The 56,998-nt window shown below is 43.1% G+C and overlaps 1 protein-coding gene across 1 annotated transcript; it reads left to right on the plus strand.

Moving 5' to 3' along the window:
• The first annotated feature begins 16,699 nt into the window (after positions 1–16,699).
• SPATA31F1 (SPATA31 subfamily F member 1) lies at positions 16,700–35,915 on the plus strand. The gene is made up of 6 exons (XM_055125344.1): positions 16,700–16,840; positions 17,519–17,564; positions 18,251–18,311; positions 19,295–22,115; positions 22,491–22,683; positions 35,812–35,915. Exons 1-6 carry the CDS (start codon positions 16,700–16,702, stop codon positions 35,913–35,915), a joined length of 3,366 nt encoding a protein of 1,121 aa, XP_054981319.1.
• Positions 35,916–56,998: the final 21,083 nt, after the last annotated feature.

The raw sequence follows: 56,998 nt of genomic DNA on the forward strand, positions 1-56,998 counted from the left end.
CATATCATCAACACTGTTGTAAACTACAATACTTCAATTTTTTTAAATTGAGAAACAGGCTAAAGAGATCAAGGGGCTGAGCACATGCTTTGCGTGTGAGTGGTCTGGGCTCAGACCTTGGCACACCACACACTCCCCTGACTATTGCATGACGTGGTCTAAACTGCCTTTCCCCCCCCCCACACACACACACCAAAAAACACTCTTAAAACAGTTGAGAAACACTTTTACAAAGACTCAAATACAAAGTAGAAAAATAAACCAAGAATGGATCCTTGAGGGAAAATCAATGATGTGCTTGTGGTTCTAATTGGCTATTTCAAATAGCATAATAGAAGTTACTAAACAAAAGCAACAAATTAAGAGGCCCGATCTTAAAAGGTACCACCTAGTGCATTGGGGTTCTGCTTCAGCCAATATTCTCTATAAGGATCATTCTCAAGTTACCTCAAATATTTTTTCATTCTCTCTTCTCTATTCCTTTCTCGTCTTTGTTGTTGACGCTTTAATGACCAGGGGTCACACACAAGCCTGGCTCTGGTGCTCACCAATGGTCACATATCAGGTTGCAGTGCTCACACTGTCAGCCAAGGAGCTCACCAAATTTTTCACTCCTTTCAGGTGTGGTGCTTCAACAAGTGCTTCACCAGCACTGATGCTCTTAGTCAAGTCACACCTACTATGGTTGTGGGACTCAATGGAAGTTGCACTTCCTGACCAAAAATCTCACATGACTTTCTTAGTTGTGTCATTGGAGAGAGAGGTACACCCCTCTTTGTGGAGCTCACCCAGACCTGACTACAACTGGAAATCTCTTATGATGCCAGGGATCACAGACAGTAGAGTTGCCAGGCTGACAACAAAGCTATCAAGATTGTCCTTGTACATGTGAGACACCCAGGATTTGAACTTGTGACCATACCCTTGCAAGAGTATGGCTTAGCCCCTGTTTTGTACCTCTAGGCCCAAGCTACCCCAATTTCTAATAATGCCATTTCAGTGGCTTGGGTAGTCTGTCTTTATTTTATTTATTTGTTTTGCATAGTGGGGATCAAACTCTGGGCCTCAGGGATGCAAGTTATGAGCCACATCCTCAGCCCTTGGGTAACCATAGAAACTATAAGAAATTAAGCTGTAAAACAAACACCAGTAAAACAAACACACAATTCATTCCTGCATCAGCCTCCAAAACGATGTCCCTCTACTTTCAAATCCTGACTCTATGCTCTAAGAATACTTAGGAAATTTTTACGTTAAATAAAGTCACTTTCTGAGTGGATTGAATTTTTTTCCTGTAATGGAATAAAATGTAAAATAGAATATTTTTTAAAAATCAAAATTTAAAATAAAAACCAAAGTAATTCTGAATTGATGTTAGTTAGACTTTGAGAACACACACAATATAGAATTAGTCTTAAGAAATGAGGTCAAACACCATGCACAAAAGTCAGATCAAAATGGATTAAAGATCTCAACATCAGGCCACAAACCATAAGGTTCATTGAAGACAAGGTTGGCAAAACCCTCCACGATATTGAAGATAAAGTTATCTTCAAAGATGACACGGAACTAAGCAATCTAGTAAAAACAGAGATCAACAAATGGGACTACATCAAACTAAAAAGCTTCTGCACCGCAAAAGATACAGTGACCAGAATACAAAGACTATCCACAGAATGGGAAAGGATATTTACACAATACCCATCAGATAAGGGGTTGATATCAATGGTATATAAATCACTGGTTGAACTCTACAAGAAGAAAACATCCAACCCCATAAAAAATGGGGTGAAGAATTGAACAGAAACTTTCCCAAGGAAGAGATACGAATGGCCAAAAGGCACATGAAAAAGTGCTCTACATCACTAATCATCAGAGAGATGCAGATCAAAACAACCATGAGATACCACCTCACACCACAGAGGCTAGCACACATCCAAAAGAACAAAAGCAACCTCTGTTGGAGAGGATGTGGGGAGAAAGGTACCCTTCTACACTGCTGGTGGGAATGCCAACTGGTTCAGCCCTTTTGGAAAACAATATGGACGATTCTCAAAAAATTAGAGGTTGAAATCCCATTTGACCCAGCAATACCACTGCTGGAAATATATCCCAGAAAAGCCAAAAAGTATAGTCCAAATGACATCTGCACTTATATGTTCATCGCAGCACTGTTTACAATAGCCAGAATCTGGAAAAAACCCGAGTGCCCTAGAACAGATGACTGGTTGAAGAAACTTTGGTACATCTATACAATGGAATACTACGCAGCTGTTAGAAAAAATGAGGTCATGACGTTTGCATATAAGTGGATCAGCATGGAAAGTATCATGCTAAGTGAAATGAGTCAGAAAGAGAGAGACAGACATAGAAAGATTGCACTCATCTGTGGAGCATAGAATAATAGACTATAAGACTAACACCCAAGATTAGTAGAAATAAGTACCAGGAGGTTGTCCCCATGGCTTGGAGGCTGGTCTCTCATTCTGGGCAACTCAGAGAAGGGAACACCAAGTAAAATGTGGTCAGAGGTCATGCAGGGGAAGGGTGACGTGTGCCGAATATAGACTAGAGACTGAACACAATGGCCACTCAACACCTTTATTGCAAACCACAACACCTAATCAGAGAGAGAGATCAAAAGGGAATACCCTGCCATTGTGGCAGTGTGGGGTGGGGGGAGACGGGACTGGGGAGGGCGGGAGAGATGCTGGGTTTACTGGTGGTAGGGAATGGGCACTGGTGAAGGGATGGGTTCTTGAAATTTGTATGGGGAAAACACGAGCACAAAAATGTATAAAACTGTAACTGTACCCTCACGTTGATTCACTAATTAAAAATAAATAATTAAAAAAAAGAAATGAGGTCAAAGCCAGAAATGGTGGGTGGAGGAGAGGACCAAATCTGTATACAATAATATTAAAAGTAAATGTTTGCAAATATATAGTGTTTATACATCAAGAATTTGAAACATTAAAAAAATCAACTCTAATAACCAGAAATAAGTGGTAATGGTTAGTAACAGGTAAAAATAAATCCGTGGAGACCACAGATGAGAGTTACGAGCGGCAGCAAGGGGATACGAGGGTGCTCTCGGGAAGGTGGTCAGCAATGGCCCCACTCTCCGCCGAGATGTGATCCCGGGGGTCACACGTGTGTGGCCTCTCCGAAGCTGCACGAGCATGACTCTAGACGCCAGCTAAACTACTTTTGGTACTGGCAGCTCCTTGCAAAATGTCTCCAGACTGAGAACTAAGCCGCTCCCCCATGCCTGCCCAGGAGGGGAAAGGTTTTTCTCTCTCTCGCCTTTTCCTTGTGGGGGGTGAGGGGGAAGGGCATGGTGACCGCCAATTATGAGGACCACAGATGAGAGTTACAAGCTTGCAATAATCCAGTTTCTGGAAGAAACTTCCTTGGACTTAGTTGCTAAAATACAGAAATCCAAACCTCATATCTCTTCACAACAGGTCTGACTCTAGTGGGGAACTTCTAACAATAATAGTGAGATTTTTGTTGAAATATTGAATGTAACCAAAGTAAAGAGAAAGTAAAGAGAAATTTATCAGTTATGGGGGTGGGGTGGGGGATGGGAGGTATACTGGGTTTTGTGTTTTTTTTTTCTTTTTGGTGGTGGAATATGGGCACTGGTGAAGGGATGGTTGTTTCAGCATTGTATAACTGAGACTTAAGCCTGAAAGCATTGTAATTTTCCACATGATGATTCAATAAAATTAAATAAATAAATAAATAAATAAATCCGTGGGAAGTCCTAGCTAATATAGTAAGACATAAAAAGGAAAGAATTACATAAAGCCTTGGAAATAAGAAATCAGTGAACATAGCACTATAGCACTATAGCACTGTTGTCCCATTGTTCATCAATTTGCTCGAGTGGGCACCAGTACATTGTGAGACTTGTTACTGTTTTTGGCATATCAAATACACCACAGGTAGCTTGCCAGGCTCTGCCATGAGGGCAGGATACTCTCAGTAGCTTGTTGGGCTCTCCGAGAGAGACGGAGGAATCGAACCTGGGTCAGCCACATGCAAGGCAAACACCCTACCCACTGCGCTATCGCTTCAGTCACAAGGAAGAAAGGAAGGAAGGAAGGAAGGAAGGAAGGAAGGAAGGAAGGAAGGAAGGAAGGAAGGAAGGAAGGAAGGAAGGAAGGAAGGAAGGAGGGAGGGAGGGAGGGAGGGAGGGAGGGAGGGAGGGAGGGAGGGAGGGAGGGAGGGAGGGAGGGAGGGAGGGAGGGAGGAAAGAAAGAAAGAAAGAAAGAAAGAAAGAAAGAAAGAAAGAAAGAAAGAAAGAAAGAAAGAAAGAAAGAAAGAAAGAAAGAAAGAAAGAAAGAAAGAAAGAAAGAAAGAAAGAAAGAAAGAAAGAAAGAAAGAAAGAAAGAAAGAAAGAAAGCAGAGCTTTTTCTAATCCATGCACAGTCAAATCAAAATGGATTAAAGACCTCGATATAAGACCTGGATCTGAAGGTACATAGAGTAACACATAGGCAGGACTCTTCATGACACTAAAGCTGAAGGCATCTTCAAGGATGAAACACCACTGGTCAAACAAGTGGAAGCAAAATAAACAAGTAAGACTACATTAAATTAAGAAGCTTCTGCACTCCAAAGAAAATAGTGACCAGGCTACAGAGATAGTCTACGAACTGGAATAAATTATTTGTCCATAACTCATTCAATAAAGGATTAACATCCAAGATATATGAAGCATTGGTTGAAAAAAAAATCCAACCCCATCAAAAAAATGGGGAGGAGATGAACAGAAACTTCCTCAAAGAAGAAATACAAAGGTCAAAAGACATGAAAAATGCCGTCCAGGGGCCGGAGTGATAGTACAGCAAGGATGGAATTTGCCTTGCACTAGGCCGAACTGGGTTCAATCCCTGGCATCCCATATGGTCCCCCCATCAACACCAGGAGTGAGTCCTGAGTTGCAGAGCCAAGAGTAACCCCAAATAGCAAAAGAAAAATGCTGTCCAATAATCATCAGGGAAATGCAAATCAGAACCATAATGAGATATGACCTCACACCACAGAGACTGGCACTCATCAAAAGGAACAACCAACAGTGTTGGCATGGATGTGGGGGTAAAGGGACTCTCTCTGTTGGTGGGAATGTCTACTGGTCTAGCCCTTTTGGAAGATAATATATATCTTCATTTTTAAAATAGGAATTGAGCTTCCATACAACCCAGCAATTCCACTCTTGGGAATATACCCCCAAGGGTCCAAAAGCACAATGCAGGAAAGACATCTGCTCTCCTATGTTCATCACAGCACTATTCACAATAGCCCAAATCTGGAAACAATCCAAGTGCCCAAGAACAGAAGACTGGATAACAAAGCTATGGTACATATAGACAATGGAATTCTACTCAGCCATAACAAAAGATAAAAACATGCAATTTGCAGCTACATGGGTCACGGAGAGTATCATGGTCTGGACAGTATCATTCTGAGTGAAAATGAGTCAGAGGGAGAGGAACAGACACAGAATGATTTCACTCATATGCAGGATATAAAGAAACATAGTAGAGGAATAACCAATGCTGAAAGGCAATAGAAATGAAGAGCGGGAGAACTGGTTCTTAGTAGCAAGCTTTCCACTGGGAGTGTGGGGAGGGAGGTAGGATAGGTCAAGGAAGGGACGACTATGACAATGATAGAAGGAAAGTGATCACTCTGGACCAGGACTAGGTGCTGAAAGGAGGCAAAGTGACATGTTTGATACCCTATCAATAACCGTACTGTAAACCACAATGCCTAAAATGGGGGTGGAAGGTGGATGGCAGAAAATTAAAAAAAAAAAAGAAATTAGTGCCGCCACAGAGGCAGGCTGGAAGGAGGGAGAGAAACTGGAAACTGAGGACATTGGTGGAGGGACGTGGATACTGGTAAAAGGACTAGTGTTGGAACATTGTATGCCTGAAACTCAATCATGAATAACTTTGTAAGTCACCATGATTCAAAAAAAATATTTTTAAGGGAAATGTGCCTATTTATGAAGGCAAAATTGAGGGGTGGACTACCATGCAGCAGAAGAAAAGAAGTGGGGATCTAAGCTCTAAAGGCAGTTTGGAATCTTTATCAGAATTAATAGTGTGGCTGGGGCTGGAGCAATAGCACAGCGGGGAGGGCGTTTGCCTTGCACGTGGCCGACCCGGGTTCGATTCCCAGCATCCCATATGGTCCCCTGAGCACCGCCAGGGGTAATTCCTGAGTGCAGAGCCAGGAGTAATCCCTGTGCATCGCTGGGTGTGACCTAAAAAGGAAAAAAAAAAAAGAATTAATAGTGTGGCAAACCAGAGAAGCAGCCTCCCAATCCACTGCAACCAGAGGATTCTCATTCTATGTTAGATGCAAATTTATTGATATTTTTCAATGAAGTCAAACAAGTTTATTCAGGAAGTAAAGGGGGGGAGAGAGAAAGTGAGGAGAGAGAGAAGAAAAAGAGACAGAACACTGGCTTCTCCAGAGTATGACAATGCACGCACACTTCCCAAGCCATAGGGAAAAGCGCCTTAGAGTAAATAAGGAAGTACACATCTCAGGCCCAAGAGGCAAGAGGCTGCCAAAGAGACACCTTGACCTTTGCCAAGTTACTGTACATACAGTTTGCCCAAACTGCTCCCCACCAAGTCTGTTGCTAGGGCGGTTGCCAAAGGGAGAGCATGAAATAACCAATGGTCTTTTGGTCTCTTAGAGTGACCTTTGTTTGCTCTCCTGCTCAGGGTCCAGCTGCTTCTCCTCCCTGGGAGTATTCCCTGCAGTTGACTTGGAATTCTGCATCTCAGTGGTTTTCTAGACTCCAGAGATGGGTCTTCTCTTTAGAAGCATGGCTTTGACTAGTTTAGATCCCTGACTATTGTTGCCATTGACTTGGCGAAGTGAGTAGTGAGGGAGATAGACTAGAAAAGAGTGTTTCTCCTTTCTGCTCGACCCCCATCAGCCACCAGTGCTTAGGAAAATGCCTGGCTTGGATCTGGACTGGAAAAGTCTGCCTCAAATGCCTACACGGCACAGACACTCACATCCTGTCAGCCCCGCAAGATAGCCATCAAGCTGCACCTGGAGGCCACTTGTTCTGGGAGGTAATAACCCCGGCCACCCAGTTTCTCCAGGATCCACGACTCAGGCTGGAGTGAGGAATTGCTCTGCAGGAAAATCAGTCTGAACCTCAGCACAGGTATTCTTTGCCTTTCCCTCACAGAAAAGAATTTCAGGAGGAGGCAAAAATAATGATGCAAAGTAGTTTTTCTTGCATGGATGTGCTTTAAAAGATGTGAGAAGAGAGCTGGAGCGATAGCACAGCGGGTAGGGCGTTTGCCTTGCACACGGCCGACCCAGGTTTGATTCTCAGCATCCCATATGGTCCCCTGAGCACTGCCAGGGGTAATTCCTGAGAGCAGAGCCAGGAGTAACCCTTGTGCATTGCCAGGTGTGACCCAAAAAGCAAAAAAAAAAATGTGAGAAGAAAGAGAGGAGATATGTTCTTAAAACAGAACACAGCCTTCTGCAGAGTGGGGAAATAAGCAAGCAGAGAAGCACAGAGATGAGCAAGTGAGATACTGGTTCAAAGGAGACCACAGGCTTGAAGAAGAAGCCTGAATGCAAGTTTCAAAAGAGCTTTTGATTTCATTTAATTCTTGATACTCTCAGAGTGACAACTGCTTGGAAAAGACTCAAAAATAAATAACAGTGATCAGTCCTGAAAAGTGAGAGGGATTTATTAGGCAAAAACAAACCTCTGAAAGGAAAAACATGTAGAAGTAACCACAGAAGGACAGGGGAGATAGTAAAGCGAGCTGGACACTCACACACAATCAGTCTGTGTTTAATTTCTTCACGCATCCCATGTGGTCCCACAAGACCCACCAGGAGTGATCCCTGAGCACAGAGCCAGGAGTAAGCCTCTAGGTGTGGCCCCAAAACCAAACCAAAATAAATAACAGAAGTAACCACGGAGGACTCAAAAGAGGGAAACAGAAGCCCAAACTTTTCATTGAGATAGACAGAAATGTACTTATCTCAAAACCACAGAGATGGTTTCACTGCCTCCTACAGAGGATGCATTTTGTCTTTGTTGCACCAATGCATCTGTCTGTGCCCCAGAAGATGTTTGAGATGATAGTATCAGTGCCTTTTCTTTTCTTCAAAATAAAAAACTGATTAGACAAATCATCAAAATTCAGTTCTAGAAAACTTTGCACAAACAGTTCATTGCGTTCATTTTGCTTTCCCCGAAGTGAAGCGTAAGCAGCGAGTCAGCCTGTGGGCATGAGGACAGTGGCTATCAGTGATTTCTCTGACCCAAGGGAAACCTACATTTTGGAATTTATTCAGCCTCTGCCACAATGAGAGACTAAAAATGATCAAAATCTGAAGTTACCTACATTTATTCTATATCCTATGGCACTGTAGTTGGGTCCACAGGAGGGCAGCTGCCTTAGAGGCACATGTAGGAACCTTTAAAAAGCACCTCTTCTGTTCTGGGTTTGGACTGGAAATTTAGCATGACCGGCATTTGTACATAACAATGGAAAATTTCAAGGGGTTTATAATTGGCTCCTATAAGTTATGCCAGGAGGGTGGTTTGAGATCCTCAGACACATAAAAATGTAGAAAACCAGTAGAAACTAGATCTGCTGAAAATGCAGGATAAATCTTCATATTGTTGCATGTCTTGGTTATTAAGCCTAATGAAACCCTAAAAGCAAAAAAATAAGAGCCTCTTTAACCTTACATGAGACGACTGCTCTTTGAAAAAGAGCAACCCTGAAATGATCTGCCAGAAACTGACAGAGTGGCCAGTGAATGACTTTGGTTTAGCATCCAGCACTTCACAGCAGTGTTTTTGGAGTCTATTCCTAGCGCATCTATTAAGTTACTTGGCAGTAGCCTATATATTATTTTTAGGTCCACTCTGTAGACCCACTGTCCCTCCAACTTGCCCCTGTTTATCTGAAACAGCAGTTATCAGCTTTAGCCAAGAAAACACATCCTAATTTAACTGAGTTATTTGGGGGATTCCACGGATTTCAACCTGAATCTTCAGGACTTGGCTCAAGAGAATGAAGTATAGGGGAAGATTATTGTTATTTACGCTTTACTAAAACCTCACAAGCTCTAATTTATGTGGACAAAATTATGGAAAGGACCTTGAGCTCCAGAGAGCCTAGGCCGCATCTCCATGAAAAGTTCCAGTGCTTACTTCCTGCAGAAGCAAGGCAATCATTAAGGAACACTGAACCATCCATGGTTGGCTGGTGTAATTGCACTTAGCAAGCAGGGCTTTTCAGTAAGATAGAGAGGCACTTCCTGTTTGGGGCCTCTGACGCACAGACTTAGCCTTATTATACTGTATTATTTATTATACTTAGCCTCCCTGTATCATACTTATTATCATTAACTTGTTTTTCTAACTTTCACAAATATTTGTGAATATACTAGGAATATATTAGGAAAGATTAACCACTTAAGAAATGTCGGTAAAAGTGAACAAAGGGGATCTACGTAAAACTTAGAATACAGTCTAAGGGCTGAAGCACATACCTGGCATGCTTAGGACTCTAAGTTCTATCCCTGGTACTCACAGCCTCCCACGCACTGTCAGGTATATCCTTGGTACTCCCAGTACAGTTGGGAAGGTCCTCCAAAAGAATACAGTCCAAATATTTTAGGAGACAAAAATGGAAGATGGGGAGGTGGCTCTTAGGGATCAAACCCAGGATATCATACATTGAAGCATATATTCTACCTCTGAGCCATATCTCCAACCAGGAGACTTTAGAAAATGACACTGCATATGCTAAATGTTGAAAGATGAGTTTCTATAGTGGATAAAGAAAGAACAGTCATCCCAGGATAAGGTTAAAAAATATATAGGCATTTGCCTGATTTATAAAGATCTCTTTGTGGCTCCAAGAGGATGAAACCAGATGGGAGCTGGGAAGAAGGCAAGGAAACATGCTTTTACATAGAATTATTCTTCATCATCATCATCATCATCATCATCCTGTTGATTGTCAAATTTCTCGAGCGGTCTCAGTAACATATACATTCATCCTAGCCCTGAGATTTTAGAGGCCTCTCTTTACTTGTCCTTCCCAACTATGCTGAATTGGAGGCTCTTTCAGGGTAAGGGGAATGAGACCCATTATTGTTACTGGTTTTGGCATATGAATACACCATGGGGAGTTTGCAAGGCTCTCCCATGTGGGAAGGAAACTTTCAATATCTTGCTGGAGAAAGAAAGAAGAAGTTTTGCTCTCTTTCCTGAGGCATTAATATAATCTACATAAAAGTTCTTTCTCATATACTTAATATGCAAATAATATCTCCCACTATATGACCTCCTCCTTCTGTTAACATTCCTTCAGAGAGTAGAAATAGTTAAATTTTGATGAAGTATGCAGCCAGAGTGATAGTATAGCAAGTAGGGCACTTGCCTTAGTGATCCCTGAGCACAGAACCAGGAGTAAGCCTTGAGCACCACCAGGTGTGGCACTCCACCCTCCCCAAATTTTTATTTTGAATAAAGTTTTATTTACCCATCTCATCTTTTATGGGTCATACTTTTATAATTATATCTAAGAAATATTCACCCAACTCACATAGATTTCCTAGATCACTGTATCAGTGTCATCCTGTTGCTCATCGATTTGCTCGAGCAGGCACCAGTAACATCTCCATTGTGAGAATTGTTGTTACTGTTTTTGGCATATCTAATATGCTATGGGTAGCTTGCCAGGCTCTGCCATGCGGGTGAGATACTCTCGGTAGCTTGCCGGGCTCTTTGAGAGGGGTGGAGGAATCGAACCCGGGTCGGTGGCATGCAAGGCAAACACCCTGCCCACTGTGCTATCACTATAGCCCAGAGTTCCTAGATAGTCTAATAAATTTTTATAACCCATCTATGGTCTCTTTTGGTCAGGTTTTTGCATCTGACATAAAGTGAAATTAAAATTTATTTTCCACATAACAATAACCAATTATTCAGCATGATTAAAGATTTAAGTCCTTTATTGAAAATCAGTTGTCCTTACATGAGTGGGTCTATGTCTAGGTTCTCTGTTCACTGAACTATGTTTACCTTTATGTTAATAATGTTTTAGCTTTCTGCTGCCACACGAGCATGATCCCAGAGGCCAACTAAACTACTTTGAACACCAGCAGCTCGCAGAAATGCCTCTAGACTGTGAACTGAGCCACTGCCCCATGTGACGCCGGAGGGGAAGGGTTTCTCTCTCCAGGCTTTTCCATCTTATGAGCACCACAAAGGGGAAGTAAAAGCTTGCAGTGATGCAATTTCTGGCAGAATTTTTCCTGGACTTTATACAGAAATCCAAAACTGTGTGGCCACTGTTGCGGCCTAATATCTCTCAATTGTCAGCAATGTGAAATGGTTCCTTTTTAGCAGGTCTGACTTTGGGGGAAACTCCAAACAATAATAGTGAGTTTTTTGTTGAAATATTGAAGGTAATCAAAGTAGCAGCCATGTCTCTAGACTGTGAACTAAGCCATAGCTCCATGCAGGCCGAGGAAAGGAAATATCCTTCTTTCTTGTTTTTTTTTTCCTTTTCGGAGAGAAGTGGTGTGGCGTCCACCATATTATGAGGTTTATTAAGCAGGTACAAACTTGGTGGCGCTGGAAGGAAAAAAAAAAAAAGAAAAAAATTTATGTACTTGGAACAGCGGGACACTTGGGCAGTCTCAGGCTGGGGCCGATACCGGCGTGCGCTCCACTGAGATTCGACCTGGGTGGCCACACTTTTGTGCGGCCGCTTTGCTGCTGATAGACCAGGATCCGGAGGCCAACTAGACTACTTTTGGTTCCAGAAACTGCTTGAAGCCATGTCTCTAGACTGTGAACTAAGCCATAGCCCACGCCAGCTGAGTACAGGAAATATCCTTCTTTCTCGTTTTTTTTTTTTCCCTTTTCGGGGAGAAGCGGCATGGCATCCACCATATTATGAGGATTATTAACCAGGCACGAACTTGGTGGTGTGGGAAGGAGAAAAAAAAAAAGTTATGTACTTGGAACAGCGGGACTTCATATCTCTTCATTCTCAGCAATGGAAAAATAATTATATCAAATGCTTACACAGGCGGGGGTGGGGAGGCAGGGGATGGGAGGTATACTGGGGGGTTTGGTGGTGGAATATGGGCACTAGTGAAGGGATGGGTGTTTGAGTATTGTATAACTGAGACATAAGCCTGAGAACTTTGTAACTTTCCACATGGGGATTCAATAAAATAAATCTGTCACTGTCATGTCATCCCGTTGCTCATCAATTTGTTCGAGCGGGCACCAGTAACGTCTCTCATTGTAAAACTTATTGTTACAGTTTTTGGCATATCCAATACACCACGGGTAGCTTGCCAGGCTCTGCCATGCGGGTGGGATACTCTCAGTAGTTTGCCGGGCTCTCCAAGAGGGGTGGAGGAATCGTGTAGCAATAAAATAAATACCTTTAAAAAATAATGTTTTAATTGCTATGGCTTTATAAAAAGTCTTAAATCACTTAGTATTACTCTTCAAACTTTATTTTTTGCAAAGCTGTTCTGACCATATTAAGTACTGTGTATTTCTACAGACATTTTAGCATAAGCTTGTCAATTTCTCAAAAAAAAGCTTGCTGAAATTTTTACTATAAATCCCTTTAACATCCAAATAGATTAGAGGATATATACATCATAAAATTCTGTGGGACTGGCAAAAAAATGCTCTTAGAACTATAAATGAATTTAGCAATGCTGTAAGATATACAAATACAAGTGCCTTTCTGTATACTAGGAAAACTGGAATTTTTTTAAATCAATAACTTAAAATAGTACAAAAGCATAAGATACATAGGGATATATCTAGCAAAAGTGTGCAACCATGTACCACAATGTACAAAACACTACTAAGAGGAATTAAAGAGACTAAAATTATAGATATATCTATATATGCCTTATGCATGGGTTAAAAGACTCAAATTATATTATGTTGTAGCACTCAAACATTAAGCAACAAACACCAGTGATTGCTAAAAAAAAAAAAGGAAAATCAATGAGGTGAGCTCTACAATATAGTGAGTTTGTGATCTAGACAAAATTCCCAGGAGGAAACTAAGTAGAACTCAGTAGTCTAGAAGTTGAGAAGAAGCGAGAGTACTCAGAAAGGCCAAAACAGTTAAAATTCACAGGTTCAAAATACTTGAGAAAATAGAATTGTCAGAGAGAGCTCTTGAGATCCAAAGGGACTCTCTATAAGCCTTAAGTACTTACCAGAAGTCTCACTGTACATGCATATAAAAAAAATACATGTATTAGAAGTTAAAAATCATTTAAAAAATAAATAACAACACTTGAAAAGAGATAAGTGCATAACACTCAGATTGTTCTGCATAACAATCATATGCAGAAAGAGTGTCTATTCCAAAAGCCAAAGTAGAAAATCTCATAACAAATAGAACATTGGATAAAATACTAGGAAAGGCCTCATCTTAATGATGAGTAATAATTAATTCTGAATTAAATGTTGATAGAATATTCTTGAGAAACTTACAAAAAACACCTAAAAGCATTTTCCAAATACTGTGCTGCGAAACAAAGCTCAAAAATTTTCACAAAAATAGTGGTGAAATAAACAGCCCCAAGCCCTCATCCTTCTAAACAGTATAAAAAACACAAATAACCAACCCCATTAAAATGTGGGGGAAAGATGATCAGAAATTTCCCCAAAGAATATGTGCAGATGGCTAAAAGGTATACTTAAGTCATAATATGAGAATAACACCTAAGGATAATAGAGACAGGGCCAGGAAGATTACTCCATGGTTGGAAGCCTGCCTTATGAGCTGGGGGAGAAGGCCCTGGGAGAGAGAAGGGATCACTAAGTCAATGATAGTTGGAGGGATGACTCGGGATGAGAGATGTGTGCTGAAAGTAGATAAAGGACCAAACATAAGAGGAAAATTATCTGCCAGAGAAGCAGGGGAAGAAGTGGGACATGGGGGAGGGATACTGGGGACATTGGTGGTGGGAAATGTAGACTGGTGGAGGGATGGGTGTTTAATTATTGTATGACTGAAACTCAAACATGAAATTTTTGTAAGTGTAGCTCATGGTGATTCAATAAAAAATAATAAATAAATAAATAAAAGGTATATATTTTTAAATGTTATACATGACTTATTATCAAGAAAATGTAAATCAAAACAACAAGATATCATCCCACACTGGTAAGACACAAAGCACAAAAACAACCAGTAATGACATAGATGTGGGGGGAAAAGGGACCCTCATTCACTATTGGTGGAAATATCTACTGGTCCAACCTTTTGGGAAAACAATATGAACATATTTTTTTAAAACTAGGAATTGAACTTTCAGATGACCTAGCAATTCTACTTCTTGGCATCTACCTCAAGGGCAAAAACACTCTACTCAGAAAAGACATTATCCTATGATAATGTTCATTGCAGCACTATCCACAACAGATAAAATGTGGAAACAGCTCAAGTGTCTAAGAACTGCTGACTGGATAAAGAAACTATGGTACATATAGACAATGAACTACTACTCGGCTGTAAGAAAAGACGAAATCATGCAACTTGCTGCTACATGGGTGGATCACAGAACCACAGAACACAGAACCATTTCTCTCATAGGTGGGAATATAAAAAAAACAGAGTAGGGGAATAACATGTTCAAAGGCAACAGAAACTCTTCTGATCTTCAGTAGATAATAGATAAGTCTTCAGCTTACCACAGAGAGGGCTGGTTGGGGACTTTTAAGAGCTTATTCAAAGCAGCAGAAAATTTCATAATGTTTTTACTCATCATTGCCCCCACGCCCATCCCATGTAGTACAGTTTGGGTCCAGAGGAAGTGAACAACACAATTCCCAAATCCTTCCCTCCAACCAAAGGGAATGTGAAGACCTTATTTGAATCTAACTTCCCCTAGAACTGACTGAGGAGCCAGTCTCTGTCGCCTTTATTTTGGATGTCAGGCAGAGAGGTGAAAGCTGCTCATGAAAAATGCAAAGGGACAAAGGAATTACAGAAACACACTCCCACACCCGTCACCAGGGCCAGAGAAGAGATGTAAAATAGACCCTCCAATAAAGGAGAAACTAGCGTGAGAGTCGTTAGGTGGACGTTCATTCAAAAGCAATCAGATGGGGCCGGGGCCATAGTACAGTGGGTAGGGCAACAGCCTTGCATGTAGCTGACCTGGGTTCGATCCCTGATATCCCACATGGTCCCCTGAGCACCACCAGGAATGATCCCTGAGTGCAGAGCCAGGGGTAACCCCTGAGCATTGCTGGGTGTGACCCAAAACCAAAAACAAACAAAAACAATAAAAGCAATCATATATATAGGGTAATTAAATACCTTATATAGGTCCAATAGAAATAGAAAGTTCACAAAAGACAGTGAACTTTTATCTAAAGCTAATCCCTACTTCTAACAAACCAGCTAATTAGTGAAGTTTCCAGTTTTCCTTGCAGGGAAAAGGAAAGTCTACAAAATGACGACTCGGGTGGTTGCATTTAGAAAGGTCTAATCCTTAATAATAAACATTAGAACAGATACAAAACCAGGAGAGAAAGGTCCATCTAAAGAAAGAAAAAACTTTCCCTATGTTTCACTAATGGGCTAACTACATGAAGATTTTAAAACAATTTGTAAAAGGTACTGAAAGACCTAAAGGAAATCAGGTAAACATGAGAAGAAACTATAAAAAATAGCATGAGCAAACTGAGCATATCAACATGTAGAAATTATAAAAGAAAAGGGGGCCGGAGCAATAGCACAGCAGGCAGGGTGTTTGCCTTACATGCAGCCGACCTGGGTTCAATCCCCGCCATCCCATGGTCTCCCCAGCACCGCCAGGAGTAATTCCTGAGTGCATGTGCCAGAAGTAACCTCTGTGCATTGCTGGGTGTGACCCCCCAAAAAAAAGAAATTATAAAAGAAAAGAGAAACCTGAGGGCTAGAAATATAATAAAAATGCAGTAAGAGGCCAAAGCATAGTACAGCAGGCAGGGCAGTTGCCTTGCATACCACCAATCTGGGTTGAATCTTGGGCACCCTAAATGGTCCCCTAAGCCCACCAGGAGTTATCCCTAAGTGCAGAGGCAGGAGTAAGCCCTGAGAACCGTCTGATGTGACCCCTAAACAAAACAAGCAACCAAGGAATGGAAGTAATTTATTAGAGGTGCTCATCACCAGATTACAACTAGACTCTGCCCCGCCCCCCAGGCCCTTGTGTACTACTGAGAATTTCTAGCATAGTTATGGAAGTCAGTCAAACTCCCTCTGTCCCAATCACGTTTCCTCAAAAAGGTGCTCTAATTCTCTAAACACCCGTTTTTTTGGTATGGGTCATCCGATACATAGGAGAGAGCTGTCACCTGGGCTTCAGGGTGTGAAGAATGAAGAGAAAGTGGGAACTGAGAGTGGATAACTTTAGTCCCTGGCTAAAACCAGGAATTCCCCCCCCTTAAAGAAAGGGCTAGAACACAGTACCTCCTTGAGAAACAGGAGGCTTTGTGATGCACTGTCGGTCCTGGTTCCGTCCTCCGTGAGGTTACCATGACACAGCACCGTGTTGAAGAATTAAGCACCGGGACTCTGACGGCCTAGAGACATGTGACGGGTCTCCTCAGATGGGTGAGGTCTAGGCCATGCTGAGCCCTACTTTTGTTCTGTGGGATGTTGGCTATCCCCTATATACCTTTGGCTCTATTTTTATTATTATCCTGCTTATCTGGCAAGTGAAAAAGAATTATCATAGAATAATGGAACCTAAAAGGAGCTGCTGCCGGGTAGGGAAAAAAACTACGATCCCATTCAACTTACTAAGCCTCAAAGAAGAATCTTTTAGCAATCAGTGTTTCAACTTGACATTAATAGATAAGTTTAATACCATATCTTGTTTATGTACTTTCCATCTCAGAGCTCAGATCACTGATCCCCAGGAAACCCCAGGAGAATATTCTGATTGAAATATCAATTGAAATATCTATCTGCCTTAGGTAGAGAGCTATCTGACACTTAATCTGCCTCACAAGATACAAAAGGTCATCTAATATGGTGGATTATTCTGTGTGGCAGACTATTAAGACAGATATATTGCCTGTGGGTATCTCTAGGCAGGGCTTGGGGAACCATAAGTAGGTAAAGATTGAACCTAGACCACCTACCTGCATGTGGAGCATGCGCTATGTCTTATCAGCTATTCCTTGGTCTTTCTCTATTCTTTCGTCATGATCCTCACATTACCCTGGAATTTAATGGGAAGTTTAGGCTATGGAGACACCTCAAAATATTCAGAAAAGAGAAAAATGAGAAATGTTTGGCTTTAAAAGTGTATAAAATATATAGGAACAAGAATTAAAATAGAGGCAGACTAATGGGGACTAGGAAAATTCTTTTTCCTTTTTCTTATTTTGGACAAAGAGAAATGTGTCCAAGCTTCACATATAAACTCTTTGTCTTTTAAGCGTCACTGGAAAGCCAGACAGAGGGAAAGAAATTCAGCATCGAAAGGTAAAATGCCATTCTCTCCCCTCATCCCCTGCACTGTGGGAGAGTTTTCCATGGATCTTGTCCTTCGAAAACTCCTGGTGCCAGGAACCAGGTGTTCTGACCTGATTTTCATTTCCACAATTGACAATTCTCCCAGGAGACTTTCTTGGGTCATAACCTAGGAATGTTACAAAACCCTCCAGCTCTTTTCCTGGGAGTTAGGCTGATGAAGTAGAGCCAAGGTCTTTAACCGTAATCTGCTGCTTTTATGACTCTGTGGAGTCACTTTGTCTTTCTGTTGCCTTATAGGCATCTGATGTCACTCAATGTGGCTGTGACCAAGTGGCTAAGACACCAGAGAGCACATGTTACTGGTGAAGTTGTCTACAGGAGGGTCTTAGACACTTGGATGTTGGGGTTTCTAGTATCCCTTCACCCAAAGATCTGCACCTTTCTTTTTGTCTATTTTGTTTTGTTTTATTTTGGTGCCACACCTGGCAGTGCTCAGGGCTTACTCCTGAATCTGCGCTCAAGGGTCACTTGTCACAGGGCTCAAGGGACTATATGGGGTTGCAGGGGATCGAACCCAGGTTGACCACATACAAGACAAGAACACTAATTGCTGTACTATCGATCTGCCCCATTCTTCAGCTTGGTAAAAGACAATCCAAAATCCTCTCATGTAACACACTCTCCTGGTTTCTCAGCTAGGAGTCATTCTGAAGAAGAATTTGAGAAGCCAAAGAAGCTGCTTTCTGTGATTAAAAGGTGATTTACTGATACTGATCTTTATAATCTTCCAACTCTCTGCCTGGCCTGTGAAGATTTCTTATCTTGGCCGAGGACAGGGCTAAGAAGAGGGGTAAGGGCAGGGGCACACTGGAGCTGGAACACTGCTTGGGCAGGTTGCCAGGGCCCAAGAAATGAGAGGCCTCAAGCGAAGCACCCAGCTCTGCTCTGGGTTAAGCTCATGGTGGCCTTGGAATCCAGGGTGTGGCTGGATCCCATGAGAGTCCATGAAAGACTCTACACGCCTTTGCTGTCAGCCACCAGGGAAACTGTGCAGAAAATGGATAAATGAGTGCACAAATCAGTCACCATAGCCACAGTCTCTGTCCAGCCGCACCTTTCAGGGACAGGTGCCTGGGAGTCTGGCTGCTCCTGCTGACGGCTTCTCTAGTTCATCTTCAGGGACTCTAGTAGCTGACACAGCCGCCAGACAGAGGCCTAGCATTTTATCCTCTGCTTAAATGTCCAGAGAATGGGGTGGGCTCCCAAGAGAGACTGTGCTCACCCCACAGAATTCCCACTAGGACACATTGCCTCAGTGTGGAAGCACTGAATCAGACTGTGGGCCTTCTCATCCCCAAATGAGACTTATGCCAGGATCTACCTGCTCTCCTGGAGCTGCCCCATGGGCTGATCACCAGCTCCCTCCGGGGCAGATTCCCTTCCTCTGCTTCAGCTTTTTAACATGGGGTCGGTAAAAACCTCCTCCACTTCCCGACCATCATGTCCGGACACTTCCCTCTGGTTGTCAGGCACTTTGTCCACCAGTCCCTGTTCCTCAGACAGCAGTCCACTCCTATAGCATGTTTCTGGGGAAAAAAGCGGTGTTCCAGACAGCTATAGGGTATCGAGCCCAGGGTTGTTTATAGCCCTAGAGGAGAGCAGAGCCAGCCCCACGCCACACAGGCCCAAGCAGGTATATGCCACTCCCTCAATAACTGCTGCCCTGTTTCCTTCCCCAGCCAGGGCTGGAACCCTCACGAGGGAAGTGTGCGGCAACTCCTGTGCACAGATCCTGGCTGTGACATCTGCAATGATGTGGCTCTGGAGATTCAGCAGCTACTGGCAGGTGAGCAGACTCCAATCTCCAAAGATGCACAGAGGCCATCACAGAGCTCTTCCTGCCCAGAGATTATGTCCAGATCTACTGTGACTTTTGAGCAGACTTTGGAGCACTGTTCCTTGTCACACTCCAACGATCTGGTACTTCCATCTGCTATCCGTGTGATGTCACACTACAGACACCAGAGCTCCGTCACCCAGTTGTGTGCCACGTCACCTTGTGCAGTCCGCATCCATGATTACTGGGCTGAGCATGATCAGCTAAGGCAGGAACTTCAAGTCACAGAGGTAACCTACGACTCCAAGTCTAGATTTTCTTCAGAGCCTAAAGAGTCTACAGTTTCAGTGTGCCAACAGACAACAGTGCTGAAAGTCCCAGGAAATATCTCAGAAAATCAAGGAACAAAGCTTGAGAATTCCTCTCCCTCGATTTACACACCTTTGGCTGTGAATCAGGATGTAACTGCCAAGGCCCTGGCACACCCTATGGCCATGCACATGGTCACTCACCCACCAATCCTTAGTCCTGAAATCCTGAGGCTACTTGAAATACATGTAAAAAAGTGGATGCACTTCCAGAAGTGGGGGCTTCCTAGACGAGTGGAGGAGTCAATGAGGCAGTTTATGCCACACCCACCACTGTTTCACCAGCCTGTAAACAACCAACCACTTTCTCTCATCCAGAAGTGTACTTCTAATTTAGCTATTGAAAGATTTGGGACTATATCTTACCAGACCTGGGGTTCATGTATGGCTGGCCAGCCCACCCAGGCCTTCTGGGTTTCAGAATGGTCCATAATTGATCCAACACATAAATACCACTGTCAGCGAATCCAGAACCATCTATCTCTAGTCTTACCATCTCAAGCTTTTAAAGACTTAGGTACTTTCTATACACTTCCTGGCCAACAGATTAATGATTCAATGAGCAATTTGCAGCAGAAATACAGACAGCTCTTTTGTGGCCTCCCTTCTTTGCATAGTGAGTCCCTGGTTGTAAACATCTTGGGTTCTCAAGAATTCTCCATGGACAGGAGTGTATCTAAAATGCCTATGAAGGATCATTTTCTCTTTCAAGAGCTCTCTCTTAGCCCCTTGCTTCCTAAAATTCCACCCCAGTCAGTCCAACCTTCTTCCCAACCATCTTCAAATGAGATCCCCTCATCAGAACACCAGGAAACTCAGAATAATGTCCCATTTTTGACTCCGACCGAGTGTGAAGCTTTGGAGTGGCACTTGCTACAGAAGCAATTCCAACTGCAGTGGGGCTTGCCAGTGATTTTGCAAGGCTCTCAGCATGTCCTGAGCCCCATGCAACATCTGCCCTATGACAAATCCCCATCCCCTGGAACAGTGGAAAACTCTTGTGGGGAGAAGACTACCTCAATCCTCAGAAGGGGATTATTATTCTTTCCAGAGCATTCCAGGAGGCCACTGGATTTTCACCTCCAGAGGCAGTTGATTCACCAACGCTGGGGCTTGCCCCTGAAGATCCAGCAGTCCAGACAGCTGGTTCTGTCCCACAATGACCATAAGCCTCTGTCATGGAGAAGCCCAGGAGAAGACACCAATGTGGGTGTCTGTCAGTCTACAGACCTAAAAGCTGCTCTAGCTGGTGAGTCATTTTCACACATCATGGACACAGAATTAGTCTACGTGCCACACTTGTTTGCCCAGGCCAAGGCCGTATTACAGAACCACATAAACTCAAAATGTGGGCAGATTCTCCAGGGCAACGTCCCTATCTGTATGTATAGTTCTGGGAAGCATAGTACTCCTGAAGATTTGCAAGTAACTTCTTTCACCTGTGTGCCAGAAAGCAAGACCTTGGAGCTACAGGCAGCAACTGACCCAGATTCACAAGGCAAGTCAATACCCAGGAGTCGGGTTGGCCTTGATCAACAGCAACAAGACCCATCAGATGTAGTCCCTGAACACCCTAAGATACCCCAAATCCTGTCTAAGGGAGCCCTTGAGAAACTGGAGATGACTTTAAAGCACAAATATCTGACCTTCTTGTCAGGGCTGCCCACTCTTTATTATGTGGCTCTCTCCAGGGCCGTGTCCCCTGAATCCATTGCCCAAGCTATAACCATAAAGACGGTGCCTAAGCCTGAAGAACGCATAGCAGAACCTCAATCTCAGAAGACATCATCAAAAGAACAAATGAAAGAAGCAACTGAGGCAACTGAGCTGGTGAAAGTAGAAAGCGAACCAGAAATTCCTAGCTCCATCTCGGTCAAGAAACCCATCTTGGACAAACTCAAATTTCATCTAAAAAAGAAGATTCTGGAGGCACAACTGGGAATACCTATAAAGGCAAGAGCATCCAGGGAAATAATTCTAGCAACCCCAGAGGACATAACTGAAATAACCACACAGGAGCCTCCTGAAAGTTTAAGCCAACAGGAGAAAGTATTGTCCAACAATCTCACCGTCCCAGCAGATACATCTTGTGACCCGGATCCAGATCAGCTCCACCATAAAAAACAGCTGGGTATTGAGTTAAAGGCAGTGCAGCAGAATCAGAAGCAATCTCTTGTCAGTGAAGCACCCCAGGGTTCCAACAACTGGGTCTCCAAGATATCACAGCCCAGTGGGGACATGACAGAGGCCCAGGTGCTTTGTGTTCAGCTGGAAGCCAGTGTGAGCAACCCCATCGTAGAAGAGCCTTCAGATCATGAGCCTCATAGCTCTGGCAAAAGCATGGACTCAGCCCAGGTCTCCACACTGGCAGGAAAGGAAGAAGATAGAGAGAGACACAAAAGTGTGGGTGACCAGGGAGAAGGGGATGCTGGGTTTATACTATCCTCAATAGGAGAAAGTCTCTCTGCTGAATCCCACAATCAAGAAAGAACACTTCTGAATAAAACACTATTTAGTCACCGACACCAAAGCCATGGCTTTCTCCAGGATGCGCCCTGTCCACACAGTCCCCAGGATTACCCTCAGCTTCCAAAGCAGCCTCTAGGAACCCATGACAGAAAACACTCTGAGGAGAGTAACCTGAGAGGCAGCCAAACCAAAGAAAATGTCATTCTCAGACCTGTAAGGGTTGCTCAGTATGCCCAGTCCACGCGGCCCCACCTGTCTCAGGGCCAGGCTCTCCTGAAACAACCCCTTCAGAGAAAGCCACTGCAGGGCCAAACATTGCAAAATCGGGTTGTGCAAGGCCAGAGAATGCCAGTCCCTACTCACAAGAGGCCCAGCCTTGCAGAATCTGGCTTGAGAAGTAAGATGAAATCCTTTCTTCACTCTATTAACCCCCCCAAGACTATAGCCAATAAGCGTGAGGAGCACATGCTCTATCTAACAGAGAAAGTAACCAGAAAAGAAAATGTTCAAAGGAACCTGGCTCCAGCCAAGAGTCTCATGGAGCAAAGAGGGAAGCCCAAGGTCCAGTGTTCCCCCACTCAGAAGCAGGTGAGCGTGGCCTCTCTGCATGGCCCCCGTTGCCCAGACAGTAAGCTTCAGCGCCGCTCCTGCTCCCACCAACTCCACTCTGCCTCAGCCCCGGGTCCTCCTCGCCACTGCCCTCGGCACTGTCCTCGAAGGGCTTTGTCACCTAACTAAGGAACCTACCATAACTCAACTCACTTTGGAGGGAAGGCTGGTCTTCTCAAAAAGACTGGCACAATCAAATGAGTCTGTGGGTTCTTGGGGTCTGCGTCCCATGAACAGAACCTCTCCTGTCAATTTTATTTTCATATGTAGGTGGGCTAGAGCACCATTCATAAAGCACTTATTTCTCTAAGCGAGAGTTGTCTGTCTGCTCCGTCTCTCCACTGTGACTTTTTATTTTTTTATTTTTTATTTTTTTGGCTTTTTGGGTCACACCCAGCGATGCACAGGGGTTATTCCTAGCTCATGCACTCAGGAATTACTCCTGGCGGTGCTCGAGGGACCATATGGGATGCTGGGAATCGAACCCGGGTTGGCCGTGTGCAAGGCAAACGCCCTACCCGCTGTGCTATCTCTCCAGCCCCCACTGTGACTTTTTAAAAGGAGGTTAAAAGAGCCTTCTTCCAAGAAAGGCGCTTTAGTCCACACTTAAGCTAGGTTGGTTTTCCACACAACTCCAAGCCTCACTTGAGCAGTTAAAAAAGGGACTTCCAAGGGCTGGAGAGAAAGTTACAGGGGACAGGATGCTCACATAGACCCAGGTTTGGTCTCTGGCATCCCATATGGTATCCCAAGCACTGCCAAGATTTATTCTTGAGTGCATAACCCCTGAGCATCATTCGGTGTGGCCCAAAAACTTATAAAAAAAAAAGTGGGGAGAAGGCCCAGGGGACTTGAGCAGTTCAGAAGGAGGGCCTTGTCTAAGGTGCATTGAGGGTAAAGTCTGGCTTGGTTTCTACCATGGCTCCCCGCAGTGTTCCTTGGCCCAGGAGCAATGCAGACAAGAGGATAGTACTGGTAAGTAGTCAGGAATCTCACAGGTAAAGAAAATCTCTGACAATACCTAATATGCCCATACTCAAGAGGGAAAGGATTTTAGTGAAATATTAGAGTGCTCCAGCCTTGAGGAGATGGTTGGTATTTATCAAGAGCATACAGCTAATATTATAGGAGGTCAGAAGCACACTTTATCTTTCCTCTCTTACCAATCAGCTATTCTTCGGGAGTACTCACTGTAAAGGTTACATAGAACAATTGACTCCTGGAATAAAGATCACAGCAGGATATGGAGAGCCTTTCTCCTTGCTTCCAGTTGTAGATAGGAAGGGAGATCAAAAGAGGGGACCTTGTTGATGAAGCTCTGAGCACCTAAGTTCGTGGTCTTACATCTTCCTAGGCATAATAAGGGAGAAAAGTCAATGGTCTGCATTGAGAATAATCAAAAGCCAGGAAGTCAACCCAAGGTTCAAGTCGTTCTTAGGTGGATTTCAGTCCGCTTGCCCATAGTGTGGTAAAGGAGTATCAAGTTAAGCATGGAATTTTCTTGTAATGAGCCACACATAAGAATTATTGTAACTCAGTACATGAGTTACAACTGGCAATTGTTCCTTCCTGTTTGATTCTATACCACCTACACCTAGATCCTTCTCACCTGTCACCATTGCCTCTGAATATTCACACAAGTGGTTATGGATTTCACGTATATTACACAGCACTGAACTCAACCGCTGCATTCCCTCCAGGATTTACTCGTGTCTTCTCAGTGAATGACTCCTGCCTTTTCTTCAGTCAATGACTACTTCATATTCCCCTAACCAAGCCCTAGATTTCCATCATCTTTCCCCACCCTTCTGCCTTCTGCATTATACATTATACCTATTACTTTTCAGAAAGTATGAGAAGCAGTCGCCTGAATTGTCAAAGAAAGACCCTTAGTGATTTTGTAAAATGAACTTACAACCACCAGACACTGAAAACAAGGAATCAAGGAATCTTGAATTATTTTTAATTTTTTCAAAGGGGACATACCCAGAGGTACTGAGGGTTAGGGGCCTGCAGCAAGTTGCACCGAGTGGGAATGGCAGTACAGTGCTGTGAAGGGGCCTGAGGTGCCAGAGATTGAACTCAGGGCCTCACACATGCCAGTATTTGCTAACCTATTTGAGCTTTTTCCCTGCCCAGGAATCTAGAATTCAATGTCATACATGAGATGCCTAATCACATTAAGTTGCTCAGAACTGAAATGGAACAGTGACACCCTTCACCTCCCCGGGAACACCTCATAATATGCTATTTCAGGGGAATATTGATTAATTAAACTATAACAGAAAATTCTCTGAAACCATTGCAATGACATAGAGAAAGTCAAAAATCTGAGAGGTGGGGCTGGAGCGATAACACAGTGGGTAGGGTTTTTGCCTTGCACTCAGCCAATCTGGGTTTAATTCCCAGCATCCCATGTGATCCCCTGAGCACTGCCAGGAGTAACTCCTGAATGCACAGCTAGGAGTAACCCCTGTGCATTGCTGGGTGTGACCCAAGACATTAAAAAGAACAAACAAAAAAATCAGAGGTAATCTGAGATGTAAACAGCTGCTAAGAAATATAAATCCACTTCTCCAAACTTTATTCAACTATATTATTTTTGTTGTCATGGTTTGGTTTGGTTTGTAAAAAGTAAATATATTAGCTATTAAATATAAAAATTCAAGAGCTGGAGAGATAATGCAGGGGTGAAGGCACTTGCTTTGTGTATAAAGGCACTTGCCTTAGACACAGCCAATTCAAACTTAATTTCTGCCACCACATATGACCCCTCAGCACTTTCAGGTGAGATCCCTGAGCACAGCACCAGAAATAAGTCCTCTTCAGCTTCAGGTATGGCCCAAAAACAATACAGCAAGCAAACATTTTTTAGAAACCCTGTTAATCTTTTTAGTTAACAGTAGATATATAATAATCACATTCCCTTGAACCCCTGAGAGGACATGAGCCATGCTCTCCTACCTTCTGTTTGTTGGGGTGGGGATTGAAGCCCTAGACTTTAAGGCCATTGCAACCAGGGGTGTGGCTCAGTGGTAGAAGACTTGACTGGCATGTAAGGCTCTAGGCCCAATTTGTGGCACCAAAATCAAAGCAAAAACTCAAATGATAAGAGGGCCATGGCAGAACAGCATAGCTTAAAGTTGTGCTTATGCTCTTCCATGTTAGATTAACTATACATAACAGATTTAGATTTATTCATTTCCTTTTGGAAGGACACTTCTGGCTAAAGTAACCATAAAATGATTTCAGAGAAATACCGTAAGTGTGAAAAGAGAGCAGCAAAATTATAGTAAGAAAAACATTACAAAATCCTTCAGCATGTGTTTTGATAATTTTCAGGCCAAATGTGTGACCCTTAGAGAGGATGCAGATTTTAAGGTCAAAGTCACAAAAATGGAATGTGGAAAATATTAAAGTTAGAACCTTAATATACTTTGGGGTGGGAGGGCACAGCACCAGGGCAGGGAAACAGGGAGGGGTGGGAATGGTTAACACCAGGCAGTGCTCAGGGCTTACTCCTGGCTCTGTGCAGTGCTCAGGGGACCATATGTGATGCTGGGGATTCAAGCCAAGATTGGACACATGCCAGTAATTTGACTTAATTCCTGTGCTTTCTCTCAGGAGTCTAGAACTCTAACATCTGGCATGTTTAACAACATTGCTATGCTTATTTCTTCATCTGAGAAAGGGGAATAACTATATCCTTAGCAATAAGTTAAATTACTACTAATGTGCTAATAGTTCCCAAAATAATTTCTTTATTCTAGTATTTCCCTGACCTCCAACTCTATATAGCTTCAACTCCAAAAGTGCAGGGGCCAGAGGTGGAAAATGACTACTTTCTCCAAAGACAATGCAAATTAATCTAACACTTTCAAACACCATTCCACCAAAGCATCAATTTCAGGATATGGTATCACTAAACAGCAGGACTTTTTTTTTTTCTGACTACAGATCAAATCAGTCACTGGGTTCTAATTTTAGTGTATCTTGGCTTGGCCCCTTTTTCTTTATTTTCAGTTCATCTGTAGCTGTTATAGTTTGTCACCCTTTCCTAAGAAATTAGGGTAGTATCTCATGTCCCAAGAGCCTAGAATGACAGCTGACATATAGGACCTGGGAATGTGACACAGTAGAAAGTGCCTGCAAAGTGAGGCAGTGAGTTTAATTCCTGGCACTGCCCCTCACTTCACTGAAGGAATCACTGGCACTGACACATGTGATTCCTGGTGCCACAACAAGTGCAATCCCAGGCATTCCACATCCAAGTGTGCAACTTCTAGCAATGCAACAAGTGTGTGATACCAGAATGCCAGAGTGTGACCCCCAACCCCATAAAGCTAAAATAATTAATATGTGGTTAAACCTTAAGAGTATTTTAGTCCAAAATTTAGAATGAGAAATTTTAAAAATACAAAAAAAAAAACAAAATGTAGAGTGAGGAAGCATAAAAATTATCACATCGATTTGCTGAGTGCTGTGATATGTGGGGTTTTGCCACAGGACCCCACACATAAGCTGATGAGAAGTACCCTAGGGTCACCCAAAAGTCAGTTAAAATTACCTTAAGTGGCATTTTACATTCAACAATTAAAATATCTGAGTACTAACTGTGTGCCAGGAACTATGCTAGACATAACAGTCTGTCTCCATGGAGATACTGATCTGGTGGGGTAGAGTCTCACATGCCCAAGTTATCTAATCAACCGGTACAAATGGATCTCCATATTTATCTCAAAAGTGAACGGGTTCCTTGACGACTGCCCACACACCTTTCAGTCACACAAATCTGCTCCAATCACAATATTTTCCACATTAGCAGCAACTTTCTCTTGCTAGTTCAAGCCCCAAACACTGATGTTATATTGTAGTTTTACCTCTTAATAGTCCACATCCCAGCCATTGAAAATCTTATTGTCTCAAATTAAAAAATTAATTCAGAAGATGGCTACTTCTCACTCCTTCTGCTCCTGAAATACTGTTAATAGTATCACAGCTAATCACCAAGCTTCTTCCTGATCGTACCTCCTAGGTCTATTATGAACAAACGCTATATCCCCAGGGTGGATCTGGCTACAGATGATTAATTGACTGATGTAGTAATGCACATAAAACTCTAAAACCAAGATCACCAAGGAAATAAAGGAGATATCTAAGACTCTTGGATATTAAAACACTAAAATTCTGGAAGTAGGTTTGATTCCCCAGTACAGCATATGTCCCCAGAGCACCTCCAGTAGTGATCCCTGAGCACAGAATCTAAAGTTCTCCCCTGAGCACAGCCCAAAAACAAACACCACAACTAAAGAATTGTGACACTCCTAGTGAAAATCACAACAAAATGTGTAAGCACTAAAAGCAAGGGTGTGTCCCCTCTGCTCATCCCCTTCCCTCACCCCAACTGGCTGCCAGTCATCACAACATCAACAGAGGAAAAGGAAGGGAGTGAGGAAGCCAAGAGAGGAAAGGAAAAACGTGACCAACTGTATGAAAAGCTACAAATTAGCAAGATGAAGGCTAAGAATGAACCATTAGATTAAAAACATTAAAGATGCTTTATTGCCTTGAGAACAGATTTGGATAAATGATGGTGAAGGCATGACTGAAGTGGATGCAAGGAAAAATTAGATAATTGGTTATAGTAATCATATCAACTCCTTAAGGAGATTTGCTTCACAGAGGTGCAGATAAGTCAAATAGCTGTAGGTGGGAATAGGCTGCAGAGAGGAATCTTATTAAAGATGAGAAACCGTGTTTGCTATGAATATAAATTATGCAATCAAGAGAGATGGTGCAAAACAATGGAAGAACTGCTGGATTAATGTGATATTAGGTGAGGGGAAGAGAGCAAATGCCCAGTCCAGGGAAGATCTTGACTAAAAACACACTGCAAAGATCTCAAATGTGTAAATAGAGTGAATATAACATTAATGAGACAGTGTGCTCAGAATAGTTTCTCTTAAATCTAAGAGAATGAGTGCAAAAACTCCAAGGGGTAAGAAAGAAATGGCTTAAAGTTGGGTAAAGGAGGTAGGGTGGATTATTCACAACCAAAAATGTAGAGATGGATTTTGATGTACTCTAATGGTAACAGAAGTTACTATTAGAACCTTAGAACCTCCAGCATGAGAACTGGAGCAATAGCAGAGTGGGTAGGATGCTTGCCTTGCATAGAGTTGACCTAGATTCAATGCTTGGGTTGCCCTATGTTCCCCCAAGGACTGCCAGAAGTCATTCCTGAGCACAGAGTCAGGAATAAGCCCTGAGAACTGGAAGGTGTGCTCCCACCCCACCTAAAAAAAAAGAAGCCCAGGAGTGGATCTCCAACAGAAAAGCAGAAAAGGTGGTTGATGCTGCTCAAGTGTGTGGCTGTGCTGATCCAGTTCCCTCTGAAGACTAGAGCAGTGGGAGAGAGTTCAGACAAGTCTTAATTGCACGAAGCCTACAGGACAAAGTTAGAATCAGGAGCAGGTCAGTGGCCATCCTAGCATTTGACCAAGCACAGAGAGACATGAGGTGGAAGGAGAGACTGGGAAACAAACCAAGAAGTTGCTCTAAGTGAATGAAATGAACGTGTATTTTTGGTCACTCACTGTGTCTCAAAAGTTGACACCTCTACATTCCTATCTAAACTTCAGCAGAGGGAGCTAAGACTTGGGGTAACAATGAAAATACTGGAAATTCTATATGACATTTGGCAGAGAGAATTGTGCATGGCCCTGCCTCACCGATTTCTAAAGAAATCCCAGGTGAGGGGCTATAGCAATAGCACAGCGGGTAGCACGTTTGCCTTGCACGTGGCAGACCCAGGTTTGATTCCCAGCATCTCATTTGGTCCCCTGAGGACCACCAGGAATAATTCCTGAGTTCAGAGCTAGGAGTAACCCCTGTGCTTCGCCAGGTGTGACCTAAAAACACAAAAAAAAGAAACCCCAGGTGATTCATCCCACTGAACAAGAGGACTCCATTTCTCTGACAGGACCCCAGTGCTTAGTCCAATGTGTCTGCCACTGTCAGGATTCAGAAAAACAAGGCTGGGAAGAAGAATAAACATGCATTTCTGCTGATTCGAACTGTGTTTCAATACTGGGGTTGAAAGCCCAGCTCTGTGGAACCACCAGGGTAAGGGGTCCAGACGCCAGCCTGCTGAGCCATGTCCTCCAGGTGTTTTCCTAAAGCTTCCAGAGATCACAGGAGGTCTCGTGACAGGCACATCCTCCCTGCCTGGCGGGAGCTGGGAGGGAGTCACACAACACAGAGAGGAGGAGGAGGCCACCGTGAAAAGAACTGACGGGGAAGGGTCAGTGTCAGGTGCGAGACCGAGGTTAGTGCACACACATCCTGGCTTAGGTGGACCAGGTCCTTCCCATGATCCCCACCCCTCACCCCCTACTTCCCCACCAGGCTCATACCTGCCCAGAGAAGCATGAGTACAAAGTGCTAACCTTAGAAGTCCTACAAGTCAGAATCCTGTGGGATTTCAGAGAAGGATCTGGAATTGAAGCCCTCAGCATTCTGACTTCTCAGCAGAGTCAGAACTGAGAGACAAAGACTCAGAGCCTGTGGCTTAGGCAAGAAGAATGTCTCGCTCAGGCATAACCTTCTCCCTCCTGTTCCCTCTAGGCCAGAGAGATAAAATCAGAAAACAAGACCCTCATGGAGAGCACAAACAAGAGTCACTACACTGGAATTGATGGTAGCTGCTGGGAATTAGATTATTTTTCTTTTGCTTTGTTTTGAGCCACCCCATCAGTACAGAGAGCTACTCTTGGTTCTATTTCCAGAGGTCAGTCTCCACTCTGTACCGGGGGACCATGCGGGGCTAGGATTCAACCAGACCTCTGTATGCACCGCACGCACTCGGCTTGTTGAGATATCTCCCCAACCCGTATGTCAATTCTTCCTTGGAAATTTGGAGTTCTCCTTTGAGGTAGCCCCTTGTCATGGTAAATGGCTCTGCCCTTCTGGAGCCTTTTGCCTGAGCTCCCCACAAGGCACTTCAGAATTTTCCACAGGGAATTTCAGTCTTCTCACTATCTGCGGTGGAGGAGACAGACTTTGCACAGACTCTTCTCTTTAATACTGTGTCCCAGAGGAGAGATTTTATGGCGTCTTCATTTTTTTCTCTGCTGCATGCATCCAACAGGAGAGGAAACAAACACATAAACTCTGTGGAGACGCTGCCTGAGGGGCCCTCTTCTCTTCATAGTCACCCAAAATCCCAGCACACCTGCACCTGCACCTTGGGCCCATGGCATAGGCCAACCTGTTTCACAGCTCAAGGACCTGAGTGGTTCCTGTGTCCACTGCAGAGAGGGGAGAGAAGAGAGGACACGCATGGCTTTAGGTGGGGAGATGGAACTAAGGTGGACACACAAAACCAGATCCGCTAACAGGCCTGACTGGGCTTGAATTCCCGCCCCAGAAACAGACTGCAGGGCCTAATACTTGATCTGGATGAGATCACACAGTGAAAAGGGGGGCCTGGCAAGGGGCCAGAGGAGCACAGTCTTTCCAGAATGAGGGGTAGGTGCTGCCAACTGGCCCCCTTTCCCGCCTTGTCCTCCCCACCCCTGCAACTCTCTGGGTCCATGGCCAGGCACAGTACATATTGGGGGATTTCCACAGTGTAGCCTTCCCAAGGTCAAGCCAACTGCAGAGGCCATGGGGGCAAGACCCCAGCAGTCAGCTTGACCCAAGGGATTACAGACTTTGGAAGGGAAGCAATGGGAACAAAAGAGATTCCATGGAGTAAAATGTGCTGGCAGCTGGGGGTGCAGCAAGGGAGAGGGATCAGGTGAGGGGAAAGAGCAGAGCAGAACCTCACACAGCCAGAGTCCCACGGAGTGGACGTGGATATCCAGCCACACAGAAGCATGAACAGAATGGGACAAACTCAGTGACGTCATGTAGAAATGCACCTGCATACTCATGAATGTGTGTATCTGCCTCTGCCATCACCTTCACACAGGCAGACACAGGCGCAGATGCACAAGTGCACACAGGGCTGGAGAGAGAGACCGGAGGGCGGGTGCTTGCCTTGCATGTGGCCGACCTTGGTTCACTCCCTGGTGCTATATATGATCCTCAAATGCTGCTCAGGTCCTCGACACAGAGTCAGTAGTAAACTCTCAGCACCTACAAGTGTGGTCCAAAAATACAAAAAATATATATATTTAAGCATATACAAAAACAAATGCACATAAACCAACCTAGACACCGCTTGTCTTGCAGATCCACAAACACAAACATAGTCCAAACACATCCTTCGAAGCTGCTCCCCGCCATACAGCCTCTTAGACCAGCTCAGACCAGACTTGTCTCTCCCTCCTCTAAACTCTGGTTTATCAGTTCTGTCCTGCTGCTTATCTAGTGTTCATGCGCACAGCTCTGATCTCAAAGAAACTTGTTTCTTTTCAAGGGAGGAGATAGAAATGACCAGGTCAGCCAATGATCCACTGGCTCTTCACAGCCCACCCCCCGCCCCGCAACCCCCAATCCCTGGGTCTTCCCAGTTTACTCAGGTCCTGAACCCCAACATCTTTGGAGCAGCTGACCAGACTGCACTTTGGTCACTTCAAGGTAATGTGGCCAAGTGCAACTCACTAAAATTCACACATGACTCCATTAAGCACTATGTCAGTACAATTCTAAACACAGTCCTGACCCTTGCCCTGGGTGTCTACACACTGAAGCTCATCCACACGGCACACAATCACACATATATCAAGGCCACTGTCACATTTGCATCCCAGGAATTCAGGGGCTCTTCGGTAGCCGCTGCAATGTCAGCAGCGTCCTTTGGTCCTGGAGGGCTCAATGCTCTGCTGGGAACCTAGGAGAATTGAAGTACTCAGACCCTTTGGCCCTGTTAGACATCCAACACTACAGGGGTCCAGCCCACCCCAAGCCCTGTTCCAAGATGAGCTAAAATTCCTGCCATAGCCCTCCCTCCCAGCCTGCCTGCCAAGCTGGGAGCATCTGTTGCACTAACTGCCATATGCTCGAGCGAGCACGGTATGATTTCAGGATGGAGCATAGGCAGAAAGCCTTGCAGGAGTGTGAGATCTTTGCCTTTTCCCCAAGTCTCTGCCTTTAAGGCACAGCAAGGCAGGAAGGGGAGGAGGCACTCAGACGCCCACGCAGGGTTCTTCCTGAGTGGTGGGAGCCCAAGAGGAGGGTGCCACCGGCTCGGAGAGGATGGCCTGGGTGGGATCTGGGAGAGAGGAATAGGGGCACCTCCTGGGGGATCTCTTCAGGGTAGCAGCTGGGTCATGTGGTCCTGGAGGGTCTGCCGTCTGGAGGGAGTGGCCTAGAGGCGGGTGGTTGGGAGTAGGGCATGGATGCACTGCCCAGGGTGTCCCCTGGAAGTGACAGTTTGGCCATGAAATTGAGAATGTTCTGCTGCTGCTCTGAGGAATACCGTCAACCCCATTAGCTAACTTCTCTTCCTGCTTTAAGCTTTCAATATGGTGGTAAGTTACGTTCATGAAGTCAGTCAAATCATGCTGAAGCCACAGATGGAGATATACACACACACGCACACGCGCACGCATGCATGGATCTCTCTTTTTTCTTTTTAACTTTTTTATTGAATCATTGTGAAATAGACACTTACAAAGCTGTTCATGATTGGATTTCAGTCATACAGTATTCCAACACTCATCCTTCCACCAATGTACATTTCCCAGCACTAGTGTCCCCAGGTTCCCTCCCATCCCCCCCATCTGCCTCTATGGCAGGTGCGTTTCTCTCTCTCTCTCTCTCTCTCTCTCTCTCTCTCTCTCTCTCTCTCTCTCTCCCCCACTCCTCCTTCTGGCATTGTGGTTTGCAATATTGATACTGAAAGGTTATCAAGAATATCCCTTTACCTACTTTTAACACTCAGTTTTTGTCCAGCATGATCATTCCCAGCTATTATTGTCATACTGGTCTCTTCTCTATCTTACCTACCATCAGCCCCCTACACACTTGTGGTTAGTTCCAACCATTGACCAGTCCTTCTAACCCCTGTTTTCCCTGACCATGGATATTAGCCTTCTAATATATATATATACATATATATATGTATTATAGTATATATAATGTATCTTATATATATATATACCACAAATGAATACAGTCATTCTATATCCTTCTCCTTCTGACTCATTTCAGTCAGCATGATACTCTCCATGTTCATCCATTTATAGGCACATTTCATGACTTCATTTTTCCTAACAGCATGCATGCCTCTCTTGAGATTGCACTAAGGCAAAGCTCAGGAATAGAACTAGAGCTCTTAGGATGATACTCACTTCTGATCTTTGCAGTCACCTGAACTTCCCTTCCTTCTCCCAATGCCTACTTCCTTCTCTTCTTTTTTCTTTTTGGGTCACACCCGGCGATGCACAGGGGTCACTCCTGGCTGTGCACTCAGGAATTACCCCTGGTGGTGCTCAGGGGACCACGTGGGATGCTGGGAACCGAACCCGAACCCGGGTCAGCCGCGTGCAAGGCAAACGCCCTACCCGCTGTGCTATCACTCCAGCCCCGCCTACTTCTTGGTGTGAGGAACAATAGAGAGAATGGTTGCTCACAGTACACCTGAGAAATTACAAGATTCTCTTTAACTTCTCCAAATGCGTGTATTTGTACTGATGCTCAAGAACAGCAATGAGATAGGACTTTCTCAGCTTGCAAGTTAACGAGCTATTCTGTTATTGTTTCAGAAAAAAACGAGCTATTCTGTTATTGTTTCAGAAAACTATTAGCTGCTAATCTCTTTTTCCCAAGCAGAAAACACAAGACTTCTGACTCCAATATAATGGACTTAATTACTCTTACACAATCAAGCTTGAATTTTAGCATTTTTTTTCACTTTTGGTATTGACACAGGATTTGTGATAGATACCGAATACATATTAGGATGTGTTACAGATGAAAAACACTGAGTTTTGGGAATTCTTACTTTTGTAATAAAATAAGCCTGGTCTTTGCTAGGGGGAGGTGTTACTTTATTTGTTAAGATTTCTTATTTTAAATAGAACTCAGAGGAATGGCCTCGAAAACAGTAAGGACCTTGAATTCTTGAAATAATCAGTAAAAACATTAGGCTCAAGATAAGTTACATCCTCCCAACAGTAAAGAAAAAGAAAAAAATGGCTGGTGAGAAAAAAAAACTGGCCTTCCCTGTACTACAAGGTATTTGAAGAGAGACACTAAGCTAAAAAAGAAAATTAATAATAAAGATTCCATGGTTTATATTGAACGATTATCTCTTTAACTAGTAAATGAAACTGGTGTTTCCTATTTCCTTAAAGAATAAGGAAAGGAAAGATATAAGATACTAATACAAGAGCAATGTAAATATTGGATAATCTGTGGTAACTTGAGAAAAGCTTTGAAAACCCTTCAGGGAACAGAGGCAGGTGGTGATAAATAAGAGTGGGAACAGGAAGTACAATAGTTCCATTTGGCTGAATGAAAGAAATGAGAGTAGGGGCTGGAGCAATAGCACAGCGGGTAGGGCGTTTGCGTTGCACGCAGCCGACCCGGGTTCGATTCCTGGCATCCCATATGGTCCCCTGAGCACCACCAGGGATAATTCCTGAGTGAAGAGCCAGGAGTAACCCCTCTGCATAGCCGGGTGTGACCCAAAAACCAAAAAAAAAAAAAAAAAAAGAAAGAAAGAAATGAGAGTAAAATGACAACCTAAATCCTTCCTTGGTACTGTTTGTAGAGACCATTTCTCGGGTGGCATGCAGGCCCTCCATCATGCCCATGATTTCTACTTCCTGATGTTCAGGCTTTGTTTAATCCCACTCTCTTCTGTGTAGGCAGAACTTTGATCTGATTCAAATAGACAGAACATAATAGAGGTGATAGATTGTCTTTCCTGTGGTTGCTTTACATGGTGTTAAGACTTGCTTTGACATATTTAATCAGTAGATTCACTTCTCTGACTTGATGAGTGGCTATGTCGGAAAAGCTCATGTAACAAAGAACCACAAGGTGTCTCTAGAAATTGTGAACGGCATTCAGACGTCAAAATCATTTCCAGATGACAACTGGCAAGATGCAAAGGCCCTGTAACCTGACTAAGCTTGGAATATTCTGCCTCACTCAAAAGTCACAAAGCCTCTAACAGTCAATTATATAGCAATGATGGAGGAAATGGAAATGGGATACTAAAGATCAGTTTTACTTTAAAATATTTTTTCTATGTTTTAATATACCTCGTGTTTCCATGAATTCAGTAGCTATGTCATGAATATAATTCACTTCACCTTTGGGGGATACAAAGAGGAATAGGAAATATAAGTACTACAGCATTTTTTGTATTCCTTATATCAGATACTAAATGTCATGTATCTCTAAGGCATTTAAATGTCACAATATCATCATGAGGTGTCATTGTTTGCATTATACAGATTTAGAAAGTGAAGCAAGAGTTTAAACAAACTTTCTGAGGCCATGTGACTAGTAACTGGAAGCTCCATCATTGACTCAGTTTGTTCAATCTTCAGCACCACTTGAGGATATGTAGGATCCCAGGTAAATCTGTTTTTGCAAGGGATATTGATTATTCAAACAATTTAGTTAATATATTTACTATAGGGGCTGGAGCAGTAGCACAGTGGGTAGGGCGTTTGCCCTGCACGCGGCCGACCAGGGTTCAATTCCCAGCATCCTATATGGTCCCCCGAGCACCACAGGAGTAATTCCTGAGTGCATGAGCCAGGAGTAACCTCTGTGCATCGCCGGGTGTGATCCAAAAACAAAAAACAAAACAAACAAACAAACAAAAAGATATGTACTATAAAATAAAACAATTCCATTAATATATGTATTACAAAGTTAATGGCCACATTGGAGAAACAATGCTTTATTAATGAATATTTGGGTAATGGGTAACATTTATATATATATTTGTAAACTCACATGATTATACATTAAGGCTGGAGTGATGACTCAAAGGGCTGCAGTGTATGTTTGGCACCTGAAGGCCTAGGTCTGATTCCCATAACCACTTCACACCCATTAAAATGCTTAAAATCAGGGGCTGGAGCGATAGCACAGTGGGTAAGGCGGTTACCTTGCACACGGCCAACCTGGGTTCGATTCCCAGCATCCCATATGGTCCCTCGAGCACAGCCTGGAGTAATTCCTGAGTGCAGAGCCAGGAGTAACTCCTGTGCATCGCCGGGTGTGACCGCCCCCCCCCAAAAAAAAGCAAAAAAAAAAAAAGCCTAAAATCAGGAATTGAAGAGATAGTACAAGGGTTAAAGCACTTTCATAACACTGACTCAAGTTTGCTCCCCAGCATTACTGGGAGTGACCTTTAAACAGAGCTGAAAAATAGCCCCTGAGTACCACCGTATGTGGCCTAACCCCATACCCATTTTTAAAAAATGACTAGAATCCGATAGCAACAAGTATTGACAAAGATCTAGAAAAACGAAACTTCAAGGCTGCAGATTATGATACAACAACTTTGGAAAACATTCTAGCAATTCTTCAAATGACTAAACAGTTACCATATGACCCCAACAATTCTACTCTGATGTATACTCTCAAGAGAAATGAAAATAGAAGCTTGCATATGGCAATTTTCAGTAACTTTATTCATAATAGTAAAAGATGGAAACACCAAATATTATCAACAAATAAACATATGTAAGAAAATATAGTTTATATGATGATTTTTTTTTGGGGTCACACCTAGAGATGCACAAGGGCTACTCCTGGCTCTGCACTCAGGAATTACCCCTGGCAGTGCTAAGGGGACCATATGAGATGCTGGGAATCAAACCCGGGTCAGCCACATGCAAGGTAAATGCCCTACTGGGTGTGCTATTGCTCCAGCCTCTGATGAAATATTTTTTAGTTCCTTCAATAGAGGCTAAATTTAAAGTTTTCAGTTACATAAATGAGTCTTGAAAACACAACGTCAAGTGAAAGAAGCCAACCATAAAAGATCACTTATGAGTCCATCTATATGAATGTTGAAAATAAAGTTTGTGTAAACATTTGTTTAGGACTTGAGGATGGGGGTCTGGAGAGTAGTAGGGGTCAGGACACTGAAACAATGGTGGAGACTGTGGTGTTGGAACATCGTATGCATGAAACACTATTAACAGTATTGCAAGTCACAATGCCTAATATTTTAAAAAAATAAAAATAAAAAACAGTTTTTAGTAGAAGGGGTCAGAGATAGGTTTCCCTGCAAGCAACTGACCCAAGTTTGATTCCTGGCATCCCATATGGTCCCCAAACCTACTAGGAGTGATTCCTGAGTGCAGAGCCATAAGAAACTTCTTTTTTTAATTTTTATATTTTATTTTCATAAAGTTATTTATAATAATTGATTAAATTCAATATTTCACCACCAACCCCACCATTACACCTTCCCACCACCATTATTTCAAATTTTCCAACCACCACCCAAGCCTGTCCCACAGGAAAGTGCTAACTAATTTATTTTGTATTGCTTGTTATAAATAATATGAGATGTTACATGGTCACTTTTGCACACACTCCTGGAATTCTAAATTTTTAGTACCTGGGGTTCAAAGGCATCTGTGAAGCATACTGCTCTCTTTGAAGATTCATTTGTGAGTCTCTGGATCATGGCCAGTAATGCACTTAACTTGTGTCCAGAGGCAGTTCATGGCCATGACTGCCAGGCACCTGGAAGGGCGGGGAGATGGGAAGAGGAGCCCATTCCCCATTCTGTGAATCCTGGAGTTTTCAGTTACAAGTCCCACATGGATTTTTAAGTGGATCCATTCTCATGCTTGGGGGGCTTGGGATGAGCCTGTGAGCATGGTGGCGATTGGGTTCTGGAGGTTTGCGGCTGCTGGGGTTCATTTGGGTCTGGCAGAGGGACACACCTGGCCCCCTCTGAGGTGCCCAGATGAAATCAGCCTGGCGCGGGGTGGGAGACATCTCTGGGGCATGCTTCTCTCTCCCAAGATTCAGTTGTGAGTCTGAGGAGAAGCTTCTGAGCTCTGTTGGATGTGGCCCAAACTTTATTTTTAGAAAATTGGATTGGGAACAGGATGATGGCTAAACAATATGTGGTATCTTTTTGAGAGTATGAAAATATTTTTAAATTGTTGTAGTGGTTAAATGTACTGAATATGATAAAAGCAAATGAATTATATAAATTTGTATAGGTGAATTTATTATGTAGGTTTGTGTTCTCAAAAAATGTCATTTCTTTAAAAAAAGTGTCATTTTTTTAAAAATGTCATTTCTTTAAAAAAAGAGTCAGAGGGAGAACATAATGGGTAGGTCACTTGTATTCCATGTAGCTGACCTAGGTTCGATCCCTTGCACTTCATATGGTCCCCTGAGCCCACCAGGAGTGATCCATGAGCTCAGAGCTGGAGTAAGTCCTGAGTATCGCTGGCTATGGCCCAGGGGGAAAAAATGTCATTTCTTTCTAATCTTGGATCTAATTTTCTCTCTGGGGCACTTTTTACTCAGAATCTCATCTTGGTCCAACTAAAAAACTCAAACTTTATCACTCCTGTGAACTCTTAGTTAAGAGCCCTAAATTTTTGCTTTCATATTGATATCTACATTATCTAATTTTAGAAAGACTCTTGCTAAGTCATTTATTTATTTATCTATTTACTTATTTATTTATTTATTTAGCTATACAGATGTTCTTCAGGCTGGAGCAATAGCACAGCGGGTATGGCATTTGCCTTGCACGTGGCAGACCTGGGTTCGATTCCCAGCATCCCATATGGTCCCCTGAGCACCACCAGGGATAATTCCTGAGTGCAAAGCCAGGAGTAACCCCTGTGCATTGCCAGGTGTGACCCAAAAAGCAAAAAAAAAAAAAAGATATTCTTCCTCCCCACCCCACACACTTTATTTAAATACCATGATTTACAAAGGTTTTCAAGATGATTTGTTATAGGCATTGATATTCCAACACCAATCCCACCACCACTGTCACCTTCCCTCCACCATTGTCTCCATTTCCCCAACCATCCATAGCTGGCCCACAATAATTTATTTTATATTTTTTGTTACCACTAACTGGTTAATAGAATGATTAAGAAATATTTCCATAGAATAAAATTTGTGAAAATTGTTGTAATTCACCATTGGACATTAATTCCTTGTCTGAGGGTTTACAACACTGTTGTTGCAAGTTAAGCCTTCTCTGTTAATGTTTTGTTAATCAAGATGATTTCCCTTCTATGTTACAACCCATCCAATCTGGTGCATTACTTCTGGTGTGTCAGTGTTGTAGAGTTAGGAGATCTCACATGGCTGCAAATGCAGTCGCATGCTCCAGAAAATCCAGAATATTTCACTGGGCAGTCTGTGAGGCTCAGTCCTGAGGTGGTAGAATCCAGATGGAGGGATGGCAGTGGCTTTGGGGTGTGGGAAGGGCTGCTGGGGCTTTAGTAGGGCAGAAGCTAGCCTGCTCTCTCTTGCTAACTTATGTTAACCAGAAAACCACATCCTTGATTGGCCTCAGTATCTGATTGGGTTCTTCAAATTCCTTCAGTTTTCAGGTGATGTTTGATCTCAACTATGTCTCCCACAAGAATTGTTTTATTCACAATCTCTCTTGCCCATGAAGTTTCCTCTAACTAATCTTTCACCCACAGGTCCCTACCTTGGCCATAAATTTCTACTTTTCTCTTATTATATTCAGAAAGTGAAACCCAATCTCTCTTCCCTACTGCAAAGGTCTATTACAGAAGTCCCAGTACTTACTGTGATAGTCTCTTTGTTAAAGTCTGCCATACAATACTTCAACAATATTATGTGGGCTCAGAGGGAAAGTACAGTGGCTTAAATAACCTGCCTTGCAGGAGTGTGCTTAGGAGTTCAAATCCCTCATACCTTTTATGTGCCACACAAAATCCTCTCAGTTTTATTTAACCTGGCATCTCTGCCGTCTGCATTTCCTGGTACCACAGGAGATTGCTGGCTGCACTGCAGTAAAGTGTATGTAAGCATCATAAAAAGGGTTGCAACCCTGGCAAGCACAATTAAAAAGATGTGGAAATCCATAACCTGGAAATGCAAACCCAATTGGTGAACACATGTATGGGTACTGAAGCGACCCCCAGTAAGTACCACAATGTGTGCCTCAAGGAATATTGGGAGCATTGTGAAAGTATCACAGCTGGAGAGGAATAAGCCTCAGTGAACACTGAGAACAAGCGTACAAGCACTGCAACCTGAAGTGCAACTTTGGTGAGCATAGAGCTAAGTGTGTGACCACAGTAGCCAAGTGTATGTGACCGCTGGTCACAACAATGCAATAACAACAAAGGGAAGTAGAAGGATATAAATATTTAGAGAAAGACAGAGACAGACAGACAGACAGAAGTTTTTTCCTTTAATATCACTTTTACTGAGCTGAGACTCTGCAAAGCTAAGACAGTCAGAAACAAGGCTGCAGAAAGTTTCAGGATTATGTCATCCCAGAGTAGTAGTCTCAGAGGGAAGAGGAAACTATTTTTCTGTATCTGTAATTTGTTTAAATCAGGGGCCAGAGATATAGGACAGTGGTTAAGGCTCTCAGGTTGCACACAGTTCTCCTGGGTTCAATACTCAGCACAGAATATGGTCCGCTGAGCCCCATCAGAAGTGACCATCAAGCACAGCCAGATGTGGCACAAAAAGACACTCATTATTATTAAATGGGTCCCTGCCCAGCCATGGGACAGATATATCCCCTGCCATAGAATATGAAAGCTCCCAGAAAGTGAAACAAATATGTAAGAAAATCCACTAGACACAAGGAAAATAAAAATATAGAAAGTATGACGCATCCTTCTGTTCAGCATTTGTTCATGTTGGATCAGGGACTCTTGTGGTTGAAAGTCCACAGACAGGCCACTGGAGAAAGATTTTTGGATGAAGCAAATAAAGGTCATAGCAAACCAGAGAAGTCAACACCCTTAGGACTCTTAAGTTTATTTTGAAACAAAGTTTGAGGTTTTGTAGTGGACAGCCAAATGCAGCAGAGGGACCACGAGACCAACTTAGCATTTAAGATAACATTACATAATCAGTTTACTTGTTACTATTAATTATATGTCTTGGTTTATGCTTGCCACTTCCTCAGCAATATATTTGTTCTATTCACTTATTACTCGTTTGTTTCTATATGTAAGGAAAAAAACCTGAAAACAAGTATGCCAAATATTGACACTGCTTAATAAATATAATTCTTTTCATCATTCTGGACTGTATCTTCTCATTTCCCGGAGTAATTTTCGCTGCTGCTGCAGCTGTGGTGATGGAAGATGACACTTGGCAGTACTTGAGATCACACTTGATGTGAGGCAGTGTCAGGGATGAGACCCAGGGCCTCACACAGAGAGGGCATACACTCTGCCATTGAACCACATCCCCAGGTCCCTAAAATTTCTTGCTTTTAACCCTATCTTTATTGAGATAATATTGGTTTCCAAGAGTGTAAATTTTATGTTTCAGGGGTACAGTGTTACTATATCCACCCATCACTAAAGTGTCAGTATCCCTCCACCACAGTCCATCAGAACTTTCGACTGACTCCCCTCTCCCTCCTTAGTAAAAATTCTGTGGGAAGAATCTAAGGGGTATTTTGCAGGGGCAATTGTCTAATCCCTTGTTCTGTTTCTTTATAATATGTATATGAAATCAGTACAGGTCTTTTCACTTTTAATTATCCCCTCATCTTTTCTAATGACTAGAAAAGTCATTGAAACATAAATAATATTCCATTGTTGTCCCCTGAGTACGGCCAGGGGTAATTCCTGAGTGCAGAGCCAGGAGTAACCCCTGTGCATCGCCAGGTGTGACCCAAAAAGCAAAAAAAAAAAAAATTCCATTGTCTTTATATATATATACCTTCTTTATCCACTCATCTGTCAGTTGGACACTCGAGGTTCCAGATCCTGGCTGCTGTAAGTAATGTTGCAGTGAACTTAGGTGTATTAATATCTTTTAAAATTAGTGCTTTCATGTTCTTTGGATAGATGTCAAGAATGGAATTAAGGATCATGTGGCAATTCCAATTTTGATTTTCAAGAAATCTCCATACTGTTCTCTACAAAAACTGAGTCAATTTTTGTTGTTGTTTTTGGGCCGTATCCAGTGATGTTCAAGGGTTACTACTTCTGGTTCTGCACTCAAGAATTACTCCTGGAAGTGGGGGACCATATGGGATGCTGGGGATAAAACCAAGGTTGGCAACAATGCAAGGCAAGCACCCTACCCACTGGATTATCTCTCTGGCCCCATGAGTCCATTTTTTTTATTTAAATATTTTTTTGTGGGGGGAGGCCCATACCCAGCACTGTTCAGGGCTTACTCTTGGTTCTGTGCTCAAAGGTTACTTCTGGCAGTGCTCAAGGACAAAATGTGGCCTCAATAATAAAACAAAGGTCAACCTTCTAATTCACTGCTTGCACATAGAAATGCAATAGCTACATCGATTTTATATCCTCACTTTGCTTTATTTATTTATTGCTTCTAATCATTTTAGTGGTGTTTGGGGGTGTGGGTTCTATGTATTATACTGAGTTTTCTGCAAATAACAATAGCTTTACTTCTTCTTTTCCTTCTATATCTTTTTGCCACCTAATTTCTGAGGCTGGGACCCTGGTACATTGAATAATAATGACAAGCATGGACATTCTTGTGCCTGACTTTATAGAAAAACTTTGTCTTTTTTTTTTCCTAGTGAGTATGAAGTCAGTGGTCGTATATGAGCTTTTACTCTTTTAAAATATATTCTTCTAAGAACTGAGGAGATAGTCTAGGGTTAGGGAGTATGCCTTGCCTACGCCTGACCAGAGTTCAGTCCCCAACACCACATGTCTGCAGACCACTACCAATGTGGCCCTGGAGGTTAACTAGAACTGATGGGATGGCCCTGGTGGTCTTTGGAACTACAAGGCCTGAGCAGCACTGAATTCTCAGACCCTAGCATTGAACTGTAACATAGTTGTCCAAACATTGCCAGGGTGACCCCCAGGTCACCAGGGTACTGCTTGGGTGCACCCTTCCCAAATATATGTTTTTTAACAGTGTTTTGCTGAAATTTTTTAAAATCACAAGTAAATATTGAATTGTGTCAAAATATTTCTCTTAAATTACTGATTATTATATATTATATCCCAGAAAAGCCAAAAAGTATAGTTGAAATGACATCTGCACTTATATGTTCATCGCAGCACTGTTTACAATAGCCAGAATCTGGAAAAAACCCGAGTGCCCTAGAACAGATGACTGGTTGAAGAAACTCTGGTACATCTATACAAAGGAATACTATGCAGCTGTTAGAAAGAATGAGGTCATGACGTTTGCATATAAGTGGATCAGCATGGAAAGTATTATACTAAGTGAAATGAGTCAGAAAGAGAGAGACAGACATAGGAAGATTGCACTCATCTGTGGACTATAGAATAACAGACTATAAGACTAACACCCAAGAATAGTAGAAATAAGTACCAGGAGGTTGTCTCCATGGCTTGGAGGCTGGTCTCTCATTCTGGGCAACTCAGAGAAGGGAACACCAAGTAAAATGTAATTGGAGGTCATGTGGGGGAAAGATGATGCTGGCCCAATATAGACTAGAGACTGAACACAATGACCACTCAACACCTTTATTGCAAACCACAACACCTAATCAGAGAGAGAGATCAAAAGGGAATACCCTGCCATAGTGGCAGTGTGGGGTGGGGGGAGACAGGACTGGGGAGGGGGGAGAGGGATGTTGGGTTTACTTTTGGTAGAGAATGGGCACTGGTGAAGGGATGGGTTATCAAACTTTGTAAGGGAGAAACATGAGCACAAAAATGTATAAATCTGTAACTGTACCCTCACGTTGACTCACTAATTAAAAATAAACTATTAAATTAAAAAAAAATTACTGATTATTTGGGGGTGTAGAGGGGGTACACCCAGATATGCTCAGATATTCTCTGCACTCAGAAATTATTCCTGGCAGTGCTCAGTGGACCATATGGGATGCCGGGGATCAAACCTGGGTTGGTCCCATACAAGGCAAATGTCATACCCACTATACTATCTCCCTAGCTCCTACTTATTGATATGATCATATGGTTTTTAATCCTTCCTTTTGTTGACATGATATACTACGTTAATTGAATTGCATATATTGAACCATTTTTACATTAATGGAATAAATCCCACTTCGTCATGATGTATGATCCCTCAACATATTGTTGCACTTGTTTCACTCAGGTTTTTTGAGGGTTTTGCATCTATGTTCAATAGGCTTACTGATCGTGTGTGTGTGTGTGTGTGTGAGAGAGAGAGAGAGAGAGAGAGAGAGAGAGAGAGAGATGTCCTCATCTACTTTTGATATCAGAGTCAATGTTGGCTTCATAAAACAGTATTTGTGAAGATTCTTCTGTCTTCCATCTTTTTCAAAAGTGGGAGTTGGGTACCACACCCTGAAGTGTTCAGAGCTTACTCCTGGCCTGTGCTTAGCAGTCACTCCTGGTGGTGTTCAGGGAACCATACATAGTGTCAAGGATTGAACCAGGGTCAGCAAGCACCTTAACTCCTGTACTATCTCTCCAGCTCTATCTTCAACAGTCAAGTTTGAGAAGGATTAGTGATAGGTCATCTTTAAGGTTTGGCAATGGGAAAACTGGAGAGCCAGTTTTCACTTGTAAAACCATCTAGATATGGACTTCTGGTTTGGAAAAGACATTTATTTAGTGTTTCTGACTCTTTGTTTACAATTGGTCCTTTCAGTTTTTTTTTCATTTTTCTCGTGATTCAATTGTGAGAGACTGTGTTACTCTAAAAATTTGTCCACTTGTTTCCTAATTCAGTGGCTTAAACTTGTTCACAGTAATCTCCTATGATAATTGGTATTTTTTAAAAAACATGTATCCACCTTTGATACTCATACATTGTAAAAGTATTATATTCATTACAACCTCCTTCATCTCACAGAATTACCATTTCATTAACCCATATTATTTATTTGGGAATAATTTATTTTGTTTGCGGCCACACCCAGCTGTTCCCAGGACTTACTCCTTGCAATGCTCAGAGGACCATATATGGTGCAGGGGATCAAAAACAGTCCAGGCATATGCAAAGAAAGTACTACCTGTTGTACTATTTGTCCCCCCAGAAATAAATTTTTCTGGTAAATAAATTTTAATAAGTATTTCCTTGTGACATGGGCTTCAGGTGAACATCATTAAAAATCAACATCTATTTGTTTTTGATGATTTGGGTGGTTTCTCAAAAGATGTAGGTTTCTGGAATTATCCAAATTACATAGATGGGAGAAATGGGTTGTGAGGGAGGTAGTAGATGAAAGAGAGTGAGAGAGACAGAGAGAAAGCTGGAATCCTTCTGCTTAACTGGCCATGAGTACCTACACAGTGAGGACACTGGCATCCCCCCACCCTACTGGACTGACATCAAACTGCACCTACGATCCTCTTGATCAACACAGTGAACTGGTACCCACCACCAGATTCCTTGGGAAGCCATGACTTCAGGCTGGAACAAGGGCTTGTCAGCCATAGGAAAGTCAGATGGGCGCTGGAGTGATAGCACAGCAGGTAGGGCGTTTGCCTTGCATGCAGCCCACCCGGGTTCGATTCTCAGCATCCCATATCATTTGGTCCCTGAGCACCGCCAGGAGTGATTCCTGAGTGCAGAGCAGGAATAACCCATGTGCATTGCCAGGTGTGACCCCCCCCAAAAAAAAAAGGAAAGTCAGATGGTCAAAGGAAAGTCAGTCATAACCTCATTCTCACTTCTTCACCAGCTTATTTGGGCTACCTAGGGATTCTGACTCAATTTCCAGTTGCTCATTACCTCTGAGATGGCACTTGTTTAAATGAAGTAATTTTATCTTTGAATTTGTATTTTGCAATTGATGTCTGATGGTTTTTCACACAGAATTCTGGTAGGCTCATAATGTATGAGAGGTATTCAATACTCAAAATGAGCATAAGGTAGACAAACATGTTAAGAAAGCCACTAATTTCCATGGAATGTAATTAGATGTATGGTCAAGAAAGAAAATTAAAACAATCAGAGTCACAGGATAACTCAACCGGCTGGAGTACATGCCGTGCATACAGGAGGTCTGGATTCAATCCTTGTACCACATGGCCATCCAAGTACCATCAAGAGTGACCACTGAGCAAAGAGCTAGAAGTAAACCCTGAGCACCACTGGGTGTGGTCCAAAAAATAAAAATAATTGGGGCCAGTGAGCTAATACAGGGGCTAAGGCATTTGTCTTGCATGCGATCAACTCTGGCTTAATCCTCAGGACCACATGCCCCCACCCAAGCATCTCCAGATGCAACCCTGGAGGCCCTGAGCACCACTAGGGTGGCCCAGGTCCAAGGGCCCAGGTCCAAGCACCACAGAGTCCAAGCAGCACTGCATCCTCAAGCCCTCACATTGAACCACCAGGTTGATTGACCAAATATTCCTAGGAGGATATTCAGCCTTATGAGTATCGCTTGAGAGGCCCCCCAACAAATAAATACATTTGCTAATATATTAATGAGTATATTATAATATAGAATGAGTATAATTCTAATGCTAATATATTAATGAGTATATTATATAGTGTTTACATTATTCTGATAAGAATAAGTACATATGCACAAATAAGCTTTATAAGAATTAATGTTGCTGATTCTGCTTAAAAGTGAAATGCTGGGGCTGGAGGAATAGTGCAGCGGGTAGGGCGTTTGCCTTGCACGCGGCCGACCCGGGTTCGAATCCCAGCATCCCATATGGTCCCCTGAGCATCGCCAGAGGTGATTCCTGACTGCAGAGCCAGGTGATTTCTGACTGGGTCACCCCTGTGCATTGCCAGGTGTGACCCAAAAAGCAAAAAAAAAAAAAAGTGAAATGCTCTTTATATCTAAAATACATTTCGTCAGTAAAGACGCATACAGCACACACCCAGTCCTGACAAGGTCAGACCCGAACATCTGAAGTAATCTGCCACCAGTACTTATCAATACACTGGCTCGGCTCTTCACACATTACCTGTCCATATGCAAGGTTCCATCCCAATGGGAAACCAGCAGAAACCGTTCTGTTGTACAAGAAGGGAGACATCCACGACATCAGCAACTATTGCCCAATCTGCCTTCATCTACAAGTTACTGACTCAAGTCATCCTGAATAGAATAAGCAGAACACTAGATGAAGGAAAACCATGCGAGCTAGCCAGGTTCTGAAAAGGATTCAGCACAATCAACCATATCCACACAGTGACCAAGCTCACTGAAGTTTTGTGAGAGTTCAAGATGCCGCTCTGTCAACATTAATCGATTTAAAGAAGGCCTTTGGTTCTGTTGAGACTGAAGCGGTCATCGAAGCCCTAGACAAACAGGGCATTTGAACTCAGTACATCAAGATACTCCGCGAGCTGTATTATGGATTCACCACCAGGATCTCACCATTCTACAAGGAAGTGATCATTGACGTAAAGAGAGGGGTTCGGCAGGGTGATACCATTTCACCGAAACTCTTCAGTGCCACCCTGGAGAACATCATGCGATGACTGGAATGGGAAGGAATGGGAGTGAAGATAGATGATCAGCAATTACACCACCTCCACTTCACTGATGACATCGTTCTAATAACACCAAACATTAACCAAGCAGCACAAATGCTGGCTGACTTCAAGCATGAGTGTGGAAAGGTCGGACTGCAGCTGAATCTCACCAAAACAATTTTCATGAAAACGAACTAGTTCCTGACGTTCCATTTGCTTTCAACGGAACGAACATCTCCGAATGCAGCAGCTATGGGTACCTGGGTCAAGAATTCAACATGAGGAACAACTTGGCATCAGAACTGCGCAGGAGGAAGAGAGCAGCGTGGAACGCCTTCAAGAGCCCCAAAGGAGTGGTTAAGAGGATGAAGAACCTCCAGCTCCAGGCACATCTTTTCAACTCCACTGTTCTTCCTGCACTATCATATGCCTCAGAGACCTTGGCCCTACGAAAACAGGATCAGAACGCTATTTGGGTATCCCAAAGAGGAATGGGAAGAGCATTGCTTAGAGTATCACGTTTCACTCAAGTGAGAGAAGGAATCCGGAGTTTGACCTCCATCGATGATTAAGAATCATGGATGCTGTCTTATTTGCCAAGGCGTCAAAAATCAGATGGGCCAGACATGTAATGCGACTTAGAGACGACTGCTGAACTATAGCTGTTACCGACTGGATTCCATGGGACGTCAAAAGACCACGTGGCTGCCCACCTACAAGACAGTCAGACTTCTTCATCAAAACCCTGATCAAATGGTTTGAGGCTCTTCCTGTTCCTGGAGCAAGCAGATACCATTGGGCTACCCTAGCACGTGACAGGGACAAATTGAGACGTTACTGGCACCCGCTCGAGCAAATCGGAGATCAATGGGATGACAAGTGATACAAGTGATCTAATATACAAAGATGAACATAACCTGACTGAAGTTTTTCTTTTTCTTTCTTTTTATTCAGGGGCAAGGGTCAGACCCAGCAGTGCTTAGAAGCCATTCCTGTCACAGTGCTCAGGGGACCAAACAGTGAGAGAGAGAAACGGAGAGGGAAATATGATCTTATAAACGTCCTGTCACTGCTGAGGGACTAAGAGCATTGGGTGGGTAGGTGCTGTCCTCTAGTGGCTATGGCTGCCCTAATACGGCTCTGCAGAGCATCAGTGGTCTTGCTTCCAGACTCTACTTTGGGGCTTCCAGTCCAACTTTTTGGAAATCTTGGCTCTTGGTCATTAATAAAAAATATTCTTTTTTTTTTTTTTGCTTTTTGGGTCACACCCAGCGATGCTCAGGGGTTACTCCTGGCTTTGCACTCAGGAATTACTCCTGGCGGTGCTTGGGGGACCATATGGGATGCTGGGATTTGAACCCGGGTCGGCCGGGTGCAAGGCAAACGCCCTACCCGCTGTGCTATCGCTCCGGCCCCAAAATGTTCATATTTTTAAATGTTAATGCTTCAACACAAAAAAAAATTGCTAAAAGATGATACAATATGGAAAGCTTTAAGTCAATAATTCCATTTATAATTTATCAGAAAGAATGAATGCTTAGGGATAAATGTAAATCAAGGAGGTGAAGGAATGCTGTTCAAAGAGTTTCAGTTTTTCAAAATAAAAAGTTTCTAGAGATAACAACAATAGCACAACAATGCCAATGCACTTAATTAATATTAGTGAACAGTATGATGGTTAAAATGGCAAAATTTATGTTACATGTTGTCTAACACTTTTTTTAATTAAAAGAAAGTTTGATGTTGGTGCTAAGAAAATCAACTATGTTCCTTTCTCTATAGCACCTAAAATAATGCTTGACACATCTAAGGTGTTCATTATTATTTTCTGAGAATGAGACATAGCAAGGACCAGAGCAATAGTACAGCAGGTAGTTTTTGCCTTGCACACAACCAATTGGGGTTTAATCCCCAGCATCCCATATGGGCACCCGAGCACTGCCAGGAGTGATCCCTGAGTGCAGAGCCACAGAGCCAGGTGTAAACCTCGAGCACTGCTAAATGTGGCCCCAAAACAAAACAAACAAAAAGACACAGCAAAACTCATGCACAAGGCTTGTGCGGAGTCACAAACTCATGCCTATGTCTGTCAGAGTTTTTCTCTATGACACCATATTGCCCAGGGTATGAATCAGTAACTGTGAAGGGTTTCCTGGAGAAGTTAAACTCCCACAATATTTATGGCACTTCGGCATTATCATGGGAGCAGAGTCTGGTCATACTGTGTGGTCTAGAAACAAATAGACATGAATCCTTCACAACTTTTAACACTTTAGAGTCCTCTCCACAGAGGCTTTTGACATACTGCATCTCCTTTGTCTGCTCCTCACTATAAACCATGAGTCATGGAAGGCAAATGTGAAGATCTGTACCCACGTGTTACTAAAAGTGACAATGTGTTCCATACAGGAATCTGCTCTTATTCGGGAATCATGGTGATTCGTAGTGAACCCTCCTGTTCACGCAGGTACCCCTCTTAGTGGATAGCTATCTAATCATAAGTTATATGAAAGGCATCATCTGGGGGCTCGAGAGGTAGCCTGGAGAGTAAGGTATTGCCTTGCATGTAGCTGGCCTGGGTTCTATTGCTTATGCCACACATGTTCCCCCAAACCCCACCAAGACTGATCCCTGAGCCCAGAGCCAGGAGGCCTGCAGCAGATGGTTTTAACAGTGCAGTGGATGACACTGGCTGTGGGTTATCTGTCAGTCGCACAGCACGGTTGCTTGGAGCAGGAGCAAAGTTTACAGAACTTGACAGCTTTGCCTGGGGTCAGAGATTAGGCTATTGGGAGCCTGAGAACTATGCAGTAAAACAGGGCAGCGGCCGCTGTAGGAAATAGGGGCTGTTTGGGGAGAACGTTCTGTTCACGTCCTCTTCACCCCATTCACTGGGGAAGGAGAGAGAGTTCCATCCTAAAATTTGGTGATACACAATATGGGAACGCTGAGACGTGTAGAAATTTGATTTTTTAATTTTTAACTTATGCACTGGGATTTACAAGACCGTTAATGATAGTATTCATGCATACACTGTTCCAACACCACACACTCCATTAGTGTCCACCCCACCCTTGTCCTCCACCTTGGTGAGCTCAGTTCTGCAGAACAATCACAGCCCAGGGAGGAGGACATCTGAAGCGACATGGGGCCACACTGGATCAGGGTAGTGAGAAACTCAGGTTAGTGAGAAACTCAAGTATTACAGCAGCGAAGAGAGCAGAAGCACTCGTCAAAAGTCAGTTATCAGGGCCAGGGGGATACATCCAACGTAAAGCATAAACCTTGTATGCAATGGCCATTAATTCTGTTCCTGGCACCACATGCTCCCCAGAACACCACTGGGTGTATCCCTGGTGGCCCCCAACTATTTATGGATGTTAAAAATTATTAAAATCCTTAACAAATTTTTACTTTTAAACAATCATGATGGGTCAGAGAGATAGTAGAGGCTCTTGCTTTGCCTGCTGCTGACCCAGGTTCAATCCCTGGCACCATATATGATCCTCCAAAGACCCCCAAGAGTGATCCCTGAGCACAAAGCCTAACCCCCCCAAAAAACAAATAAAATCACAGTGAGAGGGCCAGGAATAGCTCAGCAGAAAAGAAAAACACTTGCCTTACAAGCCTAAGGCTGGTGAGATCATAAATTGGGTACCTGGCACTATTCCACACACCCAGTGTGATCCCAGCAGTTTCTCTATTTAGGATGCCTGGAATCACAACTAGGTGTTTGTCACTACAGGAAAAAGAGGAGGAAACGGATTTGAAAAACAATAGTTTCATGCTGGCACAACTGGACAACCACATGTAAAAGAATGGGCTTAGACCTCGACCTGACACCATGCACAAAAGTCAGATCAAAATGGATTAAAGACCTCAACATCAGACCACAAACCATAAGGTACATTGAAGACAAGGTTGGCAAAACCCTCCACGATATTGAAGATAAAGGTATCTTCAAAGATGACATGGAACTAAGCAATCTAGTAGAAACAGAGATCAACAAATGGGACTACATTAAACTAAAAAGCTTCTGCACCGCAAAAGATACAGTGACCAAAATACAAAGACTATCTACAGAATGGGAAAGGATATTTATACAATACCCATCAGATAAGGGGTTGATATCAAGGGTATATAAGGCACTGGTTGAACTCTACAAGAAGAAAACATCCAACCCCATCAAAAAATGGGGCGAAGAAATGAACAGAAACTTTCCCAAGGAAGAGATACGAATGGCCAAAAGGCACATGAAAAAGTGCTCTACATCACTAATCATCAGAGAAATGCAATCAAAACAACCATGAGATACCACCTCACACCACAGAGACTAGCACACATCCAAAAGAACAAGAGCAACCACTGTTGGAGAGGATGTGGGGAGAAAGGGACCCTTCACTGCTGGTGGGAATGCCAACTGGTTCAGCCCTTTTGGAAAACAATATGGACGATTCTCAAAAAACTAGAGGTTGAGCTCCCATTTGACCCAGCAATACCACTGCTGGGGATATATCCCAGAAGAGCAAAAAAGTATAGTCGATATGGCATTTCCACTTATATGTTCATCGCAGCACTGTTTACAATAGCCAGAATCTGGAAAAAACCCGAGTGCCCTAGAACAGATGACTGGTTGAAGAAACTTTGGTACATCTATATAATGGAATACTATGCAGCTGCTAGAAAAAATGAGGTCATGATGTTTGCATATAAGTGGATCAGCATGGGAAGTATCATGCTAAGTGAAATGAGTCAGAAAGAGAGAGACAGACATAGAAAGATTGCACTCATCTGTGGAATATAGAATAATAGACTAGGAGACTAACACCCAAGAATAGTAGAAATAAGTACCAGGAGGTTGACTCCATGGCTTGGAGGCTGGTCTCTCATTCTGGGCAACTCAGAGAAGGGAACACCAAGTAAAACGTGGTCGGAGGTCATGCGGGGGAAGGGTGACGCGTGCCGAATGTAGACTAGAGACTGAACACAATGGCCACTCAACACCTTTATTGCAAACCACAACACCTAATCAGAGAGAGAGATCAAAAGGGAATACCCTGCCATAGTGGCAGTGTGGGGTGGGGGGAGACGGGACTGGGGAGGGTGGGAGGGATGCTGGGTTTACTGGTGGTGGAGAATGGGCACTGGTGAAGGGATGGGTTCTCGAACTTTGTATGGGGGAAACATGAGCACAAAAATGTATAAATCTGTAACTGTACCCTCACAGTGATTCACTAATTAAAAATTTAAAAAATAATAAATAAATAAATAAATAAATAAATAAATAAATAAATAAATAAATAAGAAGGTGTTTGTAGGGATTTTTTTCATACTTTTAAATGTCTATGACTGGATTTCTTCATGTTAGAGGATCACCCGACTGACTTTCCCTTTAGTGAAACAGGACTAGAAATCAGAGACCCTCATATGGGAACTTTAACCTGCAAAGGCTTTAATCTCTTGTCCTTGAACCTTTTGCAGCTAGTATTATTCACCTCCAGAGAAGAGTCAAGGGAGTGACTCAGAACAGGGGCTAGAAGGAAGCAACAGAACAGGCAGCAAGAAACCTCCGTGGCTGGTGGGCTCTTGCCCCTCAGCATGAAAACTATGCGACAAGGCTGGGATGCATGAGAGCAGGTTTATTTTTCCAGCCAAGAAGGAATTCTTGAGTGGGGGAATCTAGGCCCCAAGGGTGACACTGAAGAGTCCCAGGCACATTTCCTTTTCTTTTGTTTTCAGGGCCACACCTGGCTACTCAAGAGATCACTCTGGCAGGGCTCTGGGGACTCTGTGAGGTGCTGGGGATCAAACCCAGTTCAACTGCATCTAATGCAAGCAGCAAATCTGCTGAAACCTATTATACTATTTCCCCAGCCTCCAGGTAGAGTTTTTTATTGAGGGCGAGGGGGACATGTACCCAGCTGTGCTCAGCACTTATTCCAGGCTCTGTGCTCAGGGATCACTCCTGATAAGGCTCCAGGGACTATGTGGGGATGTGGGGCACCAAGGATCATCTAAATGTGCCTGATCAGACACACGCAAAGCAAGCTCCTTACCCTCTGTAACTGTACCCTCACGATGATTCACTAATTAAAAATTTAAAAAAAAAAAAAAGAAAAGAAAAACAATAGTTTCAGGGCTGGAGATCTATGTAGTTCAGTGGCAGAATACTTATCTTGCCTGTGTGAGACCCTGAATGTGATCCTAAGCATCACATAATATATTTTTAAAGAGAGATTCCCTGTAGAGACACCAACCCAATGAAACTCCCAGGTACACTGGTGTTTGGACTGAAAACTCTGGAGCGCCCCCCAGAGGAGGGTGAACCAAGTCCCAACGATACCAAAGTTCCTTGTAGCCGCACCCATATTCCACAGCTGTCACCACGTAAACTGCCTGGCTTCACTGTTTCATGGCTTATCTCAAAAGAGACCCCAGCTGACTAACTCCCAGTTACATCAATCTTTGAGCTGAAAACTCTAGGGCTGCTTGGAGTGGGAACTGGCAGAACTCCCCTTACCGCCTCCCCCACCTTTACTATCCTATCCCCATACTGCTGGAAGCTCCAGCAGTCACACCCACAATCCCACTGTCTCCACCTCATAAACAATGGCCCAGCTTCACAGCTTCATGACTAATCTCAGTTGAGATGCAAACCATGTCAACTCACAAATACTCCAGTCTTGGGGGCCAGAGCGATAGCACAGCGGGTAGGGCGTTTGCCTTGCACGCGGCCGACCCGGGTTCGATCCCCGGCATCCCATATGGTCCCCCAAGCACCGCCAGGAGTAATTCCTGAGTGCAAAGCCAGGAGTAACCCCTGAGCATCGCTGGGTGTGACCCAAAAAGCAAAAAAAAAAAAAAAAAAATACTCCAGTCTTTGTTTGTTGGGCTGAAAACTCTGGGGCAGCCTTGGGAAGGGGACAGGTTGAGGATCATTCCATTTCTATACATCCTAGAACTCCTAGAACTCACAAATTTGTATTCAGCCACATGACACCTCCAAATTCTACAATAATGACAGCCCAGTAGGAGCACAACAAGTAAGATAGAAAAGTAGCATAAAAGCCAACTAAGCTCAATAAGCAAAACAACTTAGAAAGCTCAACTAACAACAAAGAGCTCAGTAAATCCTTAGACAATGACTTTAAAAACACCATTGTGAGATACAACAATTATCTCAAATTTTCTTTTACTAAGTTTAGTTTTTCGTATTGGATATGCCAAAAACAGTAACAATAAGTCTCTCAATGAGAGACGTTACTGGTGCCCGCTCGAACAAATCGATGAGCAACAGGATGACAGTGACAGTGACAAGTTTAGTTTTTAATTCTACTTAATATTTGGTTGTTATAAATCAATGTCAAATAAATTATTTTGTGCCTGCCAAGGGGGCAAATCTGGGGGGTGGTTGAGAAGCTGGGGGCAGTGGTGGAGGGAAGGTCACACTTGTGGGATTGAAAGATTCAATTGAACATTGAATGCCTGAAACAACTGTATTGTGAACAACTTTGTAAATCACTGTCTTTAAATAAAATTTTAAAAATTAAAGATGAGTCTTTTGTAAGGAAAGATTTTTATATCTTGCTAACATCTAGAGATATGTCTTTGAAAATGTGACAGACACCTGCACAAGGACTTGGGGGAAATGTGCAATACAAGTGCACGAGATAATATATTGTTACTGACACTATTTATTGCTGACTTCCTGTAGTGCTGATGCAAGCCACATTTTCAGACAATAAATATTTTCAGCAAGGCCTCTGTTGCAGTGACCCAATTCTGCCACTTGTAGTGAGAAAGCAGTCATAGACAATGCACAAACAAACGGGCATAACTGTGTCCCAATATAACTTTATTTCCTGTCAGCTTGATACTGGAACTATATTTCATTTCACAAGGCATACGCTGATTATTGGTAATTGTCAAATGTGGTTATTTGGGTGTAGGATATGCCTAAGTGGAGGTCTTGTACAAGGCATACACAAGTTGCTTTCCCACCACAATCTGTGACTATTTGGGGGATTAGTGAGTAGGAGAGTGTTGGGGCTATTCCTAGTGTTGCTCAGAGCTTACTCCCAGCTCTGTGCTTAGGGATCATTCCTGGCAGGGCTTCAGGGGGACTAGAAGTAGTGCTGGGGGTCAAACATGGGTCGACCACATGCAAGGCAAATGTCCTACCTGCTATACTGTTCTACTCCCCCCCTCCAAGCTGGGGCCTCCTTGAAAGGGTGGCCTTCACCACCAAAAATGACAATAACATTACTAAAATCATCAGAAAATTTATTCATCCATGTATCTGGTCCTGAGCTGTATATATAACAAGTGGGAATGGAGAAACTGGGGTTCCTTTGGGCCTCCCATTCTATTTGTGTGTAATCTATCTTCATGATCTTCTGAAATTCCTACTCAGGAATTCAGGGCACATATCCTAAAAACAGAAGCTAGCAAGAAGTCATATTGCCTTTTATGACATAGCATCAGAAGTCATACAACCTTGCCTAAATTGTCTTCTGATTTTTTTTAATATAAAATGTTTGCAGTTTATTTTTTTAATTTAATTTTTTTTGTTTTTTTTTCTTTTTGGGTCACACCCAGCGATGCACAGGGGTTACTCCTAGACC

Source organism: Sorex araneus, chromosome 1 (genome assembly GCF_027595985.1).
Source record: "Sorex araneus isolate mSorAra2 chromosome 1, mSorAra2.pri, whole genome shotgun sequence".
In the NCBI taxonomy this organism is placed as follows: Eukaryota; Metazoa; Chordata; class Mammalia; order Eulipotyphla; family Soricidae; genus Sorex; species Sorex araneus.

Bases quoted from the DNA above. Each gene is read 5' to 3' on its own strand.
- SPATA31F1 (XM_055125344.1), top strand. From the start codon at position 16,700: ATGCTGAGCCCTACTTTTGTTCTGTGGGATGTTGGCTATCCCCTATAT. The intron at 18,312-19,294 runs GTGATTTACTGA...TTCCTTCCCCAG, and splicing joins CTGCTTTCTGTGATTAAAAG to CCAGGGCTGGAACCCTCACG. The intron at 22,116-22,490 runs GTCTCCACACTG...CACCTGTCTCAG, and splicing joins AAAGCATGGACTCAGCCCAG to GGCCAGGCTCTCCTGAAACA.